This window comes from Medicago sativa, chromosome 6 (assembly GCF_051527215.1).
Source record: "Medicago sativa cultivar Bolivia chromosome 6, Bolivia_mono, whole genome shotgun sequence".
NCBI lineage: Eukaryota > Viridiplantae > Streptophyta > Magnoliopsida > Fabales > Fabaceae > Medicago > Medicago sativa.
Window position 1 is genome coordinate 24,132,039 of NC_140754.1, and position 72,089 is coordinate 24,204,127.

Here is a 72,089-nt window from a genome sequence, read left to right on the forward strand (position 1 = left end):
TGACACCCTCGCTAGTTATGGCAATGAGTACCCAATGAGCATAGTACTACAGTGTCCCTCCCCATATCCGCGTTTGTAAAAAATCGTACCCTCGTGGGCAACAATTTTAGTGCCCTTTCTCATAACCGCACCCATTACCTGCTCTTTTACAATGAAAAGACAATAAAAAAAAACATCGCAGTTGAAATAAAACCATGATCTAAAACATTTCAAATCAATTCATAAAATAGTATGAATCATAGCATTTAGCAAAATAAAAAGCATCCAAAATATCCTTAAAAAAAAGTACACCAACAGGAGGGAGCGGTTCTTGTATTAAATAATTTTTAGGTCTAGGTTTAAGTTTATGCTTAAATAGCTAAATAAATTAATTAATTGTACACCAAAAATAAATAAATTATTTATCATATTATATAAATAAGTATATGCGGGTTGCGGGGCTAAGCAAGATGCTGCCCTTACCCGCGCCTATACCCATTTAAATTTGCAGTAATTACCTGCACCCAAGCCCGGACCCATAAAAGCGGAGTTTTTTTTTTTTTTGTTCAATAGCCTAGTGGCTAGATCACACACTTTTAAAGTGTGGAGAAGTGGGAAATCGGGGTTCGAACCCCGGACCCCGCAAACATTGTCCCCGATAGCTACCAAATGAGCTACACTTACGAGACTAAAAGCGGGGTTTTACCCAACCCATTGTGGGTACTTTTTGCGGGTAGTCATTGCCCTTATGTCCAATTGCCATCCCTAACCCTTGCTTCAACGAGGACACCGTACGTCCACGATTGGCAAGAAGAGTTTTGAAATAAGTAGTCGATCAAACCCTTGTCGAACCAACGACTACGATGGCATTGTTGGGTTATGATGGGAAGCTTCACCGAGTTGGATCATCATCACATTAGGATAAGAGCCACCATACTAATAAGTTGTACACCACATCTTTACCCAAAATCTTAAGGTATTGGGCTTATGGGTCCTCTCATTTATATGTTGTTGAACCTACACTTTTTCAAGAAATGGGAGACTTCCAACCTCACAGTTGCTACACATATATTTTATTACTCTATAATGGTGCGGCACATTATACCTACATCCACAATCTCAACAAAATAATATTTATTACTCAGCCTACTATTTTTTCAAGGAGAAAATTGCAAACTCCCTCATACAATTTTTGCACGGATAAAATTTCAAACTCTCTCAACTCACAAAACTACTATTCTCTTGGAAAACTGAAAACCCCTCAATTACAATTTTTGCGCAAAAAAATTCAAACCCTCTCATGAAACAGAACAACCCCAACCCATAGTACACTCAAGAAACTAAAGATGTTGAGGCAAAGAAAACTCAAACTAACTCTCCAAATTTGTAATAACTTTACCATAACATATCCTCCCTTCATCCAAAGTCTCATGTGTCTTCACTTTGTCATCAACTTAATCTTCAAAGGGTAAAAAAAATGTCCTCATGAATAACTATCTCGAAATGAATGGTGCTACACAACTTCTACTCCTTCCATGATCAAAATCTTTGCTCTTATGCCAGGTTTTGGAAGATCCAAAAGAGAAAATTTCTACAAAACAGAAGAACAATAAAAAAAGGAGAAAAAAGAAAAGTATAACTCACATACATATTGTGACTGGGCTCTTACCTGCTTCCACAATCTCAACAAAATATATTATTGCTTAACCTGAATTTTTTATAGTGAGAAGATTGCAAACCCTCTCATACAAGTTTTACACGGAAAACATTGTAACCCCTTTTAATCCTCATACAATTGCAATTTTTACAAGGATAAAGTTTTTCACACCTCTCAATCACAATTATTGCATAGAAAAATTGCAACCCCTCTAATGACACATAACTACCCAAGTCTCTGGTACACTCAAGAGACAAGAGATGTTGTGGTAAAGAAAACTCAAATTAACTACCAATATTTATAACAACTCTATCTCTTTTTTCTTCTCATTATCTCATGTGAGACTTGGATGAATACTCATTTTAACACAACAAATATAGCATAAAGGTTTTAATATGTAGGTTTTGATATTAACGATGATAAGAATACTCTCTTATTTATAGCGAGAGTAATCTAATTTACATTCAAGTACATTGATGCATTGTGCTACAACTAAGGTAAGAATTGACCATCCATAATTACATAGTTATATTTCCTAATTACATAGTTGACTAAAATACATAATAAAACTACATATGTACATAGCTGAATACAGTTTTGGTGAGCTATCATTGAGACAATGACACATGATTATGTTGTCATGTTATTCTCATATACACCCCCTCAAGATGAGGTCACCATCTATAACTTGCATCTTGGACCGTAGTTCTTCAAATTTAGCTCGTGGTAAGGGCTTGGTGAGAAGGTCCGCAATATGATACTTGATACCTTGGAGGTATTCGAAAAAAATTGGATCCCTTAGAGGAACTAGTTAATCGTTCCTCGAGATGCATGGTGCGAGCCCTTGTTTTGCTTGCTAATATCTTGTTAAGGACATCCCAAGTTTGTTTTGAGTGTTTGACATTACCAAGCATGGACATGATGGATGCCGTTAACAATCTAGGGTTTCGAAGAATAAAAAAAGGGCTAAGTTTTCAATAAAATAGCATTCACTTAACATTACAAAAGGTTACTAGAAAATATTTACAAAACCTAATGGACTCTAAACCGAGAGGCCCAATAACATAGCCCGACTCTAAACTAACATGCCGAATAACATAGTCCAATACTTTATTATCTAACATATACCCTCAAACTCATGATTCATCACAAAGAAGCATTGTGAGTTTGTCAAACAAAATACGAAGAAACATACTAAATAATATAAAGTTCCAACACTACTCCTCAAGCCGAAGCTTACTAAGCTTTAAGCTTGTTACAAATTAACCCGTAAAAATAAACCAAATCGGATGATAGCAGAACCAATAGAGAGCAGCAACCAAAGTGAGTTTTCATCATAGAGAGTGCAGCAAGAATCATCATCATTAACCAACCAAAGAGAGAAACCATCCAAGAACCACATCAAACCAAATCAAACAATTTCAATCCAAACCAAGTAGACGAATCGGTAGAGAGAAGCAACCAATTAGAAGAAACCAATAGAGAGAGGCAATCGGATGGAAGAAACCAAATAGGGAGAAAGAAGCAATCAAACGAAGGTACAATAGGGAGAGACAATCAAAGAGAAGAACCAAATAGCGAGAGAACAATCAAACGAAGAAGCCAATGAGGGAAAATACCAATCAAACAAAGAAGAATCAAAATGGGGAAGAAACCAATCGAAGAATCAACAGAGAGGAGCAACCAAACAAGAATCAAAAGGTGGAGAAGTAATCAATCGAAGAATCGAAGGGGGAAAAAGCAATTCAATCGAAGAATCATAAGGGAGAGACAATCAAACGAAGAAACCAATAGGGGAAGCAATTCAATCAATTAGAAGAATCAAAAGGGAGAAAGAAAACAAATTGTGAGTACTTAACTCACCAAACAACCAAAGCGTGAGCACTCAACTTACCAAACAACCAAAGTGTGAGTACTTGACCCACTAAACAAACCAACCGTGAGCACTTGACCCACCAAACAAACCAATTTTGAGTACTATCTTACTCACACAACAACCAAACAAATCCAAATCAAATTGAACCGAACCAAACGAACCAATCGAAGACAAATTGACGAACCAAGACGAATCAAACCAAAAGAACAATAGAGACAAGGAGAAAGTTGAACCCAAACACCACACAAGCCATAAAAACATCTCAAGACTCTAAATGCCCGTACACCAAAGGCACACGAAACTTTCAAACAAAATCGAACCATATTATCTCCAAAATACGAAGTTGTGGGAAGCAACTCACACCCACCGATCCAATGTTCCACTTAAATTAAACAAATTACCGAATTAATGCCAAAGAACAAACCAAAATTGCATCTAATTATATTACCTCAATGCACCAACAACCAAACTCAAAAGATGAACCAGGTCACAAACACATGTCACAACATTCCTTCTCACTTTGCTTTGAATGACCGAAGCGTGCTAAACAATTACAAGAAACCAATCCAATTCAATCCATCCAATATGACTAAAGCAAGGTATTTGTGATGAAATCATGTAACAATCCACTATATATTGTTGTTGTTTAGTTTGATCCAAATCCAACCAAAACCTTGAATAACAATCACGACAAGTTTGCAGATACATGCACAAATATACTAAGTACTATTATTCTCCAACCAAATTTTGCAAATTGAATACCAACAATAATATATCCATCCATTGTAATGATCTAAACAATTTATTTATTTATTTTTTATAATCACACTTGGAACCAAACCGAATGACAAAAATAGCTCCGCAAAAGACTAATAAAATTTGCACAAACCAAAATCGAAAAGACAACCAACGGAGGGAGCAACCAAATCAAGAAAACCAAACCTCAAAAAATCAAAGCAAGTACAATCCCCAAACTTTTGGAATTCAACGGAGGAAGCCACGAATAGTTCAAGGAGGATCAAACCATGCTCTTGATGCCATGTTAACAATCTAGGGTTTCGTAGAATAAAAAGACAGCTAAGTTTTCAATAAAATAACATTCGCTTAACATTAGAGAATTTATATAAAACCTAATCGACTCTAAACCGATAGACCCAATAACATAGCCCGACTCTAAACTAACATGCCGAATAACATAGTCCAATCCTTTATTATCTAACAAATGCATCAACAGATGATGAGATGGCATAGAGAACGAGCTTATCTTGACTCATCCAATAGTTGTAGTCTACATGATTTACATCTGGTGATGGTTTTGTTCCATCAACAAAACCAAAGAGATCATAACCGATCAATAATGCATTAAATTGCACCATCCATGCTGGAAAATTTGTGTTGTTCAGTTTGGTAGTTTATTGAACATTGAGGATGAGGACTGTTTTGGTGTCAGTTGCACCAATGGACAATGAATTGGTAGACATGGTGATGAATTTGTGTGGATCAATATGCTTGTTAAACAATAGCTAATTGATACCATATAAGATAAAGGTTTTAATATTCAGGTTTTGATATTTACATTGATGAGAATACTCTCTTATTATTTATAGGGAGAGTAATCTGATTCACATTCAAGTACATTGATGCAATCTGATTCACATTCAAATCACATATTCAAAAAGTACGATGCACATTGAATTGATATAGATTTCATAACGTCATATTGTACTAGTGAATTTTTTCTCTCACCAATCAGTTGTCTTATCTTTGAATTTGTTACTTATTCAATTGTGTAGCGGTGAAAAAATGCCCGATGTCAAATGGTCTGAATCTATTGAGGTAAAAGGGAAAGTCAAATTACATGATTTTGAAAAATACATTCAAGAACTTCCTCTCTCACGCAACAAAGAATTGATGGTAAGGAATTATCGTTGTTCTATTTTTTCTTTCAACTAATCTAGTAGTTATAAAAATTCATCTTTTTAAAGTGAATAAGTGGAGTGTGTAGGGTTCAAACTCCAACCCCGCATATATAAGGCAATGTCCCTACAAAGAAGTTTTGACGAGTCTAAGATATCTCCAGGATGTTATACTTACAATCTTAAAATTAGTTGCATCCCAAAAATTAACCTTTTCTTATAACAATGTCTAGCATCTCAATTATTTTATAATCAAAGTTTTATTAATAAGAGCAAGCTATTACAAAAAGTGCATAGCTGCAACAATCTAACATCCAAATTGATGTTTTTCATGGTGGGATTGTCCTTTTCTTTTGCAATTTATTAATTATGTGATTAAAACCTATTTGAATTACTATAAATGATGCAATTAATTTCAGGTAATCTCCATGTACTGGAAAGAAGGATCTTCAAAACTTGAATGGGAAGGAATGAAAAAGGTGAATATGGATAATCCCAAGTTTAAACTAATAACTTGATAAATATTTAATTTAAATGAGTAAATACCTAAGTTGGTTCTTGAAATTGTAGAATTGTATCAACCTAGTCCTCCAAATAATTAATATTTTAAATTGATCTTTTAAATTGCAAAATGTTAATCATTTTTTTCCCTATGTTTGGATTTGTTATGGAGTACATCCTTAACTTTATTTAGTTTTAAATTTGTCTCAAAAATTTCCCTTGATTTAATAGGTTGCAAAAAAATATGAAGAAAATGGAACGGTTGGGATTGCAGAAGTTATAACAGGTATTGATCTTTATGTGTGTCCTCATAGTGACAAAATAATCACCATACTTGCAAAATATGGAAGAGCAGCTTTTACAGAGAACAAAGATTCCCTCATTGGTTGTGTTGTATGGCGAAGAAACCGAATAAACCATGTTAACTCTTTTCACCAGAAATCATTAGAATCGTCGGGGAAAAAAGATCCTATTCCTGTGTGGTCTCCGATTCGCACGCCTGTAGAATCTTCGAGAAAAATGATTCTAGTCCCGTGTGGTCTCCGATTCGCACGCCTTTCGAATCATCAACAAAGAATGATTCTAGTCCCGTGTGGTCTCCGATTCGCACACCTTTCGAATCATCGACAAAAAATAGTTCAGTTTTTGATATTACCAGGCAAAATTTGCGATTATTTGGCTACTATAGTGACATAGTAAAATCGGAAGACACTCCAAATATTTTACAATCAGTACATGCTGAAGCTGAAACATCAAATCTTAACACAAATTTGAAGTATGTTCGACCTGTGTTAGTACCTGATGTAACCACGACTGTTACAAAACAATCATTACCTTCTGTTATTCTTCAAAAGGAACCAGAATTTGAATCTTCAACTACATGTAGTGAAACTTTGCTAGAACAAGAAATGGTTCAAGATATGGATATATCCCCACCGGAGTCCCCACAAAAGAAACATCAGTATGACACTATGTCTAACAGCACCACCCTATTTGCTGCTGCACCCCAACCCCAAAGGAGTCCTTTCAATGCTTGCTGGTACCCCCCACCCCCAGTCTCTACATATGTTGGTCCTATGTTTCATCCCATGCAAAGAAATTTCACACCACCCTCAATCCACCCACCATTTCCAACACATAAATCTGATTTTACATATCTTGGTCCTACTTTGATGAGTGAACATGCACATGAATATCCACATTCACACAATTTCATGAGACCACATGGCCAGTTTTAACCAACACTTCACTTTCAGACCTCATAAAGTTGCTAGCAAAGATACAAGGTTGTATTTGTAATCTCAAATTTTTCATAGCTTAGAAAAACTTGTTTTAGTCAATATTTGTCGTGTAGTTTTAAACGTGTTATCCCGGCGTGGTGGTCGGGTTTGAGCCTGAACTTACATATATTATGCATTTTTCATACCAACTGAGCCTAAACTCGCAAGGAATGTTATCTTGGCCTTCTAGAAAGCATTTAAAATTGTTTTTTATTTCGTGTTTTTAGGATGGCTATGGACATGAGTATTAGTTTTGTTTCATGTTTGTTTATCACATTATTTTGAGATCCATGAGTATACATTTTTATTTTGATAATGAAAAGTTTATCAAAGTAAGAATTTAGTCTGTAGAGCTTATGAAATATGAACTTTTAATGATTTGTCTAGTCACGTACATAGAAAGCGATATATTTGATAGTTTTAAAAATAAAAAAAATAAAAAATCTTACAAAACTCAAAATTTGAATTAAAAATAAAAAATAAAAAATCTTACAAAACTCAAAATTTGAAGACATGTGGAGATCAGTTATATTTTATAGATGTCAAATTGTCTTCTAATTTTGGATATACAATGCTATAAATTTTTTAATCTTCAAGAAATTTGCTTAATTATAACGACGTCATCATTTTATCGCGCATATATACATGTATATTTTTATGAATATTTATCATAAATTACCTTGACTCCATTAGTTGAATTTTCTAGATTTGTCACTGAATCATGAACCCATAGAATAAATTAAAAATGTTAGAGAATAATCATTAAATATAGATTGGTCTGAACCGTGTGAAGGCACACTTTTCTCAAGGATTTAATGACGAAAAAATTTCATAGGATTTAATTGGCTCTGCCAAAAAAACTCGAGTCAAAAAACTATGAGAATAAAAATATTGTTGGTCGTGAAAATATAAATAGAGAAGAGTTTTGTTTATGAAAACAATATAAAATAATTCCTTAAAAAAGCAATATAAAAATAAGATTATATACATGTATATTTTTATGGTATCGTGTCTTGAAATCGCGGTACGGGGAGGAGAGGGGGCGGTTGAAGGATGGAGGGAATGTGAGTTCTTCATGGTGGAGGTCGATTTGTAGGATCCGAGAGGGGGTCGGTATCGGTGTTGGTGGTTGGTTTGAGGACAATATACGGCGGTTGGTGGGTGATGGAAGGGAAACTTTATTACGGTATGACAAATGGGTGGGGGAATTACCATTACGATTGAAATTTCCCCGCCTTTTTGATTTGGCCGTGAATAAAGAGCGAACAAGAGAGGAGATGAGGAGGTTAGGGTGGGAAGTGGGAGGTGGAGCGTGGGAGTGGAGACGTCGGTTACTAGCTTGGGAGGAGGAGAGTGTGGGGGAGTGTTATGTTATGCTTCATAACGTTGTTTTGCGGGATACATCAACCGATACTTGGCGGTGGTTGCTCGATCCAATCCATGGTTACACCGTTCGAGGAACATATCACTTTTTTACTACTTCGGGGGCAGTGTTGACGGATCGCGGGTTGATGATGTTTGGCACAGTCTATTCCCTCAAAGGTGTCCTTGTTTGTATGGCGTCTCCTTCGTGACAGATTGCCTACTAAAAATAATTTGGCAACTAGGAGAGTTATTCAACCAACGGATACGGTTGCACGGTGGTTGCGGCGATTTGGAAACAACTTCCCACTTGTTCTTAGGCCGTGACATTTACGGTTCTCTTTGGTTACTTGTGTTGCATTGGTTAGGTATTTCATCGGTTCTTCATGGAGAGCTACGTCGGCATTTTGTGCGGTTTACTCATATGGCCGGTTTGCCTAGATTCTCTTATCTTTATTTACGGTTAATTTGGTTTGCATCTGTTTGGGTGATTTGGAAGGAAAGGAACAACCGTGTTTTCAACAATGTGGCCGTGCATCCTTCCGTGCTCCCGGAAAAAGTTAAACTTAATTCTTTTTTGTGGTTAAAGTCAAAACAGGTTGCTTTCTCTTATAGTTATCATGGTGGTGGAAAAATCCGTTACGGTGTATGGGTGTCCACTAGTGTTGATTGTTTGTTAGTGCTCCTGCGTTTTGAGGCACCGTGACTTTGTAAATACTTTTGTTTGCTTCATCCTTTGCACACCTTGTGCGGGGTGATTCGTTGTTAATATTACATCATTTTAGCTTGTTCAAAAAAATAAGATTATAGTTCCTTCAAAAAAAAAATTATAGTGGGAGAAGAATTGTAACATCTATTCCATTCAAAAAATGCAGCTATAATTTTTTTTTCCTTGAGTTTTGCTGAAAAAAATGGAATAGATGTTAGAATTTTTTTCTTCTATGTATCTTTAGCTCTTTCTTTGTTGCCTTTTATTCTCTTAATTAATAATTTCAAGAAATTTGTTTGCTTCTATTTATCTTTAGCTCTTACTTTATCTTTTTTTAAGAGTTTAGCTCTTAGATTTCACCGTTGAAAACGTTTGTAGATTCAATAACCCAAATCCATTTATCTTTCTCCTTTTTGACTCAAATAGCATAGAGACGAATCAAAAGCTCCCAGAACAAGTGATCTTCCCTTCCAAAATGATCTCTTCTCCACTCAAAGTCCCAAAATCACTCTTCATCAACCCATCGACCCATTTGGCTAACCTTATTATTCTTTTGAGTGGATAATGAAAAGAGTCTAGAAAAATTTGATAATAGAGATTTACCCCTATCCAAAGGAGTATTGTTAATTTGATTTTTAACTCTATTTCCCTGCTTATGTTTTCTTTTCTAATAAATAAAACGGGAATAACCAATTAGGCGTGTTAATAAGGAGTGTTGTGATTTGCCTAGGACATCAAAAATCTTAGAATCAACCCTAATTTCTACGCAAATACATCGTGTCTACCCTTCAATTAGAAATCATTTTTCAGAAGGTCTTCATGTCAGGCCTACAATAGCCAATTTAATCATGCATGAGTTTAAGTATATTCATTTATTATATACTTGTTAATTTTCATTGCCTTTTTTGTATGTTTTAGGATGAGAGTCCTTTTTAGCAGAGAAGAATTGTAAGAGAATGAAAAAGAGAGGATGAGATGAGTTACAATGATGACGGTAAAGTCAAGGGAGCAGCATGTTGTTACTGGGGACAACGAGGGTTCCAATGACAATATGAGCTTCTACAAAGGATTACTCACCAACTATTACAAATATTTTACTTAACACAAAAAATGTGTAATCAAAGTTAATTTTTAGCAATCATTTTTTTTTGTTATATATATTTTTAGTCCCTATAAAATATTTGAAGAAAATAAACATTGATTACTCTTCATATATGAACCTTGGATACGGGTGCGGATACGAGTATGATACAATACGGGTACACGGATACGCATTTTTTTTAAAGTTAGGATACGATACGACTAAGATACATTAACAAAAAATTTATAATAAAACTTACATATATGTAAAATACTTGAAGAAAATAAACATCGATTACTCTTCATAATTATGTTATTATAAAAGTCACAATTTTTAAAAAAAGGTAATGTTATCTAGTGCCTCCGGATCACTGGTTAAGGAGCATTAAATTGATGGATTCCACTTATTTTACTTCAATTAAAATGAGAAATTATAGTCAACTAATTAAAATTAATAAAAGTTGTATTCAATACTCTCTCAAAAGCAATTAATATCCCTATGAATTACAAAACATAGTATCTCTAAATTTATTTTGAATTTTATTTTAATTGGATATGATATTAATTATGCATAGGCTTTCGTGAATTGGTTTGAAAGAAAAAAATGATTCAAAGAAAATTCACGTAAAAAAATTGCATTGAGTAAAATTTGCAGGAATTTTTTTTTAATAAGAAATGAAGGCAGGGATATATTATGGGGAGTGAGACGATTCCCAAAATTGAAATCGCAAGGAAAAGAAAGAGAAACACGCACGCGTGTGCTGTTTAGCTGTGTAAAGGAAAGGAAATTTGCAGTATTAAATATAAGTATTTCTTATTTTAATTAGTTGGCTTATTTTTCATTTTAATTGAGTTAAACCAAGTGAGATCCATTTATTTATTGCCTATTTATTGTTCCATTTATTTAAGAGCAAGTGTATTCATTTATTTTAAAACAGAAGAAGCTTGAAACCAATTCAATTTCATCAATTTCATTTCCGCCCAAACTCAACACGTTTCTCACTAACACGAAAACGTCGTCGTTGTGATGGTGACCACGATGGGCTGATTTGTAACGGTGGCTACGATTGGTTGATTCGTGACGGTGGCGGTGATGGGCTGATTCATGACGATAATGATGACAACGGTACGAAGAGATGGCGGTGATGGAGTGATTAGCGGTGGGCGGCGGCAAGAGGCTGGTTATAGGTGTTGAGGGGGAAGGGGACGTGAAGGAGAAAGTAAACAGTAGGTTAGGGATTTTGTTTTATTACCTATCTTTCCCTTTTAATTACAACCATTGGATATTCTTTTGACAAGGTTCACACATCCATGAAGGTAAATGGAGCAAGCCTAAATGGAGCAAAGATGGACTAACAAACTTTATCTAACGTTGATTATTTGAATCACCTCTCTCGTTACTTTCATCCACAAAAATTATAATTTTAAGTGGTTCATCGAGAAACAATTCTATTGATGCATATCTAAAATTGAATCATATATATACATGTGTACTAAATTTTTACAATATTGTCTCATTTTTTTATCCTTCATATTTTTTTAGGATACATATTTGTGAATTATCTTAGAGCATCTCCAATGGGAGGTCCTTACTTAACAAGGACCACTCCCTCGTTAAGGACCCTCATTGGAGGAAGAAAAAATGAGTCCCCATTAAGGAATGGGTAACTATATAAGGACCCTCTCTCTCCTAGGTAACTAACGGGTCTCACATTTAAAATAAGGAATAAAATATGTACTATGTGGTCCCGCTTACAAAAGAAGTAATATTTTAATAATTAATAGTTGTTTTGATTTTAAAAAAAACTAGTAACATACCCGTGCATCCGCACGGTACCGGTTGGTCGTGGATGATTTTGTGCGGTTTGAACTCGACATTATGTATTTGTGAGCATTATAAATTTAGACCATTTAAAAGTTAATTATTATAAAATTTGTAATTAAAAGAAAATGTATATAAAAAAGTGTTTATTAAGAAAACAAAATTTTAAAAATGTATAGAGTAGTTTGGGATAATTTTGAGTGGTTTAAATTATATAGTTTGATCTATTTATGAGATTTTAGTAAATGCTCACTTATCCCGTGCATTTTAGTTTATAATGGTTCAATATCATTCTAGAATTGAATTGATGTGATATTCTAAATAGTATAAACGTTTTATTAAGACCATTTTTGTTTATAAATGATAACTTGTCCCGTGTATCAAAGTTAGTTTAGCCAATGACAACTTCTCCCATTTATTTGTGTTAATTACGAAAATTTATTAATGAAAATTTGTCAAGTGCATGATAGTTTAATTTAATCAATTTCAACTTCTCTCGTGCATTTTATTAATGACAACTCATGTATGATTATTGTATTTAATCAATGTCAATTTCTCCTATGTATTTTGGTTATATCTGAAATTTTAGTCCAAGGTCACTTATCTCATGTATTTTAGTCGATGATGGTTCTATATAATTGTATAATTGAAGTGAGGTGATATTCTAAACGGAAAAACATTTTAGCGGGATTTATTTTTTATAAATTATAGTTTGTTCCGTATATCAAAGTTAGTTTAATTAGTGACAACTTATCCCATGCATTTAAGTTAATTTTGAAATTTTAGTAAATGTCCTATTCTCTCATGCATTTTATTTATTTATGATGTTATAGATAGTGTCCATTTATCCCGTGCATTTTAGTTGATGAGGGTTCAATATAATTATAGAGTTTAAGTGATGTGATATTCTAAATAGTATAAACGTTTTTGCAAGAACTATTTTTTTATTAATAACAACTTGTCCCGTGTATCAAACTTAGTTTGCGAGTGACAACTTATCCCGTGCTTTTGAATTTTTGTCAATGCCCACTTTTCCAATGCTTTTAATTATTTACGAATTTTGTACAATGTCCACTTATCCGGTGCATTTTAGTTGATGACGGTTCAATGTCATTGTAGAATTGAAGCCAACGACAACTTTTATCACGAACAATTTTTCATAAATGACAACTTGTCCCGTGTATCGGAGTTAGTGTAGCCAATGACAACTTTTTCCATTTATTTGAGTTAATTCTGAAAAGTTGTCAAGTGCATGATAATTTAATTTAATCAATTTCTTGTACCAAAAAAAAATCAATTTCAACTTCTCGTGTGCATTTTATTAATGATAACTTGTATCATGTATGACCGTACTATTTAATCAATGTCAACTTCTTCTATATATTTGGTTATTTCTGAAATTTTAGTCCATTGTCACTTATCCCATGTATTTTAGTCGATGATGGTTCTATATAATTATAGAATTGAAGTGAGGTGATATTCTAAACAAGAAAAACATTTTAGCAGGATTTATTTTTTATAAATTCTAGTTTGTTATGTATATCAAAGTTAGTTTAGTTAGTGACAACTTATCCCATGCATTTGAGTTAATTTTAAAATTTTAGTAAATGCTCTCTTCTCTCATGCATTTTATTTATTTATGATATTATAGATAATGTCCATTTATCCCGTGCATTTTAGTTGATGAGGGTTCAATATAATTATAAAGTTAAAGTGATGTGATATTCTAAATAGTATAAACGTTTTTGCAAGAACAATTTTTTTATTAATAACAACTTGTCACGTGTATCAAACTTAGTTTTAGTGAGTGACAACTTAACCCGTGCATTTGAGTTACTTTTGAATTTTTGTCAATGTACACTTCTCCCATGCATTTTAGTTATTTACAAAATTTTAGACAATACCCACTTATCCGGTGCATTTTAGTTGATGACGGTTCAATGTCATTGTAGAATTGAAGCGAGGTGATATTCTAAATAGTATAAATATTTTATCAATAACAGTTTTTTCTAAATGAAAATGTCCCGTGTATCAAAGTTAGTTTAGTCAATGACAACTCCTTCCATTTATTTGAGTTCATTCTGAAAATTTATTAATGACAATATCAACTATTATCGAAAATTTCCATTTAGTCAATGACAACTCCTTCCATTTAGTCAATGACAACTCCTTCCATTCTCGAAAATTTTCATTCGATAGTTTAATTTAATCAATATCAACTTCTCTCGTGCTTTTTATTAATGACACCTTATATCGTGTATGATTATACTATTTAATCAATATCAACTTCTTCTATGTATTTTGGTTATTTTTCGAAATTTTAGTCCATGGTCACTTATCCCATGTATTTTAGTCGACGATGATTCAATATAATTGTAGAATTGAAGTGATGTGATATTCTAAACGGTAGAAACGTTTTAGCAGTTTTTATTTTATTTTATAAACTACAGTTTATCTCGTATATCAAAGTTAGTTTAGTTAGTGACAACTTATCTCATGCATTTGAGTTAATTTTGAAATTGTAGTCAATGCACGCTTCTCTCATGCATTTTATTTATTTACTATATTATAGACACTATCCATTTATCTCGTGACTTTTAGTTGATGAGGGTTTAATATAATTATAGAGTTAAAGTGATGTGATATTCTATATAGTATAAACGTTTTTTGCAAGAACAATTTTTTTATTAATAACAACGTGTCTCGTATATCAAACTTAGTTTAGTCGGTGACAACTTATCCCGTGCATTTGAGTTACTTTTGAATTTTTTTATCAATACCCACTTCTCCCGAGTATTTTAGTTATTTACAAAATTTTAGCCAATGACAATGTTCACTTATCCCGTGAATTTTAGTTGATGAGAGTTCTTTAGTAATTTTAGAATTAAAGTGATGTGATATTCTAAATATTATAAACTTTTTAGCAAGAACATTTTTTTTAAATAACAATTTTTCACATGCATCAAAGTTAGTTTAGTCGGTGGTAATTTATCCCGTTTATTAGAGTTCATGTATGAAAATTTATATGTGATAAATTGTCAAGTGCATGATAGTTTATTTTAACCAATGTCAACTTTTTTGTACATTTTATTAAGAGTAAATTACACTCCCCTCCATCAAATATGTATACTCTCATCCCCTCTTATATTAAAATACACACTTCACTCCTATCTTTTTCAAAACATATTAGAAAACATTTCACCTTGAATCACATCCCCTTCCTCTCTTTTGGTAAAATCTACACTTTACTCCCTCAATAAATTTTTTATTTCTAATAATCTAGCAAACAAATAATAATCTAAACACATCTAAAAATAGTATTGCGAGTCTATTTTAATATAATCAAAATCTGAATACATATTTTTCGTTATTTGTATTCACAATTTCATTAAGAAATTGTGATATTTAGAAATAGACAAAACTCTTTACCACATATGTTAAACAAAGTAAAATCATCTTTTTTGTGGTGGTTAAAAACTAATAATATTGTATTTAGCTTTGGTACTCATATTTGATGGTCAAACCCACTCTCTTGCTTGGGCATTGACCAACATGTTTGTAATCTTGACAGATTTTGACAATTTCGTGATTGTTTTGGCACACCTTGTGCCGCATCAATCACGTTGTTCGTGGTAATATAATTCATTTTAGCTTGTTCAAAAAAATAATTTCATTAACATATAGTTTTAAACCTTATTATAAAATATGAAACAACCCAAAATAAAATTAAAATATGTGAACAATTACTAAAGATAATAAAGTAAGGTTATTTAAAAGTTAATTTTATACTCTAAATTTTAAAATTAATATTAACATTTTAGCGGAAACAATATATATATTTTTTATCAATGAGAACTTGTCCCGTGTATCAAAGTTAATTTAGTAAGTGACAACTTATCACGTACATTTAAGTTAGTTCTGAAATTTTATTAGTGAAAACTTGTCGAGTGCATGATAGTTTAATAGGTTAATTATGTTTTTGGTCCCTACAAAATGGCGACCTTGTAAGTTTAGTCCTTACTTAATTTTAATAGCATTTTTAATCCCTACAAAAAATTTCTACACTCAATATTAGTCCTTACTCAATCCAAATTTGTTTAATTTATGCTTAAACTCTTAAGTTTTTCAACAATTTTTTACGGGCGTGTTAAGAACGTTATTAAAAGGTCCTCCGAAAAAAATATCACAAAAATTTGATTTCTACGTCCATATTTTTGTTACTTATATCTTAAACTTTTGTCGTTTTAAAAAATTCATATTTAATTTATTTCATGTTAAAAAATTATAGATTTTAGTAAATGAACCGTTCATAGTGTTCTAAACTTGTATAAAAAGAATCGTTAAAAAATTTAAGAGTTTAAGGATAATTAAACAAAATTTATTTTAGCAGGACTAAAATTATAAGTAAATTTTTTTTTGTAGGGATTAAAAATGCTATTAAAATTAAGTAAGGACTAAACTTACAAGGTTGCAATTTTGTAGGCACCAAAAACATAATTAACCCTAGTTTAATTCAATCAATGTCAACTTCTCTTGTATATTTTATTGATGACAACTTGTCTCATGCATGATAGTTCTATTTTTGTAAGGGGCATGATAGTTCTATTCTAATTTTTTAGGGGGCATGCTAGTTCTATTTAAACATTGTCAACTTCTCCCATATTTTAGTTATTTCTTAAATTTTAGTCAATGTCCATCTATCACATATATTTTAATTGATGAAGGTTTAACCTCGTTGTAAAATTGAAGCGAGGCCATATTCTAAAGAGTAGAATCATTTTGGCCGGAACTATTTATTATAAATGACAACTTCTCCCGAGTAGCAAAGTTAGTTTAGTCGGTGACAACTTATCTCGTGCATTTAAGTTAATTCAGAATTTTCATTAATGATAATTTGTCAAGTGCATGATCGTTTAATTTAACCCATGTCGAATTCTCTTATGTATTTTTTTTAAAAAAATTAGTTAATGTCAACCTCTCCAATGCATTTTCGTCGAAAGAGTTCAATATTTTTGTAAAACTGAAACAATGTGATATTCTAATAGTATAACATTTAATCATAAACAAATTTCACCATTTTCACGTAAAGTATCTTTTTTACTTATATTACGTAGAGTTTTTTACATTTTGTATATAGATACATTTTTAAATATTATGATAAGTATTTTAAATATAATATATTTCTCTTAAAAATTATATTTTAAAAAACAATTATAAATATTTATAGCTAAACATACACATTTTTATTAGCGAAATATATTGTCCCTAGTTTTAATATTATTAACAAAATTCAAATGCACCAATCAAATAATATAATCCATTTTATACATTGTCCCTAATTTTATAAATTATTAACAAAATTCAAGTGCACCAATCAAAAAATATAATCCATTTTATAGTATTGAAGAAAGTTTTTTCTCAATTTTTTTCAAGAAAGAATTTATTATTCATTCATTTATTAATAGAAAAAAATGAAAACATAAAAAATATATGATTTTTTTAGGAAAAAAAAAAGTTAATGGGCACAAAAGCCCAACCCAAGAATAAAAACACCTATCATCAACATACTCATCCCTTTCCTCTAACCGTAGCCGCCACCTTATCTCCCTCTCTATCTGGTTTCTTTTTACATTTCTTCTCTTCTCTTTAACAACCATCATCTTCTCTCTAATTTTCATCAAAATCCAACCACCACCTTCAACAAATAAAACCACCATCCTTTTCCTCTCATTCTCCTCAAGAAAACTCATAAATTTATTTTGAGTCTCCATCTTCTCTCAAATTTTCTGGCCACCGTTAGTGTAAAAATCAAACTCGTCGTATGCTTCCTTTAAGGATCAAAAACAAAATCCACAAACAATTACAGTTGGATTAACTTTGCCGGAGACAATAGCAGCAACAACAACCTCTGGCTTGCCATCATACATGCAACAACAACAATCCAAAGATGAAATTAGATAAGATTTTATTGTATTTTCAAGATCAAGAAATGTAAGATTTTGTTTGTAGATCAGCGAATCTGGTTTAGCTTTTGTAGATCTGATACTATTCTTTGGTAATCCTTCTATTAGATTTTTGATAAAAAAAAGCTCCTTTTTATTTTTGTTCCTGCGAAAATCATATAAAAAGAAGACTATATTTTTTTTTAACAAAAGATGAAGAATTTTCTTGCTTTGAAATAAGAAGCTTTTTTATTACTGATGAATATTATTTTTGTTGGCAAATCAATTGTTTTTTCTTTCAACATTCACCTCTGTTGTTAATATTTTATTCTAAACTGGATGATGACATCTTTCTCTCTTACTTTTCTTGTTAAATTTTTTGATTTTTTTCTTTTGTATAAATAAAGAAGAGAATAGAGAAGATATCTTTTTTAAGAATAGCAACGGACTAAAAAAAACAAATAAAGTGAAAATTGTAAACACATATCATAAGATTTTCCTCTTTTATTTTCCACCTTCATTTGCTTCTCCACATTCGGCTCCTGAATTTTAGAATATGGGATTAGACCAATAAAATTACAATAGACAAAATTGCTATCTCTTGTAGATGTTTATGTTTTTTCTTGTTCTTACTCCTTCATGGTGGTATTCATCATTTGTATTTCTACTGTATTTATTTTTTTAAATAAAAAATTGTAATAAACCAAGTAAAGAATGTGCAAGTATTTGAAGAAAACTGAACATAGCACAAAATCTTATCCATTGGTTTCAATTTTTTAAACTTTTTATTTTCATACTGCAATTTGTTGACTCTATGCATTTTTTTTTCTTTTCTTTTTGCAATAAAAAGAAGGAAAAAGTAATAGAAAAGAAATACATAAGAATGATGTTTTGTGTACCTTGATGTAGAACATGTCATGTTGATTCTGCTGGAAAAAAAACAGTGTAGTCATTTTTACATGATATGAAAAATAATATGAAAATAATTTTTAGCAAAGAAAAAAAGAGTTCTTGTTACCTTCCATGGTTTCGATTTCTTTTACACATTTTTCAATAAAAAAAGAAAATCGTCCTGCATAATAAGAAAATGAAGATTAGAAAAATGGAGAAGTTAATGAAATATAGATAAGAAAAGTGAGAGAGAAAGAAACAATGAGTGAAATAGAGTATTGAATCTTGTTTATAGAAGTATGTTGAGAATAAAATGAGTTCAAATTTGAATTTCAAATTTGAGAGCCAAAATTAGTGTTGAGAAGTGTGATATTTGAATAAAGTAGATATATTTGAAAAAGCAAAAGGCTAAGTTAGCTTTCAACTAATACATTTCCAGCATTAAAGCAATGTGTCTTGGTGAGATAAAGTTTGTAGTTACATGACATCATAATACTTACATGATGTAATCTCTTTAGAAAAAACATTATTAAGACTTGTTTTACCCCTAATATTTGGACGTGGCAGTCGGCAAGGATAGGTTATTATTGTTTTTTCCACAACATATGATTTTCTTATATTAAGAGGGATTAATAGTTGTTTTAAATATTATTTTATCTATTTGTCATCATTTTAAATAAAATGTAATTCATACAAATTATTATTATTATTTTTTAACGAAGGAAGGTAAAATTTGTAATGTTAATTTTGCCATTTTCAAATTATTAGTAAATGTGGCGAAATTTAAGTTCATACGAATAAATAAATATTTTATAATTTAATTTTTTTAAGGATTATAATTAAATATTATGAGGTAATTTATAATTTAATAAATAAATTATTTTTGTTTAATGATGTAAAGTTAGTGGGGCGTATTTAAGTACTTTTAATCGGAGTCCTTATTAGTGTACTCACATTGGAGTCATTGAGTCCTTAATAGGTAATTTTATTAAAATATTATAAATAAGTGACGTGTAACGTGGGGTCCATTTAAGGAGTCCCTATTAAGGAACTACCATTGTGGATGCTCTTAGAAGTATCTTGTGTATATGTAGAGTATCACATAAGTATTTGATAAAATATTTTTTAAAAATTAAAATAATTAATTTCAATACTTCCTGGATATGTATCCGCGAGTATCCGTGGAGTATCGGTATCCGATACGTATCCGATACAATTACATCTCTGTTTTGGAGTATCCGGACTTCATGGATCTAAACCAATCTTTCAATCTAAATCGGCATCGCAAGAAGAAGAGTAGTTTGTGAAAGAGGGGCGCGGCTAAATAATAGAATTTGGAAGCTACAATATAGACAACAATAATGCTAACAATACTCTCTTTAAAACTATTTTTTTAACACTTACTTTCTTACCGAGTTACATCAATATGAATCTTATACTTTAAAAAATGGAATCCACATAAAATAATGATATCTATATTGATTTCAACTAATAAAAGAGTAAGTGTTAAAAAAAAAAAAGTTACCGACTTTCGTGAACAATGTTTATAACTTATCAACCATTGCTATTTGAATACTTGCTCTTTCTCCCAACATTTTTGCTCTCGCCCAAGAACCTTGCCGAAAATACCCATGTGTTAGTTAAGTAACACACGTGTTAAATGTTGTGCTACTTAACTCACGCTAAACAAGGCGAACACCTCATTTCCTCATTTCTCATCTAAAATCTCAAAAAAATCTCTCTCAAATCACCCAAATCCAAAATTCCTTCAAGTTCAAATCAAACAACACTTCAATAACAAATAAGTTTTCATAATCAAACATCATTAACCTTTTATGTTTATATGTTAGATTTTTTTCTCTTAAATTTGAAATTTTTAAAATTTAGGGTTTGTTTAAATTTTGGTTTTTTTGGCAAGAAATCATACAATGTTTTCATGAAAATGACTTGTATTGCTTAAATGTTTAGATGTTTGCATGTTTATGTTGTAGTTTTGAGTTTTAGAGAATTTTTAGATTTGGGGTTTGTTTAAATTTTGATTTTACTTGCAAGAAATGATACAATGTTACATGTAATTGACTTATGTTGTTTAATTGTGTTTTAGATGTTTGCATGTTAATGTTGTAGTTATGAGTCTTAGGGTTTATGTATAATTTGCACTCGCGGTGTTTGATGAAATGTTTGGATGAGTTTTTCATTTATTATTTTTTAATTTCTTATTGTGTAGATTTGAAGCAATGGTTGGTGGATCGACGTTCATGCACAATTCAATGGCGGAGAACCTCGAGAGGTTGAAGGTTCGGTGCCTTGGTGTAACGTTAAGAGGTCTCAAGGATGAACCGAATGAATTCAACCAAGGAGTCAACCTCGGAGACACAAGGAGGGTGGAATATGTTCGGTATAAACGTCCGGCTCTCGACGAAGGGAGAATATCATTCAATTAGGTGGAATTAACGAACGAAGAAAACTTGACGAGCATGTTTTGGGAGCACAACATGTTCCGGTGGATCGATATGCGGGTAACGTTGTGAGATCAACCGAAGATATTATCAACGATCGATTCCGGCGAAGATTGTGATTAGGTAGGGAAATGCACCTTCCAACTACAATAATTGTCTTACTACGAAATGGGGTAATTCAAACTTGTTAAGCGGCGGTTCTCAAACATTCACCCGACATTCCTATTGTTCATTTCAAAAGATTAAGTTCTTGTTAGGTGGTTTAGATTAAGGTATTAAAGTGTCAAGGAATGGACCTCATTCTTTTGACACTTGAATACCATCATTTAAACCAAGTCTAACAATAATTTAATCTTTTGAATGGAACAATAAAGATGCCGGATGAATGTTTCGAGTCCCGCCGTTTAGCAAGTTTGAATTTACCCTATTTCGAAGGTAAGACAATTGTTGTAGTTTGAAGGTGCAACCCGAATGTAATGTAATGTAAGGACTCGTCTATATAAGTTAGGAACATGTATTATTGAGAATCGGCTATATAAGTTATGATATCAAATTCCTTTATATAAGATGAGTGCCACGGAATGCACCTCATTCTTTATGTGATGACTCGTCTTGTATGAAGGAATTTGATGTGATAACATATAGAGTTGATATACATGTTGTTTATGTAATGTAATGTAACTTTTATTCGAATTTATTCGATACACAATTTTTATTCTAATTCACGCCGAATTTATTCTAATTCATTTATTTACTTTATTTGAATTTATTAATTCAATACATCTACCAAAAAATTCAATATGCAATCATAAAATAAATGCAAAAATAAAGAAACAAAAATAACAGATATAAAATATCATTTTATTAATATAATTCTTATTACATTTACAATGGAGTAAAACTAAATCGCGAAAAAATAAAAACCACCGGTAAAACCGACCTCCCTGGAGTAAAACTAAAAGAAATCCACAAGAAAACCGGCTTTCTGGGGTAAAACTAAATCTGCACATTTAGTTTTACCCTATATGGTAAAACTAAAAGAAATCCACAAGAAAACCGGCTTTCATGGGGTAAAACTAAATCTGCACATTTAGTTTTACGTTCTTTTTCCCCCAAGATAGTTGCTCATTAATCATCTTTTTATCCCCATAATTGGCCTCTTTCTCTATTTACACCAAAATAAAGATGGAAAAAAGAAGGAAAAGAAGGAGATTCATAAGGGGAGAGAGTGAGGAGGAGAGTGAGAATGTGAGACGGTGTGAGGAAATGGAGAAGTTTAGAGGTGTATTTATAGGGGGAGATTGTAACATAGGTTACATCTACCATAAATATAGTCAAAAAACGTGAAAAAACTTAACAAAAACGTGCAAAATCAATTAAAATGCATTGAACAAAGTCCATAAAACGTGTGTTCTTGAGCTCGACCACGGTCAACTTACGTGAGTTAAATCGCGCACAAAGCTTGGTACATAACTTATGTCACACAAAGATTATAAGATGTGAGTTAAGCTTAACTCACGCAGGTGTATAATTTTCCAAACAGTTGGACGCGAGTCCACTACTATAACTTTGCCATCCTTACTAGATTCAAACACGTTGACTATAAAAGTCAAAGTCTTATAAAAAAAATAGGGGTAACAATGATAACTCAATTAATCGTACAATAGTGCTGCTCTAGCCATCGTCAGTCCAATTCATCATCACCACACAAATAATAATATAAATAATAAAATTTAAAAATAATGTTACCCACATATCACCACAAAAATAATACTCCCTCCGATCTTATTATAAGAAAAGTTAACTTTTTAGGTTCATAGAATAATTAATGTATTTTATTGAAAATATAGACTAGATACATCACTTACACAATAAACCAAAAAAGTTAACTGTTTCTTATAATAAGGACCAGAGTATTTGTTATTCATATTGAAAATATTTAGATACATCACTTACACAATAAACCAAAAAAGTTAACTGTTTCTTATAATAAGGACCGGGAGTATTTGTTATTCGGGGAGTAATATTAACACACCTGATCTCCAACCACTTGAAAATAAAATTGATAAAAATGCTCAAATTACGGGTTGCACGCTATGAGCGAAGTTTGAACCACGATTCATTCATTTGTGTGTATAAGTTTTTAATAATTCTTGTCATTTTATCTATGTATAAATAAATTTAACAAAAAAATAAACAATATTCGTTCATTCAAATCGATAGAATATATTGATATAATAAAAATTCAAAGTTGCTCAAAATAAAAGAGATGAATTTACGAACAAACTCACCGCATCAATGTTAATAACATAAAATAGCAAAATACAACTTGCTTACAAGTATAGATTCATATGTTTCTAAAAGATTCGTGTCTACGGATCCGTAACATTAAAGACGCCAAACTCGTTGATTAGATATGCACTTGATAAAAACTAATCTTTGAACCCAAACAAAATAATCATTGCATTAAGGCGGGAAATCAAGAAAAACAAGGAGATGCTAAGTCGACGAAATCACAAAAATAAAAGAAAGAAAATTGAAAATGTGTGAAAATTATTTAACTAAAAAAAGAAAGAAAACAATTTAGAGGGAAGATTTCACGTTGAAAATTGACAATAATGACCCCTATTTGGTAGACCGAGAAGAAGAAGAAGGGTGACATCTAAGATTTGAGGAGTGACGATATTTGTACAACTAAGGGGCCGTTTGTTACGGATTAAAATAAAAGTGATTTTGACATAAAATAATTTAGAGATTATATTTTAGAGATTTTGTGAAAAATCGTAATCTATTTTGCGTTTGTTTACCGTAATAAAAATCACTTTTTTTTAAACAAATAATCTAGTTTGTTTGGATAAAACTATATAAAAGGGATTTTTTGTTACAAAATTAGTTCAATCTTTTAAATCATATTTTCTCTCTCCTCTAAAAAAAATCTATTTTTTGAGAAGCTGCTCTTAACAACTTCGATTTGAAGCCGTTTTTAGATTATTTTTAGATTCTGATTTTTTAAAAAATATGTAACAAACGGATGCAAAACTCTTAAAAGTGATTATTTTTTAAAAAAATGATTTTTTTCTTAAAAAGCTATAACAAACGGACTCTAAATTTTGTGACAAACTTCTTTTTCTATATTCTCTTTGGTAAAAAAGAGTTGAGAGAAAAACAAGAGAGTTGTTTAAAAGTCAACCAAATTAAACCAAACCGCATACATTTTTGTTTTATATGATTCGGATGATTTTTAACCGAACTAAACCACACCTCGAACACGGAGTTAGAGGTTCGAACACAATCCTGAGTCGTACTTTACACAGTCACACGTGTGGAAGCTAGAGCCATATCGAAGCCGAGCCGAAGGGTACTGGTGAAAAAATAACGGTTTTGTAGAGTAAACCACAGTCGTTCGATTCATTCATTCACTTTCTCTCTCCTCTTCTCTTCGTCTTCTTCCTCTCAACGCAACGCTTTCTCTCATTACAACGTTATCATCATCTTCTTCATCGCACTCTCTTCATTTCATTTCAAGGTATATTCATATTCATTCATTTTCCAATTTTTATTTAATTCAATCCTAATTATCGTTTTTATTATTCTTATTATTATTAATTTAATTTATTTAATTTCGCTTTGATTAATTAATTGTACAGATTAAACATAATTACTGGTAATTCTTTCACTTGGAAGTTGCTGAATTAACGAATTTACAGGTAATTATTTTTATTTTATTTTTTAATTTATTGTTTCGCCGGTCCGAATCCCGAGATGATAGAACCTCGATTTGATTTTGCAAAAATTAATGTCTAGTTTGTGATTTTGTATTTATTTTGATATTTTATTATTGGTTTTTTATTTTTATTTTAATTTTAATTTCCTTATTTGAATTGTTTTGCTTATGGTGATAATTGAACAATGATTTTATTGATTATGATTATTTGAATGTCTGAATAGTGTTGATTTGACTTTTGAGTTGAAATTGTCAATGAATTTTAGTTGATTAATTAATACCTATCAAGCACGGACACATGTACAAGCATAGACACTGGTAATAATTTGTAAAAAATGACATAATTTGATGTAATTACCTCCACAACACCAACACTTCTGATCGAATGTGTGTCTAGTGTCCGACACATGTCCATGTCCAACACCGACCCATGTGATTACGTTCAATTATGTTATTTTCTTAAATTACTACCTGTCGGTGCTTCATAGGTAAATTACATGTGCCAACGTAGGTGTTGGACACCGGATACGCCTTCGATCAGAAGTGTATGTGCTGCATAGTTAATTTCTTCTCTATACTTGTGCTTATGCTCTACAAATATTTAATTTGATTACTGTTAAAAATTCTGAATACAAGAAATATTTTTTAGTTTATGCTTATTTTTTATTGGGTTTCAAAGAGCCTAGCGGCGAACTGACGTACACTTGGTGTTTAGAAGTGGCCAATTGTAGGTTTGAACCTGCGTCCGAGCTTATCAAATGTCCTTGCAGCTTTTTACCATTTGAGCTGTACTTACAAGATGTTTATGCTTGTATGATAAAACTGTTATTTTTATGTTGGTTATCTTGGTTTTTTATCTTTCATACTTATGGGATGTTAAAAGTAACTGATAACTGGATTTGGTTACCTTTGTTTGGATACAATCACAAATGTTGTGTATTTACCGTTTATTCTGAAAATGCTTGTTTTTGTCACCACTTAGATTTAGCTACTGAAAGTTATATTTATTGGGTTGTTGTCATTTACCATTGTCTGATGTATGCTCTGCGATTATTAGGTTATTATATTGGTTCCACTCTTTATACATTCATTTCAGGCCTTATCTTCATCCTATGTGTGACTTGGGTTTTTCCCAATAGAGATCCACTTGATTGAACCTTTAATGAAGCTGTTTTATTTGTTAAAATATAAAGATGCATTTTGCGTGGTGAAAATAATATTCAACTTACCTGGTCATTGGAACTTAGACTTGAAATTTTAGTGTATATTGACATTGTGTTCCTTCAGTGCTTAGCAGGTTGTATATGGATGAAAGGTGTTCGTTAGAAGTGAGATAGATATTGCTTTTATTCATATTCATATAATGTTCTGTTGAAACATTATTCCGTTGTGTCAATGGCTGCTGATCAGAGGAGGAAACGATTAAATGGGGCAAGCATTGTCGGTTATGGTTCTAAGGAGCAACACAAGACCAAAAGAAAGAATCTGGGTCTAGTCCAAAATGACATGAGAGCTCACATCTCTGTTGAATGGGATAACAACCAGAAAAGAGTTGTTGCCAAACGGGAACAAATTGGTATCAGTTGGAGACAAATGAAACCGTTTGTCAATCATGTTTCTAGTGATCATAAAGTCTTGGCAGATGTGGTTACAGTACCTGAAGAAATATTTGACTTGGATAATTTGAGTGAAGTGCTTTCATATGAGGTAGATAAAACAGTGGTCAGCGTCTGTTGTTTGCAAGCTCTATTTTTAACTCACCAGGATTTGTGCCTAAAATCATCTTTTAAAATATTTTTGGAAATTGGCAGGTTTGGAAGACGCATCTTTCAGAAAATGAGAGAAACCATCTTATGAATTTTCTCCCTAGAGGCATAGAGCCACATCAAGCTGTGGAAGATTTGCTAGCTGGGACCGACTTTGACTTTGGAAGTCCCGTTTTGAATTGGTAAGACATCATTCGTTTATTTTTCTCTTCATTGACATTTTGTGCTTACTACATGCTACATGTGATGTGATTATTTCTTATTTTAAATTACTGCTATGTAGTTATTGATTTCGTCTTGTGTTGAGTTAACTTATGATTAGCTTTTGGGTTGAGTTGACCAGCTTTACTAATTACATTTATCGATCATCCACCAATTCCGTTGGTAAAATTTGAAATTCAATCTAGGTTTAATCATATCTTACATTATGTTCACCAGTTATCTAGTCTTCGTTTTGTTGCATAAATTTTTTTCTCGATTTTATAACTTGAAAGGGCATAGTTTGGTTGAAATCCCATTTTCTTAGTTTCTATGCTTGCAAGTTATGGCTTATGTGTATATGCTCCTCTGGTTTATGATTACCTATCAATACTGTTTGTTATGGTTATATCATATCTCAGTCTCAGCAATAGTTTTTTATTTGTTTGAAAGAGTTTTTTTTTTTTTTTTATTTGCCTTTAGTGTTAGCAAAGCATTATTAAGAATGTAATATAATTTGCATAGTTTGCTGATTAATTGTAAAAATATTTTTTCTCTCAGAATCAGAAAAGTTATTTATATGTTTGCAGGGGTGCTTCAGTTTGTTCTGGTGATCTTCATCCAGATATAGTTGTTGGCCAGGAACAGCATCTGAAGTCTCAGAAGAGAGCATACTACAGACAGTTGCATAATTATCACAATGAGTAAGCACTTTACTCTTAGGAACTCAAGAATTTGGATTCCAAAGAAATAACAATTTTATTAAGAAATTGGATAGAATAGGAGAAAATCTCTCCTCAAGGGTTTTCCCTTCTCGAACAACTCATAACTATAACCCAAATAACAAACTAACTAACGTCTTTAACAACTCATAACTATAACCCAAATAACAAACTAACATCTCTAAAACTCATAACTACTTATGTTATTTAATTTTAAGGGTCTTGCTAACAAGTGCCCTTAGGGCACTAGTTAAGGATTCTAAATTAGAAATAATTGGAAAATTTTATGTAGAAAAAATTACTTTTTCAAGTTTCAATGTGTTGATTGCATCAATCCCATTACAAAATTTCTTCTTTAGGCTTCTTAACAAGCGCCTTAAGGGCACTTGTTAGCATTTCCCTAATTTTAACTATATTGTATATTAGGTATTACAAACTACATGTATATTATGATATGTGTGAAGTATTAGGTATAGCATTTTATATTTGTTTAATTTCTATGATAATTCCTACCTGTGTGTTTCAAGGATGTTAAAACTAGTATATCCTAACAATTACACTCTCAACTTGTATATTTTTTTCTATTGTTTTATTTTGCAGTATGATAGGATTTCTATCCAAGTTGAAGGAGAGGTGGCAAAGCTGCAGAGATCCAGAAAATGAAATTTTGCAGAAGATGCGGAGGTAGTCACCTGGAACACTTGCAATCTGCATACAGTGCACACCACATAAAAAATTTAGGACATGGCATATTGCATAATTCTTTTCATTAAAATGATGCCTTTACATTATTTTTCCACTATTTGCACTTGCAGTTCTTCAATATAAATGAAAGCTAACTGTTGTAAAAGCTAGGGAGAACACAATTTGAATATATCTTAGACACCTTGATTAATTTTGTGGATATTTTGGTATTTCATATTGCTTCAAATCCGAGATGGTGAAATCCTGGAAATTTTTTCTCTGATGCATGTGATCAAACGGGACTTTTCTATTATGTTTTCTGCTTGACTATTGTCTTCTAAGTAGATAATGAGTCTGATAAAGTGTGTTTATATATTTCTACTGATAGAAGCTTCTATAATTGTTTAAGCCTGAGTATTTACTTTCTTTCAATTTTGATATTAAATCGTTTCAGTTTTAAAAATGATAATATGTATTTATTGCTGGTGTATAAGAACTTATGTTGCAGCAATGTGCGAACTTATTTGAATTTAATTATTGAACTTGAATTAGTTTCTGCAAAAAATTTATTTGAATTTTACTGGTAGTCATTAATGCTATATGTTGTTTGGATTATGCAGACCAAAGCATGTTCAGAAAAGAATGCCCTCAAATGTGAATGAATCTAGAGTTTACGATCATGATGGGAATGTCACAGTGACATCTGAGTCATGCTCCTGGGATACAGATGAGAAAGCAGGCAGCAGTGACTACCTAATTTCTTCATTGAGAAGAGATGATAAACTTCCGAGAAAGTAAGTAATGAATTTGTAACCTGCAAGATTATTTATTCAGGTTCTCTTAGTTAGCTATATTGTTGAGAGTTAAACAACGAACCTGATGAATTTTACATGGTTTTGTCATTGTAGTTGTTTTTGGTTTCTCAATACTTCCATTTGTCATATCTCAAGCAGTGGTAAAAATTTTTCTGGTAAAGTCATGATATAGAAATTCAAAATATCTATATATGCGTCAAGATTGCTTAATAGGATTAGTAGAGTTTTTGCTAAAATAATGAACTTTGCAGGGATAAATTTACATCTGTCTTACTATCACATGATTTACGATCTTGTGTCTTTTTCTCGATGCTTCCCGTTATGTTCCCAAGAAAGTATTCAATAGTTTTTTTTTTTTTAGTTCTTTTGAGAATGAAACCTCTTTCTTTGATACATCTTCAATACTTCTCACCAAGGAAAGACACAAAACTGCATGTTTTTTTGTTGTTACATTCATACTGTAGAAGAAATTAGTATTGTGAATGTCTCATAAAACATTGTGCATGTATGGTGTATATAAATATGAATAAGTTTTTGTTAATGAATCTTGACTGTGTTGTATCTTTATTTTTTAAATTTCTTGTGCCCCCATATTGGTGTCGTATTGTATCCATATCGTACGATGTATCTAGAGTTCTTAGGTTAGTAGGTGTTGTCAACGTTGCTTCAAATATTTGTTTATTGGGTTATGGTGCTTTTGAAGATCTTGAAACTGGCCGCTGTTGTCAGTTAATAGTTTTCGTTGTGATAACTTCGTTTACATGGCAGGCATAACGTAATATTGTCTGAATTTATATTTCTCGCTGTATATTTTAAACTATATTTCTCATATATTTTACCGTTTTTAATGTTTAATATTACTGTTCTTGAAATAATTTTTGGCAGGGTGTTTGATAAAGGCACTATGAAAGGTAAATCTGGAAATTTGATGCTTACTTCAGATGGCATGCACATTAAGGGAGGAAAAAAACCCAAGCAAGGAGACAAAGTACTCAAGCGTAACATTCATTTTATTGAGGGCGAAAAATACATGTCATGTATCAAGGTCAGACATTCCCCCTTGTTTCTGAGAAATACTGAATTGGCTGGGAGAAACAGTATAGTGGCTGTAATGGATATCCCATTAGTGGTAGTAATTATGGAGGGATAATAGTCAATTCTCAATAAGTGGAAATTAATATTTAAATATCTAGATATTAAGTTAGACTTTAGCTGGCATGTTGGAGAGTCAGCTCTGAAATGAAACCACTACATATATGAATTTATATAACAACCGAACTAGAGTGTTTTCAGGAGTTCATTTTCCTTCTAGCCTGTGTTGTTAACATTGCACTGTAGTGCCATCGGAGCGCGACCCCTGACCGCTATAGGTGGTGCATTCAGAGTGTGCTTTGATTTAGTGACTAAAATCGTGTAACTTGCAGTGGCAATGTGCCACTCCTTTGTTCTCGTGTTTCAGTCTCATGTTCTCTGCCTCATCTCCATGTTATGTTTGTTTCGTCTCCCAGTCTTGTATTCTCGGCTTCATCTCTGCATTATGTTTGTTGATTGCGGATCTACCCCTAAGGCTCATCAAGACTGAGCCATTAAGGAACAACTTTATCAAATTATCACAGTGATATTTGTTTTCCATTTATAATCATATAAATCTTTACTTTCCTGAAAGTATAAGATTTAATTATAGGCTATTTATACCCTCGAGTATTTTGTATCAAATTAACGAGAAATACAGAGAATTTCAGTGTTCTCTTGCACCACCGTGATGTTGGGAGTGGTCTTCTCCTTCAATGGGACAATGATACACTGATATAACAGATCCTCTTAGTGTTGCTATCTGCTATCTCACTAGCATTTCTGAGGTCGACTGTTCCTCTATTCTGGTTATACAATACTGCTTCAAGATGAGGAAACTGAGCAAAATGTTTCATTTTTACGATGGATGCTTTAATAAAACATTCACAGAAATACCATTAGATTTTGATAAAACAATAGTCTTTTCACCAGTTCTTCCTAGTAGATTTATATGGATTTCATGTAACCACATAGCTAGGGTGTTTTCAACGATTCTTTTTCTTTCATGAGGAATCCACACAAAATTCTTAATATTTTATGAATATGCTTACTTTATGCACACTTCAATATTTTGCTAGGGCATTTGCTAATTGTTTCCTTAATGCATATCAGATTAGTAGGCAGCAGCATGAACTTGTTAAGAGTATGAAGCAGTCTGGTAAAAGCATCCAATCTAAGTCTCTTAACCGTGTTTTGGGCGACCTCAATAACATTCATGTGCAGCCATACAAAGTATTTGTCGAAGAAGAAGAAAAGAAGTTGCATGAGCATTGGTTAGTAAGATTTTCAGTGCCATCTTTTTATGCTAAGTTGATATCATTGAAGACTTTACGTTCTTAAACTCAGCATTATTGCTCATTAGAATGTATTTTATTTTTGTAGGTTGCAATTGGTGCTGAAAGACCTCCCTGTGGCATATGCAAACCGGATGCAGAGACAGATACAAAGAGATGCAATCAGGAATGCTTTGGTGGAAGAGATGAACGACAAATCAACTCCAATATCCGAGGTTTGTGGTAGTGTTTCTTTCTGATGGTCCTTCATAATTTTTTAGGATTGAGTTGCATACCCTGTATCTGTTTCTTAAATTCCTAGAAGATCCTTGCCTTGGTCGCATAATAATAAACATTTTCTCATAATAATTCTGTTAAAATATCTCAAATTATAATTGTGCTTCAGGAAGAGGATAATGTGAGCTTGGGAAGGGAGCTTCAGGATCAGGACGAGGCCATGAGCTTGGGGGGAGAATCTAGGGATCAGAATGAAGATAATATAATCCCAGTAGAGGATCAGTACGAAGATGTGAGCTCTGGGAGCGAACTTCATGATCAAGATGAGGATAATATAATCCCAGTAGAGGATCAGAATGAAGATGTGAGCTCAGGGAGCGAACTTCAGGATCAAGAAAAGGATATAATAACCCCAATTGAGGATCAGATTGAAGATGTGAGCTCAGGGAGCAAACTTCAGGATCAAGATGAAGATAACATGAGCTCAGGGGATGAGCTTCGGAATGTGGTGGAGGATGGAGGAGGTCTAAATGAAGAGTCTAACTTGAAAGATTACGAGGATTCTGTTGTTAGGGCTCCAGAGATCCCGTCCTCACATAATTCTTTCTCCAGCTGTGACAATGATTTCAATCAAGTGAGTATGGATTCAGATAAGAATATTGTTTTATCAAAATCGGATGATACCTCACAGAATAAAGATGAGTATCCAAGGAATATGAGCACTCAGGATGTTTCTACGGATGAAGGAGTGCCTTTCACTTCTGGAAGTGCTGTCTGGCAATCAGTTGAAATGCCACATTCATACTATGACTCAGCTGTGACTCGCAAACACCCAGCTAGTGGGTTATCACAGGCTACCTCTCAAGTCAATGAAGATCAAAGAATCAATGTGATTGATCTTGAAGCTGATGATTTGTGTCAAGAAGAGACGGGTAAGGAGTTGTTGCATGGGCATTTGGATAATGGGACCTCCTTTAGTTCTTACGAAAGCCAAGATCGAAGTGCCTTAATTCATTCTCTCTTCAATGGAGAGGGGCTGTTACCATATCCACAGGAACAAAAGGAAACCCGTTGGATTTCCAGACTTCAAACAACGTTATGACGGGGGATGGCCAATGTTCTGGTCATTTCACACAGCCCTTGCAAATGCCGCTGACATTGGACCCAGGGCAGAGGAGAGCTACTGAGGTTTTCATGCCACAAAGTATGTCGGAGAATATTCATTCCAATGCAGTTGGAAGGTACTTAATCCCCAGGCAAGACCCATTCATCCCAAGGCAAGATTCATTGGCTTCTGTAAATGTAACTGATTGGGCTGCTAATACCGCTTGCATGGCGGCGCCATCCCAGTCTCACTTGGCGCCACCCCAATCTCACTTGAACACAGGAAATTTTATTGGTCATCATTGGCCCACAGCTGACCATCAAAATCGCGGTGTCTGGAACGGAACCAATGGCAGCAGTCTTTCAAGTCAAAATGTTGGCACCGGCGTGAACACTGATCAGAACTTATTTAGTATTCTATCACAGTGTAACCAATTACGGCCCGGTAGTTCTTATGATCCAGTCAGAAACACTGACCAGTTTCTTGCACCAAGAACGTACGGAATAGATGCAGGCACTTCCAGGGTTATTCCTGCCGCATTACCACAGGCTTCACATTCATTAGATTACTTCCCCGGACGTGAGACGGTGGCACCTAGTGCACTGGTGCCTGATGACATGTCATGGATGAATTTGCAACATCCAAATCCTCCTGCATTACATGATCCTTTGGGAAGGCCGTATTTAAGGCCATGGAACCGGTAATGGACGTTCTACCCCATGTGGTAGCATTTTGTTAGTTAAGAAAGATCCTTAGAAGCTGGGTATACGTACCCTTAGATGAGAAGGTTTGTGTACATACCTATACCAGTTACACCATGTACATATCTCCATCTAGATGTTAGATGGAAAGGAATGAAACCAAGGGAAGGGGTTAAGATAAGCTTCAAGAATTTCATGTTGTTAGTCAAGTTGCATATTTTATTCTTAAATTTTATTTATTTTTCCTTGTTTCTGGAGACATTCTTTAATAATTTTGGAAGTTAAGAAATTCTGGAGGCTGGTGCCTCTATTTTGAGACAAAATAAAGTTTTAGTACTTGTGACAATTTTTATTAGCAAAGGTTGATGTGTTTCTTTCTTGTAGCAACAAAATTGATGAATGGTATGTTATATCAAGTTTGCTTTACATTGAGCCAACAAATATAAATTGAATAAATTCAGTCAATCATACTATCTACTAGAAGTGAAATACTGAAATTTTAATTAGATAGTATTGCAAATTCAATAAAAAGATCATATATTTTTATAAAACTACCCTTAGCCATCTCATTTTAATTACAAGAATTAAAATAGAAGTCATTACTTTATTGACATTGTACAATAGGATATAAAATGTCTTCATGAGTTTAGTTCAATTGGCAAGGACAATGCATAATATATGCAAGGTCCGGGGTTTAAAGGATATAAAATTAAATATATATTTTTTATTTTTGTAAAACGACTAATAATACCGGGAAGAGTAAAACATGAGCAAAATTGACATTTTGGTGTCCCCGTGAGCTTAACTCGGTTGGTAAGGACAATGCATAATATATTCAAGGTCCGGGGTTCGAATCCCAAACACAACCAAAAAAAAAAAAATTGAAACTTTGGACCTCAAACAAGTTTGCCTATTATACTTTTTTTTTTGCCGGGGTTTGAACCCCGAATCTTGTATATTATACTAACATTGAGGACAGTTTGTCTATTATACTAACATCGTCCATTACACCTCGAACACTTTTTGAAAGGAACACACCTCGAACACGAATATATTTATATCGATACAAGAAAATTTATGGGAAAAAAAAAACTAATAAATAATTGTACAGTTTTAGGAGTTAGAAAAAATTATAACAAATGCCCAAAAACTTTCAATACCGCAACATAATTCATTTACATAATTGTCTTAGAAGAAGAAACAAGCTTTTTTTTTTTTAATAAAAATATCAAAACAAACAGTACACCATCAAACGTATATGAAACTATTTTAAGAATATAAAAAAATTGAATAAATCAAACGATATTTTATTTTGTATGTTTGTGACCGACCAATACGCTAGTGGTAGTTTAAACAGTTACACATGCACTATTTTTATTTTTATTTTTATTTTAATGTGTAATGTATGTGGTGTTGTTGTTACAACTTACAATACACTTAGACATCTTTGTACAATTTCCACCACAAAGCAAGAATCTAATTCCATTCCATTCATGATGTGTTTGTTTGTTTGTTTCTTTGTTGTGACTTGTGAATAACCACTTTATTTCATTCAAGTTTCATAGATCCTTTACTACATTTACATATAATAGTTCTATACCTTAAGAACTCATTAATTCATATTTCAATTTTTGGAACAAAGCTGAAAGAAAAATGGCACATTCATGTTTGGAAGAATCCTACAAAAAAGTTTGGAAGAAGACAAGAAGAAGAAAGAAGTGATTCGAATAGAACGTGAATCTGTCATTCCAATTTTGAAACCTAAGCTCTTCATGGCATTGGCTAATCTTATTAGTATGTCTCTCTATCCTTCTTTTTTCCTCTATCTTAGACATTAGATTTTAGCTATGAAACACCGACACCTCTACGAAAACCGTGATACGTCGATATAAGTAATGATTTAGAGAGGATTTTACTCGATACGTCTAAAAGTATATGTTAATTTAGTACATTGCAGATGAAATAACAGATACATATAATTTTGTTTGGAAAAGAAAGATTATGACAAAAACATTAATTATATTTTATCGAAATTTTCCAATATATAATATATAAACCAGAAACAAGTAGAATAAGTAACATTAAATTATCATGTAAAAAGTGTAACAAAATTATATATTTCAGAACGTAGTTCTGATCAAGCAGAATTTTTGAAGCTTTGCAAAAGAATAGAGTATACAATTCGAGCTTGGTACCTTTTACAATTTGAAGATATGATGGTATGTATGTATTATTTTCTTTACCATTTTCATATATATATATATATATATATATATATATATATATATATATATATATATATATATAGAGAGAGAGAGAGAGAGAGAGAGAGAGAGAGAATATGTATGGAAGTAATTGCTTGATGTATTTTTGTATCTACAGCAACTGTATGCACTTTTTGATCCTGTATCTGGGGCACATAAGTTGGAACAACAAGGCTTAACATCTAAAGAAATTGATGTACTTGAACAAAATTTCTTGACTTACCTTTTTGAGGTATTTAGGAGACTTCTATACTTTATATAATGAGTTTAATCATTTTAAAAATTATTTACATCGTCAACCAATCACAACTTATATCATGTAAAAAAATCACAAATTATATCATGTGTGACTATTTTTGGCGTTGACCCTCCGGTTCTAAGGGGAAAAGGGCTCGGTAATCGGAGTTCGGCCAAAAGGTAAGTAAAGTCTAATTAAGAATTGTTCCACCTAGGAATCGAACTTAGGTTCTCCTGAATAATTCGTCTTTAAAGGTCCATAAAGCAAGTTGGATCAATGGTTCATATATATTTGAAAAGTTAAGATTATTTGATTCTTTGGTCAGGTAATGAAAAAGAGCAACTTCAAGATTGCAACTGATGATGAAATTAATGTTGCACTTTCTGGACAGTATCTTCTAAATCTTCCCATCACTGTTAATGAATCTAAGGTTTGCAATTTTTTTTTTTGTAAGTCAATATATATAATCATAAGGTAATTTAATGCTTGATTAATCTGCTTTTATCAGTTGCTAATCTTTGTATTTTTTTTTTTGTTTAATGTAGCTTGATAATGTGCTTTTGAAAAAATATTTTGAAGCACATCCGTTTAATAATCTTCCAGATTTCTATGATAAGGTAATACTTTAAATCTGATATTAAGAATGCTAAGGATTTTTTGGTGCCAGTGTTGATTAATTGTTCTTTGTTTTAGGAACTTAGTTTTTTTATAACCAAAATAAAATTATTATCTTTGTTACAAAGATCAGAACAATCAAATCGGTCGGAAGTACTAAGTTCGATTTCTAACTTAAAATTGTTTTCTCAGACTTTACTTATCGTTTGATCAAACTTTAGATTACTAGAATTCATTTTCCTTGAGAACGAGATGATTAAGACAAAAGAAAAGAGTACAAGCAGTGTTCTAGAAAAGTATAGAGCAATAGGTCAAAGCACAAAAACATGTAAACATGCATTTTGATCCTTGATATTAGAGTGGAAACTCACATTAATTTACAGTATTTTGATTCTAGAAAAGTATCATTTTACACTCATCAATACAATTCACTTGTATACTTTCTCTCTTCTCCTTCTATGTATACCATGATTTCTGACAATTAGTGAAATTTATTTTATTGTTATAGTATATAATCTTTCGGCGCGGCATTGGAATTGATCAAACGACGGATTATTTTATAATGGAGAAAGTGGACATGCTCATTGCGCGTTTCTGGTCATATCTATTAAGAACGCTCAGGTAATATAATCAAGAAACTATATGAAAAATTTACAGAAACTGAAATTAGTATATCCAATGGTTCTTTCAGATTGGAGAAACTGATTTCCAGAAGATCAAAGAGACATGGTAAGAAATTAGATCCAAAGAAGGTCGATGAAACTACGCCAGAAGCTTATCAAGATGATGTATATGAACGGATACGTCTTGAAAATATGCCATTGAGGTCTTGTTATTTCTATCTATATAGTTTACTGTAGTTTCTTTAGTTCATGTTCAATTGATTCTTCACTTGTCACTAATGAGATTATTCGGTGCAAATTTCAGTTCTGGTAATTTGCTAAGTAAGACATTAATCCAAGAACTGACATTTGATAGGATCATTGTTGTTTACAGGTATATCATTTAAAGAATTGTTCGGAAAGTTCATTTGTAGTTTACTTAATTTATCGTTTCGAATCCTTGTTTTTTCAATCATCATCACACTGAGCATACCATACCAATTAATGTGTGAATGAGAAACTTAATTAATCTATCTTTATAAGGTTAAGCTGGTATATTACGCTAAATTATTAGTTGGTCATTATTGTTTGCATAGGCGAGCCAGTTCCGATTCAAAACCCGAAAGAGGAATTTTTGTGAAGCATTTCAGAAACATCCCAATGGCCGATATGGAAATAGTTCTTGTGAGTATTTCAGTTATAAAACATCTTGGTTTTGTGTTGCTTTTATTACCTAATTATAACATGGTTCTAAATTGTGGTTTCCGTCACAATCTCAATTACGCTGTAAACTTTGATACTTCGGCAAAATACAGACAAATCAGGTAGATGTGGCTACAATTGTAGTTGCAAGATCGTCGCAGAAACCTTTAAAACCATTATTTTGTGACCGCAATCGAAATTTTTGAACAATGAAATATAGTTTTACCCTCATGAATGACAATAAGTGATGATATATATTGTTACTTGACAGCCAGAAAAGAAAAGTCCTGGATTGACTCCAATGGATTGGGTGAAGTTTCTCGGATCCGCTATTGTTGGATTGGTTAGTTATCTTTCTCAGACACTAAACGAGTTATCTTTAACTAACTAATTCATTCATTAAACATGTTTAACTTTTTCTTAATAGGTAGCTGTTTTTAGTTCGCTTCAAGCAGCTACAACTGATTTGAGGGTTATTGGTGCTGTTCTTTCTACAGTAATTGGTTATTGTGTTAAAACATACTTCACGTAAGCATCTTAATTAATCGTTTCATTTCAGTTGAGAATTTCATTTAATAAACATGATGAAAATTTATTCATGAGATAAATATTAAGCACTTGAGAGAATTCGGATTGTCTGCAGATCGACAATTCCCCGCACTCACGTGGTTGGTATGTCGGAGTCTGTTTGATCGAGATCAGACAGTTCGGATTTCAAACTTGGTATGTCTGGTTAAAAAAATAGAAATCTGCATTGTTTGATTTTGATCCAACGACCACCAATGTGCCTACTGCGTTAATGCATAGATTACCAAGCGATATAAATACTTCATCGAGCATTCCATACTACTCGATGCAGAATTTGAACACCCCGCAATACCCAACTCCCTATCATAGCATTCGTCTCTGAGAATGACATCTTGACGATTGCACTCTGCAATGCGTTAATCGGCCTTTATCAATCCCTTCGTAAGTAGTCATTTCGAGCCACCGACAACCAGCTCTAATACCAATTAATTGCCGCATAAATAGTCTATTGAGCATCTCATACTACTCAATGTGGGACTTGGACGCCCCATAATACCCATGTAACTTCCATATTGTTTGCATTATTAATTGCCACATGCAACATGTTTTGTTGAATCTTTTTAACCAACAAAACAATTAGTAATCATTGTCTTAATTAACTTGCTATATAGGTTTCAACAAAAATTGACAGCATATCAAAATATGATAACACAGTCAATGTATGACAAACAACTAGACAGTGGGAAGGGTACACTTCTCCATTTATGTGATGATGTCATTCAACAAGAAGTAAGTTCTAGCTACCTTCATATCATTTGTTCTATTATTACTAGCTAGTAATGTTCTTTAATACGGAACACTGACACTAACACGTCGAACACATCATACATGACATTGACAACGGCACGTCAAACACCGTAATAGTTTGAGAAAATACATTAATTGAATGTAATTACAAGTGCTAGTGTCGATCATGTTAACACCAAACACACGCATTCAATCGAAGTGTCGGTGCTTCAATGTTTATTCATAAGTTGTACGATTGATAAGTAATTAGTGATTAGATTTTTTTGGAAAATAAACTTTTGCACACAAACCAAACATATAAAGAACAATTCCAATTTAAAATTCATAATGTGCAGGTGAAAGAAGTAATGATTTCATTCTTTATTCTAATGGAACAGGGAAAAGCTACAAGACAGGTATAGTATAGTATATATTTCTTTCTTCCTTGCATTTTATTTATTAGTTGTATGAGTAGTGCTATTTATATATAATATAAGCTATATATTTGAATTAAGGAACTGGATCAAGGGTGTGAGGAACTAATCAGAGAAGAATTCAATGAGACTTGCAACTTTGATGTTGATGATGCTGTTCACAAACTTGAGAAATTGGGAATTGTCACTAAGGTGAGTGATATTCCCTTCTAATAAAGTGTTCATTATAATTTTTTTTTGTTGTCAAACTATATAATATTGAATTAAATTCAATTAATATAATCTAAGATATATAGTATATAGTTTTGAAGATTTAGATCTTTGTTAATGACTTGAAGCTTTTGTTGGAATTCAGGATCCAATAGGACGATATCAATGTGTTGGATTGAAAAGAGCAAATGAGATAATTGGTGCCACCACTGAGGAGCTTGTAATTAGGGCAAACCAAGGAAACATTACTCCTTGATGCTTGTTGTTTTATGATAATATCAATGCTTGTCAATATGTACATTTCAATACTTAAAGGCAGGAACAAAAAATTTCAAGGGATTTAAGACCTAACAAAGTTCAATAGATAGAAACAAATATAGTGACACAATTCAATTCTCAGATACCAAGTATAAGAAAAACAGATCATCATCATCATCATAAATAAAAACAAACCGAAAAATTTATCTAATTTGTCTGATAAACTCTAGAAGTCATGATTTAGAGTTGCAAGGTTCAAGGCAGAGTGAAATTGGATGATATTGTAAATAAAACAAAACAAAACTAGTAATGAGTCCATGGGAGATGTATCCCACCCATGTTTTTTATTTTTATAACTCGGCATAGAGTCCAATGACCGACTAATCCGAGGGGTTCAATCCACAGTCCACATCCCCCCATAGTTTTAATTTGGGGTTGCTGATGAGGTTGCGTTGTGAAATGATTTTAAATTTTCACAAGCTATATAGTGGTACTACCACGCTACTACACTATTTATCGACTATAGCATAGGCTCAATTTGCTATGTAAATATTGATTGGGAGGTGCTTGAAATATAGAGTTTAGGGATATTTAAAGGTAAAAAATTTCTTTAGATCCTAAACAAAGTAGGATTTAGGATAATGAATTTTAATTTTTGGCGAGAAGATTCGAAAGAACATGGTTGAAAGCATTTGATCAACCTGATCGAATATACACCATAATTGTGGTGTCGAGGTTACTGCAACAACAATACTACGACCGCAATTCTAAAGACGCACATGCAACTAAATAAGATTTCTTCAGAAGTCATAATGTTATACAATACAACACACATATATATTGTATAACATGTACTCTTTCTAGTCACATTTATAAGCAAAAACTATTTTTTAGGTTCACTAGATACTTAACATATTTGGTCTATTATTTATATCAAATACATTAGGGTATTTAATGAATTTAAAAGAGTTTCTTGCTTATAAATGTGATGGGGGATTAGTTTTCATTTCTTTAGGACAATGATAAACCAACAATAAGATGATAAAAGGCACAAACGAAAGACAACAATTGGAATTAGACCACCAATCTAAAATTTCACGCCCAGATTTTTCTCCATCCTATTTGTAAACCAACCCCGTTATATAGCATGAATGAAGCACCAACGCAAACACGGTATGAACAAATAAACACATGTAATAATTTTAGAAGATAAAAGTGATGGTATAATCACATCTATTAGAAAATTAGACATCGATGCATGTCGTATACTTGGACACGCCTTCATAATAAAAGTGCTAGATATATATTAATAATGCAAATAAAACTACCATATCATCACAAATCAAAACCAAAGAAACATAACCACTGCTTAAAAAATCAAAACTACCAGTAACTTGTTCTGCATCAATCAAATACCTAATTGTTAAAATGGAACCCAAAACATAAAAGAAAACAACTAACATCATCACTAATCAAAATAGGGTTTCATTCAAGCAATCTTAACAACCTCAATAGTTCTTCTAGGCTTGTTAGGGTTCTGAGGTGGAGGCAATTTCTTGAGAGCAGTAACAGTAAGCACCCCATCTTGACAAGCAGCCGAAACAGCTTCCGCATTAGCATCTTGAGGAAGAAGAAACCTTCCAGTGAACTTCCCAAACCTTCTTCTCTGCTCCATGTTCAAGTACTTGACGCCACCACCTTCGTTCCTCTTCCTCTCGCCGGTTATCACAACCACATTATCATCTTCAACTTCAACCTTGATATCATCAGATTTCATTCCCGGCATATCCATCTCGAACACGTACGAGTTTTGAACTCTTTTCACTAAAATGAATAAATTCAAATATTGGGGAAAAGTTAGTGAGGATGCTCACTTTGCAAAATAACTCAAAAATGGTGAACTCTAAACCTTTTTTTTTTCACAAGAAGTCTAACCTCTCTTTTTATGCTCAAATCCTTCTTTTCTAATAAAAATCATTTTTCAAAATAAAATAATCATTTTTACAAGTTTTCTTATGATATTTTTTTATGGTAAAAGGCTTAAAGCATTTATTTCATAATAGTTGTTTAGATACATACATATAGTAAGAATATAGTATATGAATGGGGTTTGGGTGCGAAAGACTTAAATGGTTAATATTAGCCTTTTAACAAAATGGAGGCGGAGGTTGATTCAACAACATTTTCCTTTGTGGAAAAAGGTGCTCCAAGATAAGTATGGGGAGAGTGTGGGTAGTTTGGTGGAAGAATGGGAAAGCAATTGGCCTTGGTTTGCTTATAGGTGGTGGAAGGATTTAATGAATTTAGAGAAGGTGGTGGGAGAAAATTGGTTAAATGACAATGTGGTAAGGAAAGTAGAGAATGATCGCCAAACTAACTTTTGGAAGGATATTTGGGTGGGAAATATGCCACTCTTTACATTGTTTCCAAGGCTTTTTCTTCTTCCAAGTCAAAAGAAGGCTAAGGTTGGGAAAATTTGGAAGAATGGCGGAGGCGGAGGGATGTGGCGGTTAACATGGAGGAGAAGTCTGTTTGTGTGGGAGTGTGATCAAATTGAAAATCTTTTGGCTACAAATAATGGTTTTAGAGGTGTCGAGGTGGATGATAAGTGGATTTGGAGACCGGAGGAGGATGGCGAGTACACGCAAGGATGTCAAAATCGGGACTTTACTTTAGGTCGAAAGGGAATAGCAAAATCGCCACTCGTAAAATTGCAATTAAAATCGAAGGATTTTAACCACTTTTGTAGAATCGATACAAGAAATTGTAAAATCGCAACCAAAATCGATGGATTTTACCAAAACAAAAATAATGTTAAATATATGATATAAATTGTATATAATCATAAATTACTCGGTTTAAAGTCCACAAAATACTTATACATAAATGACTAAAAAAATGGACAAAATTCTTCAAAACCATTTAAAATCCCGCAATTTTGTATGAAATCGTAAAATCGCAATCAAAATCGATGGATTTTACTTATTTTGGGATTTTACCATGGATTTGAGTCCTCGAAGGTGAAGAAAGTCGCAAAATCCTAGATTTTAGGATTTAAGTCGGGATTTTGACAACAATGAGTACACGGTTAGTTACGCTTACAAGGTTCTTGAGAAGGTGATATTTTATATGGAAGTTGAATATATTGGAGAAAAGAGTGTTTTGGTTGATTTGGAAAAGCCCGACTCCGTTAAAAGTTGTGGGTTTCTCTTGGACTCTTTTATTAGATCGTATTCCAACTCGGTTAAATCTAGCGATTCGAAATGTCTTAGGCACGATTCATCATTAAATCGTGTACTGTATATATTTCTTTCTTCCTAGCATTTTATTTATTCAATTCTAATTTGTAGAAACAATTAATATTAGTTGTAGAGTAGTGTTATTTATATATAATATAAGTTATATATGTGAATTAAGGAACTGGATCAAGGGTGTGAGGAACTAATCAGAGAAGAGTTCAATGAGACATGCGGCAGTGAAGCTAGTAAAAAATTTGTGCGGGGGCCAACTATAAACAAAAAATAAAATATTTTAAAACCAACATATTAAATTTAAGGATAAAATATTTTTTTAGTCCTATAAATTATAGTAATTTTTTAGGTTTAGCCCTTAAACAAAATTTATTCAATTTTTGTCTCGATTTTTTAAAATTTTACAAAAAAAAAGTGTTTTCGGTCTTGGATTTAATCTCTATAACAAAAATTAAGGACTAAAATTAAACAAAATTTTAAAAAATTAACTTACAAATTGCAAGTGTCGTAGAGACTAAAAACAAAATAATATGAAAATTAGCCAATACATAAAAATTAACTTAAAGCAGCAATAAATGATAAAAATTGACAATAACTATTTAAAATAGTTGGACAAAATGTGTTGGGTATTTGTATTGGCTGCATTGTTGCTAAAACAAATATTCATGTATGTGTTGTTGGATACTAGGTTCCAACATGTTTCGAGCATATATGTAAGATGTTGGATACGATTTTCCAACATCCCGGCACGGTTGAGTGTGCCTTGTATCATGCACTGTTATGTACGCGCACCTAATATTATTTAAGGAAATCATATTTCCTTATCTTATTGACCAAGCAACGCGCATATCTTTACATGATCAGTTGTGGAATATTCCTAAAGTAGTAATTATATTTTAGGAAATATTTGAAGTTGTTTTGGACGTTCCTAATTTGTCTCGATTCTGTTTTGCGGTTGCGGATCAATTTGGACGATCTGTTTTGTTACGAAGCCCAACAAGAATATTTGACTGTCTTTGCTTCGGTATAAAAGGAAGACATCAAGACCTAATTGATCATTCAAGTCGTCATTCCAAAAAGTTTAGCTTTTAGTGTTTTGAGTCTTCATGTGCTCTATTCTTGTATCATGTTGATGCAAGTTTAGTACCTTTATTGTGAGCCTTTCTTGTATCGTTTGTGATACATGTTTAGGATCGTGTGTTGAGTTGTAAACTCTTGTGTTCTACGCCAAAGCTTTTAAGCAAGGTTGTAGTTTTTGTTTGAATGTAATTTCACCATTGTTTTGTGTTGTTTAAAGTCATAATTGTACACCATAATTGTGGTGTCGAGGTTACTGCAACTACTACGGCCACAACCGAAGGCGCAATTATCATTATGTCTACGACAGTATGCAAACTTATATTTACTAGTATTATTTATTACAATTATAATTTCTATTAAATCATTTGTCTTGGTCCTTTAAAAACCAATTTTAAAGCCAAGAACGAATGTGAAGTAGGGGTGGATAAAAACCCGTAGCCCGCCCGAAACAGAAAATCGAGTGCAAAAATTGACATTCGAGTGGATTTGTGGATTTGTACGGGTTGTCGGGTGAGTGTTTTCTCGTTTCCCGTGGGTAGTAATGGTCGGCCTAGGATGTTCAAAGGGCACCTAGTAGTAACCGTAAACCGACCGAGTTCTTGTATCTCATGTACACCCTCCGGTCGCAAATATAAGCAAAAATTCACTTTTTAGGTTCATTCAATAAATGATGTATGTGGACTATTAAATAGACCACATACATCATTTATTGAATGAATCTAAAAAGTAAATTTTTGCTTATATTTGTGACCGGAGTGTATCTATTTTCGATTTTTTTAGGGTCATGCTAACTTGTGCCCATATAGCACATGTTAAGCATTAATGTCATTCCATTAATGGTAAAAAATTATTAAAAAAGTTAGGGTATTGCTAATCGGTGCCTTCGGGGCAAATGGTTAAGAAATCTACAACTAGTAAATATAAGACGTTATTTTTTATAAAGTAATGATTCCATAATTTTTTTATAAAAATTTATTTATTTTAAATCAAAACCCTTATATAAATGGAGCTATTTCAAAGCAACTGTTTCGCTGATGTGGCATTTTGTGGACAATTTAGAGTTAATTTTTTTGTTTAAAGTTTTTAATAGGGAGTGGCCCGCTTAATAACCCATCATTATTTCTAAGAATAGGTAAGTACACCTAATTAATATTTTTAATTCTTGATTTGGCCATTTAAGACCAGGTGATCTGCACTTCTCACCAAGTGGATGATCAGCCTGTGTGGATTGTCAGAAGGCGGCAGAGGGCAGAAGGTGTGGAGTTTAAAAATTAGACTTATATCCCTCGTATAAAGCCTTTCTATGTTAAGCCAGATTAACCTTCCCCGTAAAAAACAAAAATGTAATCATTGCAATTCAATTCCCTTACCTTCTCCATATAAAGCCCGAGAAATTTTAATTATTTATTCTTGACAATTCATTCAATTGCATCTCCATCCTACTTGAACCCTTATCATGCCATCCAGCTGAAGCCCTTCATAGTTTGCTAGCAGTTTGACAAAATTTACATGATCTAAAATTGATGATACAGGTGGTACAATAGAGTATAAAACCAACAACTTTTCTCATTGGGACGTCCAATTCTATACAAGATATGTAAGATTCATTCATATTTATTTATGTCATTCTCCATTTGTATATTCAATAGCATTATCCATGTAATTTCTTGCCTCTTTGTCTCCAATCCGTAGGATTCCATAGCAGCAAGTTGAAGTTACACCAAAACAACACAACAATTAGAATATTTCACATAAGTTTAAAATTTATTTTGAAAGGATATATGATTAGTGTGAAAGAAAAATTGAAACTTTTAATTTTTATGCAACCAAGGTGTAAATGTAGTTTAACAAAAAGTTCTACATAATTGAAGTTTGGAAGCATGTTTGTGGCATTATCTCATGCTTTGTAAGCAATTTACCATAGCAGTAAATTGAATTGGACAAAAGGATCATATGATATGTTGGGTGAGTATATGATTACCTTGATCATGCAAGTGGTGAACTCTAAACAGGAAGAGCTACTCATCAAATTTCAGGTGCTTTCTTCCCATAAATAACAGGTGCTTTCTTCTCTCCTTTATGCCATATTCTCTCCTTTATGTAATCCTTTGTTATCTTTACCACAATCTCCTATATCATTGTAAAATTTCAGCATTGTATCAGTAAGAAGGCACTTCTAAAGAGGGTTTGAAGTGCTAGAAATGTGAGTATTGTGCGTTGGGGCTTAAAAGTAAAAGTATTATGTTCCAAATGTTTTGCATTGTGTTTCTTTATTATGTTGCTAAAATGTGTTTCTTTATTACTACCAATAAACAATTTGGGCAACTTATCAGTGTTTTCTAATGATTAAGTAATCAGCAGGATTGAGTGGGCTGAAAAAGAAATTTTACCCAAGTCCCTACACAAGATTCAAACTGAAATCTTTCAACATCATGTAACATTAATCTTAGATCATGTCAACTTAATCTTGCATCATGAAATCTTTCAGAATGAAATTTAAATATGATCTATGGATGTAAACTCAAAATAAAACTAAAACTTCACTAAAAATATACCAAATTGGTACTTTTATTACCTCATGTCAGTTATGCAGTTTAGCACTCTCATGGTTTAATAATCTTCCATTTTCCTTTCAAGTTCTCCCTCAACTACAAGCAGTGCATGGTTGTCCAATAAGCTTTTATACTGCACTATAAAGGACTTTGTAGGAAGGTAAACAGAGAAAGTGATTGATAATGAAATGAATATATTTATGCATAGAGATAAAAGACATCAGGCATCCAAATAAACCAAAGGTTACATAGAAAATTTTACTAGCATAACCATTAACATATGATTCTAAACTTAAGAAGTGATTTTAATAATATCCAAGCTTGCAAAATCTTAGAGCAGCATATTTTCATCAATAAACATAAGCAGTGATATATTGCAAAATATATTACAATACAATGAATTAATCAAAATCCAAGTTAGGCAAGGTTTGAACAAGATTATTAAAAAATACAAGCTTATGTCTTTCATAACATTGAACTTATCAAAGTACACAGCAGAGCATATACCCAACTATGACATTTGTGGTCAATTTCTCTATTCCATTCCAAAGATTATGAATCCTTTCATCTCTTCTTGATCATTTTCTTTCTTTAAAGCATTCTTTTTCTATGCAATCTGTCCAATAAAGAAGAAAACTTCCACTTAAATACTTTATTCATAAAAATATGTTATAACTAAATCTGTAGAGAACAAAAATTACTCATAAAGAGCTATATCTACACTTATATTGTTGCACATGTATATGTTATAACTATTGATTCAATTGCTCCTACAATGAAATTTTTACTATACATTTTCAATTGCTTGATTGTCCTGCAGGTACCATGAAAGATTAGATATGAGATCTTGCCATGAAATGACTTGCTCTTTCTACAACTTAAAAAAATGAAAGTATTGGTGAGATTGCTTACTACATCTAACTATACTATTTAACCTATTTAACATCTTCATTTTCTGATTTTTGCATATTCAAAGCTATTCATCAGATTTCAAATATACATCAAATTTCAGTTATCATCCTATTCATTTATGCAGATGGAAGCCCGTATTATGAAGGCATATGATAGATCCTCTCTAAATTGACAAGTTTAAGGTATAACATCTTTTTTGGACAGATACTGTTAACTCTCTCTTGGTGATTGATTTCACATTTATCTTTTTTCCTACAAGTTTCCTCCCCCGAATAACCAAATCACCTAAGACAATACTCTACCATCTTTTCTACATTGAGAGTTACCTCTATTTTATCTCTTAATAATTATATTTCTAATTATACTTTGTAATTGTCTTATGCAAAGACTCATCATTCATAACATTCTTAGTGCAAAACAGAGTTATATGGCTAAATATGCATGTGTGCGTTCGTGTATGCGTATATTATTCAGTGCAAAAACATGACATGCATTATCATGTTCTCCATAAAACAATCAAAAACCATATTCAAGCTAAAAATAATAAACTTTCTTTAAATTCTTAAGAACAACTTAAAGTTGAATGATAAAGTGAATGAATGAGAGAGAACTCAAAAGAGGAAAGCCAGTATTTTGTTTATCTAAACAAAAGATCAAGTTTTACACAATTGTTTTCATTTTTTTACTTACAGTGATACTGTGTATTTGGACAGCAGCCCATAACCAAACACTTTGACAGTTTCTCAAAGTGTTTAGATAGCAGCCAGGCAAGCATGTAAGCAAGCATGTCAACAGCAACATGATCACCCGCAAATTTTTATAGATTAAGAAAGTAGTATCAGCCATAAGATGTCTCCAGAAATTATGATTTAAACGATGTTACTAAATATTTATCTAAAATAAAATTAATTTTTCAACAAGCAATTATAACTTATGACGTTACCATCTTACTTATCTTTGTAATACAAGCAGCACAAAGCCAAGAGCGAAACAAAGTACAGTATTAACAAGACTTTTAAAAAAACAAAAGTAGCACAAAGCCATATATCAAAACAAATCAAAAAGCATATCAAGTTATTCACAAGTTCTATTTGTCTTTGTAATTTTCTTGAAGACCAAAAAATCTCAATTGATAAAACAATTTCTACTTAAATCAAGTACAACTTAGATACGCATATTAATGCAAAAAAGAAAAGTAAAAGGTTTGACATGAAAAATGGTTACTTTGAACACAAGGAATTCACCCAACTGAAATTTACAAAGGAATTAGAATATTCAACATGTCATAGTAAGTTTAACCATTTCTCCCACATCAAAAAAAAAACAAAAAAAAAACTTTCTTCAAGAATATTGCAACAAAGAAGAGAGAAAAAAACTTAATATGAGGGTAAATCATTATCATTAATACATACTAATTCATTTCCAAGTTCAATGGCAGTATCTTGATAGCTACTCGCAAGGACTACTTCCACAAAAACACCCACCCTCTTGAACTTTGTCTCATTATTTGTCTTCATTCGTATTTGATAACCTGCTAAAAGTTTCACAAAACAAAATTTAGAAATACTCATGGTAAAAAATTGTAAATGTTTTTAGCCAAAAGTAATTGAAAATAACACAACAAGATTTTTACCTCATGAAAGTACTTCCATTAAATTGTCGGGGTCAAAAAACTCTTCATGAATGGCAAGCGCATCTACCAAAACAATCTGATCTGGCATGTGGTAATCAGATCTGGCACGTGAATTTATTGATTGAACAAGAGTTTGCATGTCATATTTATATACAAATGGTGTTGTATTGCAAGCTACAATGCACTAACGAACAGCTAATGACTATTAAAATATTGTATGGTACTTACAGTTTAGGAAAACACAATGAACTAGCTAGCTAAGACCATATCCTCCTGCCACACACACACATCATGAATGACACAATGGACAAAATGGTGATCTTCCTAGCAAAGCGAGATGGCATGATAAGCTTGTGAAGACATTCCAATATGTTTCCAAGCTTACAAACCCTGGAAGCCACTCACCCAGATATATCCTAGAGGTTCACAAGCCAATTAGTTAAGTATAAAATTCAACCCTAACTACATAACCTAATTTGAATCAAGCATAAAGAAATGCATTTCATCAACAAAAAAAATATTAGAAGTATGAAATGCATACAGTGAGTAACTCAGTTTTCCACCTACCATTATTTTCATTCTACAGATTTATTAAAAGAAATTGAAGATTAAATCAATTTTTCGATGCCTCTCAAATATCCAATTACAAACCAAAATACAAGTAAGTCAGTAAAACTAGCAAATCATAAGGTTGTTTTTAATATTTTCATACCTAAATCATACCAGAAGTTATATCTAAGTCAGTGACTAACCAAAGTTTGACATCATTACTTTTTCTTACTAATAATAATTTCACCTTTTTTCCCTTTCTATTATATATTGTAGTGTTACATAACCCAATAACACTCATAGATTGATCAAGGCATTGAATGTTTTATATTGAAAGACATGATTTAGTGTAGTCTATTCTTATACAAGATTTTACATTGCTAAAAAAATCTGCATTATGTATCTTAATTTTGACTCTCTTCCTGTAAGCATTGGTTCGACTCTTAACCTCAAAATCTTGGAACAACCGATTTCAGATTTCAAGGACTGGCTTACTTATTCTATTATTAATTTAAAAGAGGAAGTTCTTATTCAAATAGCTTCCGTTGTTTGTAATATTTGGCAAGCTCGTAATCAGAGCATTTATGAAGGGAAATTCGTACCTGAGGAAGACATTATTCAGCGTTCAAGTAGATGCGTTAGTGACTTCATTCAAGCTAACTCTCCAGATCTGAATCTTAACATGCAACATCATCCTGGACAGCATCTTTCCCGACCGGTGCGTCTCTGCCGCTGGATACCGCCGTAAGCTGGGACTTTCAAAGCTAACAGTGACGCGAACCTTCAAGTTTCCGGTTGGTGGGGATTAGGTGCGATTATTCGTGATGCTCAAGGCTTGGTTCTTTCTGCTGCTACTTGGAGGACGCGAGGATCTGAAGATGTAATGATAGTGGAAGCTTATGCTCTTCTTCTCACACTTCGTTTTGCCGTTGAATGTGGTTTCAGAAAAATGACTTTTGAAGTGGATAGTGAGAAAGTGTTTCGTTTGGTTTACAATGAGAAGAATGAAGATAGATCATATTTAGGAGAGATTATACATGCAATCCGCAACTTGCAATGGCATTTTGACAGCTGTCAAGTTAGCTTTTATCTCTAGGAAATGTAATAACATGGCTCATACTATGGCCCAATTGGCTCATTCTAGCCCAGATAGAGTCTGGTTAGAAGAGATTCCCCCAGAAGCTTTAGGGGTGTATCTTCATGATATTTTGAATTAATAATGTTCAGATTACTTTCAAAAAATAATAATAATAAATTCCTTTTAAGAGACTAAACTGCCATAAACTACCAAAAAGTAACTTCAATAAAATTATACATAAACCAATTATTCTTATGACAAAAATTTGTATGCAAAAAGGATCTAAAATGCTTAGACTTGGGCGAGAGAGGAAGGATATTATTTGATAAATGAACAAAATAACGGTACTTTTGATACCCAGCAGAAATTAGAGACAAAAATAATAATATTAATTAGTTTCCAACTTTGGAGTTTCTAACACAAAATAACTTTATCAATGGTGTATTTACGGTCTAAAATGGAAAAAAGGGAGGAAAAAAGTCTTAAGTGCTCCTCTATGTTGGAGAAGCAATTTCAAAGAAGGTAAAACATTGAATAGATATTAGCAAACTAATATTCGATGCTAACATCATATCCTTGGTTTGATTGAACATGGGTTTTGACATTAATAAAAAAATAATCCATTTTGATGTTATAGGAGCTATATAAGAACCTCTTTACTTGAGTGTCATATAGTGTACACTCTTTTTTCTTCGGCGTTACGTCTCTTGGAACATCAATTGTGCCAAGAACAATATCAAAAAAATTCTCTTTATAGCCAATCCATAATCATGTCACAGAATGAATAAATCGGACACGTTATACTCTTTTACAATTTTAAAAAACTAGAAAATAAATTTTGAAATAGAAGTTGCTTTTTTATTGTTGGATTATCCTTTCCCTTCAAATTCAAAAATCGGTGAAGACACAACATAAATTCATCAAGAATGCGTTTTTAAGTGACCCGCAAAAATACCTTAGAATAAAACCCTACTTTTATAGGTACGAGCACGTGTTACGATAATACCCGCAAATTTAAATGGGTAAGGGTACTATACCGCCCATCCCCGCAACCCCGCATATACATATTATTTATATAATATCATAAATAATTTATTGGGTTAATTATGTTTCTAGTCCCTATAAAATAGCGACCTTGTAAGTTTAGTCCCTACTTAATTTTAATAGCATTTTTAGTCCCTAATTTTGTTTTTCCGCACCGAGTATTAGTCCCTACTCAATTCAAATTTGTTTAATTTATGCTTAAACTCTTAAATTTTTGAACAATTTTTTGCATACATGTTTAGAACATTACTAAAAGTTCGTCCGCAAAAAATTATCGCAAAATTTGATTTCTACATCCGAGATTTTATTACTTTTTATCTTTAACTTTTGTCGTTTTAACATATTTAATTCATTTCATGTCGAGAAAATTCTAAATTTTAGTAAACGAAGCTTTCATAGTGTTCTAATCTTGTCTCAAAAAAATCGTTCAAAAATTTAAGAGTTTAAGGATAATTAATCAAACTTTGTTTTAGCAGGGACTAAAATTATAAGTAATTTTTTTTTATAGGGACTAAAAATGCTATTAAAATTAAGTAGGGACTAAACTTACAAGGTCGCTATTTTATAGGGACTAGAAACATAATTAACCCTAATTTATTTACTTTTGGTGTATGATTAATTTATTTATTCAGATATTTGAGCCTAAACCTAAACCTAAACCAAAAATCTTCTTAATACAATAACAACTTCATCATGCCGATGTACAATTTTTTTGGGATATTTTGGATGTTATCTATTTGACTAAATACTACGATTTGTAACATTTTATGAGCTAATTTTAAAAAATTTGGACCATAGTTTTATTTCAATTGTGATGTTTTTATTGTCTTTTCATATTTGAAGTCTTGGTAATGGATGCGGTATGGACACTTAAGTACCTATAGGGTATGGGGAATGACACTAAAGTTATTGCCCACAAGGGTACGAGCACGAGTACGAGTATTTTTTACAAATGTGGGTATGGGGAAGGTCAACTGTAGTACCCTACCCATAGGGTATACCCATTGTCATCCCTACATGTTTTTGTTGAAAAAAATCACTATAAAAATGTTTTTTAAAAAATCACTATAATGATGTATATATAAAAAAAAATGGAAACAATGTATTATAAGATATGTACCCAAAAAAAATTATATCTAAAATAAATAAATAAATACTTTTGATTCATAAGTGTAGTTCAATTTTGTGTCAAAAAAAAAATAGCGTAGTTCAATTTGTAACTATCGAGACATTATGTGCATAGTACGGGGTTGAAGCACCGATTCCTCACTTCTCCACACGTAATATGTGTGAATTCGGTCACTAGGCCTTGACCAAAACATAATAATTTAATCCTTCAATTCTAAAGAACGGTCTCCACTAATTCGAGTTTGACTAAAAGGTAATTAAAGTTCAATTATAAAAAGATGGTTACTAAGGAAGGTTTTATCCAAAAATAAATAAAATTAGGAGTTAATTGTTGGTAAATTTTAGAATTGCCTACATGAAAAGCTAATTTGGAAAACGATATTAGTATGTCATGGGAGATTTTCTAATCCAAAAATATTTAACTAAGTGTTTGTTTGGTTAAGTGTTTTATGCTGTTAAAGAATGTTACGGAAAAATGGAAGGGACGCGCAGACAAGAGAGAGGAAAAAGATTTCATTTGATGGTTTTTTTGTTTTTTTTTACTATTGTGTTTGATTTGAATGTTTCTTTAAATGTCCCCGTGAGCTTAACTCGGTTGGTAAGGACAATGCATAAAATATGCAAAGGTCGAGGTTCGAACCTCATACACCACCAAAAAAGAATCATTACACTTTAAAATTAATTTTGATTCAAACTATGTAAACACTAAAAATTAAAAGGATAACTTAATCATTACACTTTAAAATTAATTTTGATTCAAACTATGTAAACACTAAAATTAATTTATTTTTTTTTACTATTGTGTTGGATTAAAATGGTATTGTCTTTTTAATGCATCCACTTGCTATATCTTCCCACGAGTTCCGTATAATTTGGACCCATGCAAAAATTGGTCCAACGTGGACCAATTTTTTCCACCCTTAGATTAGATGGTTCCACAAATCTTATCATAGTCCACCAACACTAAATCAAACCTACATCACTTCCCCTCTCTTTATGTTCCTCGGTCTTCGGCCAAAACAAGCTTGTCTTGTTCCTCACAATTACAACACCATAGGACTTATTTGATTGTTTAAAACTTCGAATCAACTTCCTCACAATATATTTTTATTTGGATCTCAATCTATCTAGAAAACACTTGATGATGTACAACGTTGGTCCGAGAACGAGGAATCAAGGAGCATCGACTACCATAGAGTTGGCAACTTTGCATTAACTTTTTTTCCTCATGTATTCTTTGAACATTTAGGGTTTAGGGACGGGGATTAGGGTTTAGGCATCATTTGTCCAAGGCATCACTTTTTCAATCCAAACCAGTTATTAAAATTTAACATTTAAAGAATCATTGATCTTTTAAATTCAAATAGTATACCCTCTAAACATTTTTATATGAATAAAACAATTTTTAGGTTCATTGAATAACTAATGTATCTGGTCAATAAATTTGACAAGATATGTTTAATGTTTATTATTCAATAAACCTAAAAATTTATTTATTTTTGTTTATAAATGTGATTGCGAGAGTACAAGGTATCTCTTTTTCCGATAAAGGCGAGAATAATTTGATGATTATTAATTTGATTCAAATTGTTCTTTTTTGTTTGTATGCAAGAATTACTCCTCTATTAGGTTTTTGCTACACTTATTTACGAGTTTTAATAACGTTGATTTTTTTTTATAGTGTTTCTACTTTAATTTTTAGATTAATTTTTTACTTTTTTATGTATTTCATTTTTGTACTAAACAACGGTTAGTTTTACCTTGTCTTTTTGTTCACCGAAAAACCAAAATAAATAAATTACTTTTTAATAACTATGTGAGTATTTTCCTTTAACTATAGCATTGGCCTTAGTGTTTGTTTTGATTTCCGTCTCTTTTACCCAAACTCACATTTAAAATTATAGCAACGCGAAGTTGTATGTAGTAGCTTTAATCATTAAGCGGTTAAGATGCATTGGGACATGGTATTGACCCGAACAACACTTATCCAAATATAACATTGGTGTAAATCAATTTTAGATGGTAGTCATTGTATCCTATGGTTCAATTCAAATTTATACAAATAAATATTGTTAAAAAAGATTAAAAAAAAAGATTGAGTCTTACGAATGAATCATTTGATTCAATATGATTTAGTCATATAGTTCCGTAAGTGAGCCAATGGTTCAACCTGTTAATCAAGAACTCATTGATTCAAATTTTAAAAATTGAATGGTGTGTGAATTTAATGGTGATGATTTTTTTATATGTTGGAAAAAATGTAGGGTGTCCATTAAGTAGAAATGACTATATTTTTAATATGTTACTCATTAATAAAAGATATACGGGAAAATATTTTGTCAATGATAAATGGCTTAATTGAACATCCGATCTCTTAACTTAATTCTCTGTTTTTTTTTAAATTGGTCACATAACCATTCAAATTTGCATTGCGATCCTTTACTTTTGTTTCCGTGAGTCAATTTGGTCCTTTGTTAATTTTAGTCCCTTAATAAAAGAGGTTGTTGGATAAAGGAGGTCTATCGGATCTAACGTGTGTATCATCAAAATCTAATTTATTTTATTTTATTTTCTTCATCTTCTTCCCCATTTTCATCTTCATACAACCTTCATCATCTTAAAAAAAAACCCCAATTTTTTCTTTAAAAAATTCATCATTCCAACTTCAACAAAAACTTCATAATCAAACTCTTAAATCTAGAATTAACACCACCACCGTCATCTAACTCAAAATTAAAACTAACACTCATGTATCAAATTCATCACCTTCAACCATAAATCTAATCCATCTTAAGGAAATTGATGAATCTACACATTATATTTTGGTGATGGTAATGGCTTGGGGAGATCGATCACTAACTTAATAATGATAAATAAAAAGAAGAAGAATTGAAGAGAAAAATAAAATAAAATAAAAAAGAAAAGAAAAAAGGATAGTTAGTACAGAAGAAGTGTGGGACCGGAGAGTTGTGGGATTGTTCCAATTAGTTGGAGGTGGACTATAATTCATTTTAATTTTCGAAAATGTCATTTTGCATCTTATCCATATTTAATGTGTGGATACAATTAATGACAATTTAATTGTTGAACCTTATGTTTTATTTTCCACAATTAAGTTTGGATGATTTTCTTCATATTATGTATTGTAAACTTTGTCGGTTCTTTGGTAGTTTGCGCTTTTGTGTTCTTGACTTAGTTTGTAACCGGAAGTTTCGACTATATTGTTGTTACGTTGAGTTAGAAAAAAAATTACGTGTTCTTATTCGTATTATTAACGTTTATGTTATAATACTTAATCTTTACGTTCAATGTTCATATATGTTTACGTTTGTCATTGTTGAAGAAGGAAAATTATGTTCAAATAAAGAGATGTTCGGATACATGAGTCCTCACACATTTATTATCATTGATGTTGTTTCTTTATTCAATTTTAGTTAAGGAGTGTAATTTGAAGAAATATTGTTATTTTTAAACTCAAGATACCTATGTATTTTGTATCAAAATATGTATTTGAATGCGCATCACATTTTGAAAAATCACAACAAATAGCTTTTATTGTTACTTTAATTATGGAACTCAATTCCAATGTTTACACCCCAAATTGAGAGAAAGGAAAACACGAGGATTGAATGGAATGAGATGAAATGTGTTCCATTATGCTCCATGCCACTCAATTCGTTTTTTTGCAAATCCAAACAATAGAGTCAATTAGTTAACATTTCATTCCATTCCACTCCATCATTTTTCATCTATCCAAACATAACTTAGAAGTAAGATCGTTTGATGAAAAAAATTATAAAATCTAACACAACTTTCAAGTGTTTTGTTGTTATGAATCTAATATTTAAATTTAGAATAAATATACAATGTAATGTCTCGTAATTTACATCCTATTCATATTTAACATGTGAATATGGTATTTGTTGAAAATTTTGTATTAAAACTACAAAAAAATATATAAATATGATTGATGTTATCGTTATATTTTATAATACATGATTTTTTTTAGGGAATAACACATCAATTTTAAACAATTGTCAATCACCAATCAATCAATTAAAATATAATCTTGCGTTGATTTTGTGGGATGTCATATCAATGTAAAAAGTATCGGTTGATGAAATGGCATGCCTTTGTTGATCTTTCAAACTTTAATACATTTGAATGTTATTTCGATTCATCATTTTATTTGACTTTTGGTGATGAATAATTTTTTCTAAAATAATAAAAAAAAATTCTACATATTTGATCGTAGCAATTTTAAAAAAATCAAAATGATATATATAACATATGACTATCTTCCCGGTATAAGGTGTACATTCGAAGATAGCCTAAAATACACGAGTTTAATAACAAGTAGCAAAATCAGCCAAATACCCGCACATAAGAAAGGGTTTTGGCACCGATTATGAAAACTATAATGAAAAACCGCAACATTAGCTTTAAACCACCAAAAGGGAAGAAACTTTACGTTTTCCGAAGTTGTGCAAGAGAACTTTGTTTACCACGAAATTTTTTTCGTTCATTTCCTTCCATATAACCCATGTAGTAGCAAACCAAATCAAACACATAAGCGAGCATCTAGATTTTGCAAACCATGTAGAGTAACCAAACTGATGGAAATGATCTACAATAGGAGATGGATCCGCTGAATTCGGTGGCGGAGCCGAACAAAAAAGTTTGGGGTGGCTGCCATAAAAAAAAAACTAAAATATATAAATCATATTGCATATAACACATTTAAGTCATAATAAACCAAAAATCGATCATTCAAAATTTAAACTACATCTATACTAATGCTTTTGTGTTGTTGACTTAGTTTGTAACCGGAAGTTTCGACTATATTGTTGTTACGTTGAGTTAGAAAAAAAATTACGTGTTCTTATTCGTATTATTAACGTTTATGTTATAATACTTAATCTTTACGTTCAATGTTCATATATGTTTACGTTTGTCATTGTTGAAGAAGGAAAATTATGTTCAAATAAAGAGATGTTCGGATACATGAGTCCTCACACATTTATTATCATTGATGTTGTTTCTTTATTCAATTTTAGTTAAGGAGTGTAATTTGAAGAAATATTGTTATTTTTAAACTCAAGATACCTATGTATTTTGTATCAAAATATGTATTTGAATGCGCATCACATTTTGAAAAATCACAACAAATAGCTTTTATTGTTACTTTAATTATGGAACTCAATTCCAATGTTTACACCCCAAATTGAGAGAAAGGAAAACACGAGGATTGAATGGAATGAGATGAAATGTGTTTCATTATGCTCCATGCCACTCAATTCGTTTTTTTGCAAATCCAAACAATAGAGTCAATTAGTTAACATTTCATTCCATTCCACTCCATCATTTTTCATCTATCCAAACATAACTTAGAAGTAAGATCGTTTGATGAAAAAAATTATAAAATCTAACACAACTTTCAAGTGTTTTGTTGTTATGAATCTAATATTTAAATTTAGAATAAATATACAATGTAATGTCTCGTAATTTACATCCTATTCATATTTAACATGTGAATATGGTATTTGTTGAAAATTTTGTATTAAAACTACAAAAAAAATATATAAATATGATTGATGTTATCGTTATATTTTATAATACATGATTTTTTTAGGGAATAACACATCAATTTTAAACAATTGTCAATCACCAATCAATCAATTAAAATATAATCTTGCGTTGATTTTGTGGGATGTCATATCAATGTAAAAAGTATCGGTTGATGAAATGGCATGCCTTTGTTGATCTTTCAAACTTTAATACATTTGAATGTTATTTCGATTCATCATTTTATTTGACTTTTGGTGATGAATAATTTTTTCTAAAATAATAAAAAAAATTCTACATATTTGATCGTAGCAATTTTAAAAAAATCAAAATGATATATATAACATATGACTATCTTCCCGGTATAAGGTGTACATTCGAAGATAGCCTAAAATACACAGAGTTTAATAACAAGTAGCAAAATCAGCCAAATACCCGCACATAAGAAAGGGTTTTGGCACCAGTTATGAAAACTATAATGAAAAACCGCAACATTAGCTTTAAACCACCAAAAGGGAAGAAACTTTACGTTTTCCGAAGTTGTGCAAGAGAACTTTGTTTACCACGAAATTTTTTTCGTTCATTTCCTTCCATATAACCCATGTAGTAGCAAACCAAATCAAACACATAAGCGAGCATCTAGATTTTGCAAACCATGTAGAGTAACCAAACTGATGGAAATGATCTACAATAGGAGATGGATCCGCTGAATTCGGTGGCGGAGCCGAGACAAAAAAGTTTGGGGTGGCTGCCATAAAAAAAAAACTAAAATATATAAATCATATTGCATATAACACATTTAAGTCATAATAAACCAAAAATCGATCATTCAAAATTTAAACTACATCTATACTAATGCTTTTGTGTTGTTGACTTAGTTTGTAACCGGAAGTTTCGACTATATTGTTGTTACGTTGAGTTAGAAAAAAAATTACGTGTTCTTATTCGTATTATTAACGTTTATGTTATAATACTTAATCTTTACGTTCAATGTTCATATATGTTTACGTTTGTCATTGTTGAAGAAGGAAAATTATGTTCAAATAAAGAGATGTTCGTATACATGAGTCCTCACACATTTATTATCATTGATGTTGTTTCTTTATTCAATTTTAGTTAAGGAGTGTAATTTGAAGAAATATTGTTATTTTTAAACTCAAGATACCTATGTATTTTGTATCAAAATATGTATTTGAATGCGCATCACATTTTGAAAAATCACAACAAATAGCTTTTATTGTTACTTTAATTATGGAACTCAATTCCAATGTTTACACCCCAAATTGAGAGAAAGGAAAACACGAGGATTGAATGGAATGAGATGAAATGTGTTTCATTATGCTCCATGCCACTCAATTCGTTTTTTTGCAAATCCAAACAATAGAGTCAATTAGTTAACATTTCATTCCATTCCACTCCATCATTTTTCATCTATCCAAACATAACTTAGAAGTAAGATCGTTTGATGAAAAAAATTATAAAATCTAACACAACTTTCAAGTGTTTTGTTGTTATGAATCTAATATTTAAATTTAGAATAAATATACAATGTAATGTCTCGTAATTTACATCCTATTCATATTTAACATGTGAATATGGTATTTGTTGAAAATTTTGTATTAAAACTACAAAAAAAATATATAAATATGATTGATGTTATCGTTATATTTTATAATACATGATTTTTTTAGGGAATAACACATCAATTTTAAACAATTGTCAATCACCAATCAATCAATTAAAATATAATCTTGCGTTGATTTTGTGGGATGTCATATCAATGTAAAAAGTATCGGTTGATGAAATGGCATGCCTTTGTTGATCTTTCAAACTTTAATACATTTGAATGTTATTTCGATTCATCATTTTATTTGACTTTTGGTGATGAATAATTTTTTCTAAAATAATAAAAAAAAATTCTACATATTTGATCGTAGCAATTTTAAAAAAATCAAAATGATATATATAACATATGACTATCTTCCCGGTATAAGGTGTACATTCGAAGATAGCCTAAAATACACGAGTTTAATAACAAGTAGCAAAATCAGCCAAATACCCGCACATAAGAAAGGGTTTTGGCACCAGTTATGAAAACTATAATGAAAAACCGCAACATTAGCTTTAAACCACCAAAAGGGAAGAAACTTTACGTTTTCCGAAGTTGTGCAAGAGAACTTTGTTTACCACGAAATTTTTTTCGTTCATTTCCTTCCATATAACCCATGTAGTAGCAAACCAAATCAAACACATAAGCGAGCATCTAGATTTTGCAAACCATGTAGAGTAACCAAACTGATGGAAATGATCTACAATAGGAGATGGATCCGCTCGAATTCGGTGGCGGAGCCGAACAAAAAAGTTTGGGGTGGCCGCCATAAAAAAAAAACTAAAATATATAAATCATATTGCATATAACACATTTAAGTCATAATAAACCAAAAATCGATCATTCAAAATTTAAACTACATCTATACTAATGCTTTTGTGTTGTTGACTTAGTTTGTAACTGGAAGTTTCGACTATATTGTTGTTACGTTGAGTTAGAAAAAAAATTACGTGTTCTTATTCGTATTATTAACGTTTATGTTATAATACTTAATCTTTACGTTCAATGTTCATATATGTTTACGTTTGTCATTGTTGAAGAAGGAAAATTATGTTCAAATAAAGAGATGTTCGGATACATGAGTCCTCACACATTTATTATCATTGATGTTGTTTCTTTATTCAATTTTAGTTAAGGAGTGTAATTTGAAGAAATATTGTTATTTTTAAACTCAAGATACCTATGTATTTTGTATCAAAATATGTATTTGAATGCGCATCACATTTTGAAAAATCACAACAAATAGCTTTTATTGTTACTTTAATTATGGAACTCAATTCCAATGTTTACACCCCAAATTGAGAGAAAGGAAAACACGAGGATTGAATGGAATGAGATGAAATGTGTTTCATTATGCTCCATGCCACTCAATTCGTTTTTTGCAAATCCAAACAATAGAGTCAATTAGTTAACATTTCATTCCATTCCACTCCATCATTTTTCATCTATCCAAACATAACTTAGAAGTAAGATCGTTTGATGAAAAAAATTATAAAATCTAACACAACTTTCAAGTGTTTTGTTGTTATGAATCTAATATTTAAATTTAGAATAAATATACAATGTAATGTCTCGTAATTTACATCCTATTCATATTTAACATGTGAATATGGTATTTGTTGAAAATTTTGTATTAAAACTACAAAAAAAATATATAAATATGATTGATGTTATCGTTATATTTTATAATACATGATTTTTTTAGGGAATAACACATCAATTTTAAACAATTGTCAATCACCAATCAATCAATTAAAATATAATCTTGCGTTGATTTTGTGGGATGTCATATCAATGTAAAAAGTATCGGTTGATGAAATGGCATGCCTTTGTTGATCTTTCAAACTTTAATACATTTGAATGTTATTTCGATTCATCATTTTATTTGACTTTTGGTGATGAATAATTTTTTCTAAAATAATAAAAAAAAATTCTACATATTTGATCGTAGCAATTTTAAAAAAATCAAAATGATATATATAACATATGACTATCTTCCCGGTATAAGGTGTACATTCGAAGATAGCCTAAAATACACGAGTTTAATAACAAGTAGCAAAATCAGCCAAATACCCGCACATAAGAAAGGGTTTTGGCACCAGTTATGAAAACTATAATGAAAAACCGCAACATTAGCTTTAAACCACCAAAAGGGAAGAAACTTTACGTTTTCCGAAGTTGTGCAAGAGAACTTTGTTTACCACGAAATTTTTTTCGTTCATTTCCTTCCATATAACCCATGTAGTAGCAAACCAAATCAAACACATAAGCGAGCATCTAGATTTTGCAAACCATGTAGAGTAACCAAACTGATGGAAATGATCCACAATAGGAGATGGATCCGCTGAATTCGGTGGCGGAGCCGAACAAAAAAGTTTGGGGTGGCTGCCATAAAAAAAAAAACTAAAATATATAAATCATATTGCATATAACACATTTAAGTCATAATAAACCAAAAATCGATCATTCAAAATTTAAACTACATCTATACTAATGTTTTTCCTTCAAAAAAAAAATCTATACTAATGTTTTTAAAGTCGGGCCGGAGATTGAACCGGTGAGACCTTCGGTTCATGGTTCAATCGGTTCACTTGGTTAAACCGTTATGAACCGTTATTGAACCGGTTAATGAATAAATAAATATTGATAAAATAAATATGAAGATAAATCAAGAAAAACCTCTAAAGATTTTATTAATTTTCATATTTTTAATGCAACCTACTTTATTTATATGGATATTAATCCATTTAGTTGACTCATTGGGCTCAAGTCCAAATCAAAGTATCCAACCCTAGATATAAATTAGTTGTTGTATCACATTGGTTGGTAATATTTCCTAAGCCGCCGCTAACAACTTTCTCTTTCGTTCTCTTGTAGTTCATGTTTCTTTTTTCCTTTCCTTATTCCTTCTCCTTATTTCTTCCTCATGCTTAGAGACCACAATTTCTACAAAAGCAAACTAAAAGCTTAAGCCTTTTCATCAAATTTGAAAGACATCGTTAACATCAAATTTAAACCGGCTCATTAGGACGGAAAAAACACTAGAAGCGTATCTAACTTTATTTATTTATTTTTAGGATGGGGTGGCGGTGGCTCCCCCTTGCCACCCCCGGTTCCGCCACCGGCTGAATTAACACCAAGCCGGTTCCTAACAAGCCGTCAAATATTACCGAAAAAATCACAAGACAAAAATAAATGATCTGCCGATTCCCGAAGACCGCGGCCAGAACACATAGTTCAGCCTCCGATGGAATTATGCTTCGACGAGACCAAGTTTGATTTAGAAGGTAATCGTTTCGAAACAAGCGTCAAGCGAACACCGAAACCTTCAAAGGAACATCCCTCCTCCAAAGAACAGCCACATGTACATGGACATGTTATGGCGTCACGGCTACGAGCAACCGATAGGCCCCACTAACCGAGTACCCATTGAATGCATCATGAATCCACTCCACCTATCGTCGGTATCAACCTGCAGCATAACAATTAGTAATAAATTCATACACTCCACTACCATCTCCTCTTCCCACGCCCACAACCTCCTACGCCACTTCCAAGTCTCCCCTCCCTCAATCGAACATTTGCGCCACAAGAGAAAATTTATTTTCGGATAATTCATACAAGCGGCGAAATTTATCACACGAGAGGGACATCACTAACCCACCTACCCGACCAAAACAATGTACTTACACCATTACCAACCTTAAGACGTAAGTTGTTAGAAAACCAACTACCCATCACCGAACCACCCCCGTTACGAATGCTAACAATCTTTTGTATAATTCAATCAAATGTAATCTTAGCCGTGCATCGCACGGGTTATGATATCCTAGTGTTTAACCATTGCCCTTAGGACACTGGTTAGCATTCTCCAAAAAATTAATATCGAACATTTTGAACAATAAATTAACACAATGGTCGAAACATAATTTGAATTAGTAATTCTTAACATGTATTCTAACTACACAAATTAGCATTTTATTTTATTTTTATATTCAGTTAAAAGAGTTGTACCATCAATGATTTCTTAATTATGAATTCTTAATTTAACAACATCTTTAAACATTTGTTAGGTAGACACATGAAATAATACTCCATCCATTTTAAATAAGTGATATAATTATTATCTTATCAAAAATAACAACTTATAATTTTAAAGTTAATTTCTATTTATGATTTTTTTTTAATCAACGTTATTGGGACACTAGTTAGCAAGATTCATGAAATAATATTCTATCTATTTTAAAATGAACATCATTTGAGATTTTCTCACATCGATAAAGAAATGCAAAAAAGTTATCAAAAAGCATAACATTTGTTCTAAACTATCCATAATAACTTGTGTGTTTCTCGCAATATTTTGTTTTTTACTTTAGAAGTGGTGTGCACAACATTAATTAGAAGATACAATTTGAAAAGTTTACGTTAAAAAGTAAATGTAACATTCATTTTAAAATTATTTTTTACTTAAAGTGACTCTCATTGTGAAAGAAAAAAATGTAGGACCTGAAATTTAGGAGGCATATATTAGCAACTTATACCAAAATTTGTCAACATACAACGTCCGGCATATAAAAAAATTAACAATTATATTTTTTTTAACATTCAACATATAACAAAAATTTCGGCATTCTACATATATTAGAACCGTATATTTGCAACATTCAACAAAATTAGCAATTATACACCGAAATTTTAAAAAGCAATTACTAATACGCATTAAGCAACGTATAACAAAACTCGTGTAGCTAAGTTTCATTAAAATATCGAATCGAAGAACTTCTAAACATGAAACGAAATAAAAAAGATTTTTGTCCCCCGGTACATTTTGCTCGCGCCCGGCATGGTTTCCAAATATACCCTTGCGTGAGTTAAGTCACGACACCTTATAATCTCTGCGTGACTTAAGTCACACACCACCGAGCCTTTGCGCGAGTTAACTCACGCAAGTTGGGCGGTGGTCGAACCGAAGAACAAACGTTTTTTGGTCTTTGGTCGGGTTTTCAACATTCAATTTACACGTTTTTAACCACTTTTACACGTTTTTTTTTACCATATTTATTGTATATACAACCTAGGTTTTTTTTTTCATTCCTACCTATAAATACCCTCACAAACTTCCTCTTTTCCTCACATTATTTCCTCCCACTCTCTCCCCCTCTTTCTCTTCTTCTTTTTTGCTTCTATAGTCTCTAGGCTCTTTATACCCCTTTAGGTATATAGTAGTAGCTCTTGGGGGAAATAGTGGTCGATCGGGTTGGGGAAAAAGATATCATCCCTTGAGGTAAAATTAGGTTTGCTTACTTTTACTTCCAAAATCTTTTTACCGTGGGTAAAAAGAATCAACATGGGGGTATAAAAGAAATCAAATTTAAATTTACCTCAAGGGATCTTGATGTCTTTTTCCCCAACAAGACTAATCACTATTTTCCCGAAGAGCTATTGCTATATACCGAAGAGGGTAAAAATATCTTTTTACTCCAAGAGGGAAAAAAGATAATAAATAGATTAGTGAATTCAAATAAAATATATGTATTGATTATTGTAATGTTTGACTGATATTAATAAAACGAGAGTTATATTTATTAATTTTGTTTTTTATTTGTATTTATATTTGCATTTATTTTATTTTTATGATTATGTATTGAATAAATAAAATCGAATTTATTTTCTAATTTAGAATTTATTTTAAATGCATAAATAAATTAGAATTTATTTTCTAATTTTGAATTTATTTTAAGTGAATAAATAAATTAAAATATAGCAAATAAATAATTTAGAATAAAGTGAACAAATAATTTAGAAAATAAATAATTTAGAATAAAGTGAACAAATAATCTAGAATAAAGTAAATAAAATAATTTAGAATAAAGTAAATAAAATAATTTGAATATAGTAAATAAATTAAAAAAAAGTAGCCACTGCGCCACTTAACTCACGCCATGTATGTTAACTTGCACATTATTTTATACTTGCGCTAGTTAACTAGCGCAAGGGCGAGCGCGATTGTTTTGTCTTTGGGGGAAGGGCGAATTCAATAAAAAATATTAAGGCCCATGCATTTTGGAGGCCTGGCTTGGTTGAACAGGTTGCACTCCCCAAGGTCGTGATTGATGCCACATTAGCCCCTATACCCTTAGATGACCAAAGAAGACATTATTCAAATTCTATACAATTTTTCCACATCCATCACATTAATAAGACGTACTAAACCAAAGACCTTGAAGTGGATAAAATAGTCACAAGAAAGGGGGGTTTGAATTGTGACCACTTTAAAAATTATCCTGTAACATAAAAAGTAATTCTCAAGTGGAAACTTGGAATGGTTAAGTTAATAGCGAGACTTGTAACATTCGATGTCCGAGTGCAAAAACAAGTTTAACAACGTAAATGTGTTTGTGTGTGTTTGTGTTTGCAGTAAGTAAAGAGTATAGGGAAGAGAGAATCAACACACGAAGTTTATAGTGGTTCCCCCAATGTGGGTTAGTCCACTCCTCACAATCTTGTGAGAGTTTCCACTATGATGCTTGAGATAACCTCTCAAATCCCGCACCTTACAATCTGTGTTCACCCGAACACTTACAACTCTGTGTTCTCTAAGCCTCAGCGAGGCTTGCACCTTGTTGCTAAGTTACCCACTTAGACTTTTACAACCTTTGCTCAAACTAACACTTTAGTACCCCAAAAGCTAGATGATACTTTCTTTTCTTCTTGCTAAGTTACCCACTTAGACTTTTACACCTTTTGCCCAAACTAACACTTTAGTACTCCTAAAGCTAGATGAGACTTTACAAGATGTTTGGAGGTTGAATGTTTGAGGAACAAACAGAAGAGGGGGAAGAAGAAGTTATCTTTGAAAGAGATAACAAAGAGAATTGATTTATACTACAAAGAAGGTAGAAAGAGCCTTCGGTGATGATCAATTCGGAGAAGAAGGAAAGGAGAACTTATCTTTAACAAGATAAGAAAGAATTGGTTTACACTACAAAGAAGGTAGAAAGAGCCTTCGGTGATGACCAATTCGAATGCTAAAGCTTCAAACATATTTAAGATGGTTTCTTGTATGCTTTGCATTGGTGCAAGTTTTCTGAGCCTTAGATCTGTATTTATAGAGTCTTTGGGCTCAAATAGCCGTTGCGGGGTGTCCAATGGTGTTATGCCACGTGTCCTGGGCCCCACAAGCTTTTACTTGAAAATTGGGTGAACATTCGACCATCGAATGTTGTTGAGTTCCCGGGATGAACATCGGAATGTTCTTTGTGTTCTTCATCGGAATGTTGGATATTCATGATGTTCTTCATCCGGGTTCATCATGGATGAATGTTGGATGAATATCTGGGCTTGCCCGGCACGTGATGTGAGATTTGTTTGAGTTTTATCCTCCAAAAAGTAGCTTCTCCACATGCATCAAAAGTTGCCTGGAAAAGTAGGATAAAGCTTGATTCAAATCTGCCTTGGATATTGTGCGGGAAAGAGAGGATAGTGGGTCTGCGGCTTCGGGCCCATGCTTCTAGGAGATTTGCTTGATTTTGTTCGAGTACAAGTTATCTCGATGCAAGATCTCCTTTTGCTACCTTTTTCTTTCTACCAACTACACTTTTCATGGCCGGAAGCATGTGCGAAGTGAACATTCGACCATTAGAATGTTTCATTTGCTCTTACTTTAGGATGATTTGTAAGACTACTTTTGATGTAATCAATCCTAATAGTAGAGACATGACCGAAGTGCGAGAGAATACAACATCTAGGATTAAACTCACATTGGAATATTCCTAGTACTTTAATGCTCATAGTCTTGGATGAACATTAAAGATCCTTTTGACATAAATCTTTGTTCATGCCTTTATTTGTTGATACATCCATGCAATTGTACTTTTCTGGACCTTTTATTCACGTCAAGTGTACTTGCATGTTCTTCACGTTCTTGATGAATCTGGGTTTGCTTATGAACACCCTTCGGCTTTCCATCGAACGTTCAACTTTACGATCAAGATTCGAACAACATTCGAACTAACTTTCGAACTTCGTAGTTAGTTCATGAATTCAAATGTACTTTGATTTCTTGTAACTTGGTATGATTTAAACTTTGTTTGTGTCTTGGTTAATCATTCAAGAACGCACAAACACCAATAACTATCAAAGTCCATTAATCCTTTAATCATCATAGATGCCTTTATTGCTTGATCCATGCAAATGTACTTTTCTGGACATATATCCATGTCACATGTGCCTTGCATAACCTGGATCAATGTTCTTGAGATTCTTGGCTTGTTAAGAACAACCTTCGATCTCTGCTTGAACATTCGATCTTTGAGCAACATTCTGATCTAACTTTCGATCTCGGTGTTAGATCTTGAATTCAAATGTCCTTTGATTTCTTGATTCTTGGTATGATTTAAACATTGTTCCTGTCTTAGTAAAACACTCAAGAGCACAAGTTAAATACCAAGGAATTAATCAAAGTCCATTAATTCTTTAATCATATTGGTTTATTATCTTTAAAATAAATTAGGGATTTTGCCTCAACAATCTCCCCCTTTTTGAAGATGATAAACCTATGATTTAGGATTAAGGATTTTGATTATATATATGAAGAATAACATAGCTTGAAAATTTATTTTAATGCTCCCCCTCATTTTTATAATCCATTATGCGAGTTTTTAAGAACTTTAAAAAGGCCCCCTCAATTTCATAATATATTGCATAAAAATAAAAATATGCAAGATTGAACCAAAATCAACATTCATTCATTGATATAAACATGAAGTACATTACATGATATTTATGGTTCAAAACAAAAAAGAAATTCATAGCAGGTGATCAAACAAAAGGTGAAGTTTCTAAACTCCAATAACTATTGATCACTAGACCTACTTAGGGCCTACAACTAAGAAAAACTTAAGACCTTAAATCCTAAAGTTTCTCCCCCTTTAGTCATCTGCAAAAAGGATAGGGAGGAATGACATAAAAAGATTCGGGGAGAAGAGTCCCCGGAATCATAGGATGGTTCTTCATCAAAGATGGATTGGTCGGCAAAGGTTGGTCCAGGGAATGGCCAAACCGGGAGCATGGACTTTGACGGTCAATCAGCCGGTGCACATATAATTTTGTGAGTCTTGGTAGAGACCACGAGTGCCCTAGAGGCCGGCTTCTCAGCCCTTGAAGGCTTAGAGGGAGGAGCGAGGTGGAGCGGCACCGAAGCTTCGGCCTTCTCTTTGTTGGCGATCACAAAGGTATTAAGGGATTCAAATAGAGCGGCCATGTTGGGAAGCTTGCTTGTGGAGGTGATTTTCATAGGTGGTGGTGGTGGAGTGTATGAGGGAATGGTGTTTGGAGTGGCAAGATCGTAGACCAAAAAGTTGCTTGCACCGGCCACGGACCCCATGGTAGAAGAAGAGAGGTTAACATTCGAGCCATGCGAGCCATACGTCGAACTTCTTCGGATGGTAAAGATCCGAGAGGCCAAAGGCATTGGATCTGTGACATAACGAGCTCATTAGAAGCATTTTGATCAATGTGTTGATCGGCAAATAGTTGATTCGGCTCGGCACCTTGAGCATTACGATCAACTGTTTGTGCTTCTTCGGCGATTGGAGCAACTTCCACAAAGGGACAATTTTCTTCGGCTTGAATGGGTTCGACGACTTGCACATTCGACCTCTGGTTCGGCGGCGAAGCTTCAACCTTCTAATGCAGAGACTTCAACATTCGAGCTTCAAGAATTACAACTTCTGAGCCACAGTTGATTCTGACCATCTTGAAATACTTCATTGTTGAAGTCGGTATTGACATCTTCAATGTTAAGGTCAAACCCGGTTGAGAACTCCACTTGTTCAACTTGAGCATCTCCCTCAATTGACATGTTTGAAGCTAATATCTCAGCCACTTCCCGAGTATCTTCATCTACATTACGAGTTTCCTTCTCGGTATTTTCTTCAACTCTTTGATCTAGATCAACGAGTTTCCATCGGCAGTTTGAGGTATACCTTTATGAGCCTCAATAGCTTGCTTAACATTCTCGGCTTCCCTTTGAAGAGATGCATCATTATCCTTCGAGCATCATCTTCGGTTAATGACTCTCCAAGCAAAGTTTTGAATTGAGAGCTTCATTCTTCAACTATCTCCTTTGCAAGCTTGGAGACTTCGGGGAATATCTCCAACTCTGGTGGAGAGGGAGGTCTGGTTTCTTCATTCTTAGGAGATTCATCTCTCGATTTCCTCTACCTTTCTCTTCTTTCTGGTTTTACGAACATTCTTATTATAAGTCCTCTTAGCGGACCCGAAGTTCCGGAAGTTGTGAAGGATGACATATTTGAGGTGGTGATGCGAAGTTGACCTAAAGTCTTTGATGTGAACTTCATGAAGTCAAGCCTACGTTTTTCTCCCTCAAGAGGTACTTTTGCTTTCTGAAAGATGGGGGTTAGGTGCATTCCATAGGGTAACCCCGCAATTTGTTTGTTTGTAGGCTAAACGGGAATCAATCATATGTTGAATGATGATGAAGCAAAGGTTCGGCTTGGTTTTGTTCATGAGGTGGTAGATGATGCATAGGTCCATATCGTAGACAACATCAAAAGAGCCACACTTGGGTACTAGGGTATGTCTAACCATGTTGTGAAGGATTTTTGGGACATCCTCTAGATTTGTGGAGTTAAAGGTGTGATTTTCTTTGGTGTATTTGACTATGAGTTGATTACGATTAACTCTAACATCATTGTACCATGAACAAGAAAACATCTTATTACTTTCATTTGGGATTTTCAAGGCTTCAGAGAGAAAGTCTTGAGTTACGGTGATTTGAATACCCTTGACGGATGAGATGAGAAAGTTCTCATTTTCATTCTTCTTCTCGCTTCCTTTGTCAAGTTGGTGTAGAACTCTCTAACCGGATCTTCATAGGTATGCTCTTGTAGGGATACAAAGTCTGTCCATCCTTGTGGATCGGTGAACTCGTTCGAGATTCCACCCCTTTGTTTCCAAGCTTCCAAACTCAAAGTATTTTGTTACTGCTTATTGGTCCGAGAGCAATCTTCTGCTCTTTGAGCCCTTATAACTGCAGCAACCTTGGCAATATCCTTTCCTTTGCCATGCTTTTTAGAAGAAGCTTCTTCTTCATCGGCCTCTACATCTTCTTCATCTACTTCTGCAGCATTTTCACCATCATCTTTGAGATGAAGGTTTTTCCTCTGAAGGAGAAGCAACTTTCTTTCCCTTCTTGTAGGTCTTTCTTGCAGCCTTAACCATCTCAATGAGAGTTTGTTCGAGTCCTCTTCTATTTTC

At 32.4% G+C, this 72,089-nt stretch overlaps 2 protein-coding genes, 4 long non-coding RNA genes and 1 pseudogene across 32 annotated transcripts; 4 read left to right on the forward strand and 3 right to left on the reverse strand.

Annotated features, from left to right (window-relative positions):
• Positions 1–11,294: 11,294 nt before the first annotated feature.
• LOC146914059 (uncharacterized) lies at positions 11,295–11,867 on the forward strand. The gene is made up of 2 exons (XR_015016448.1): positions 11,295–11,591; positions 11,678–11,867. It is a non-coding gene; the product is annotated as an uncharacterized LOC146914059 (long non-coding RNA).
• A 5,946-nt stretch (positions 11,868–17,813) lies between these two features.
• Positions 17,814–19,338, reverse strand: LOC146914060 (uncharacterized). Its single transcript, XR_015013840.1, has 2 exons — positions 19,024–19,338; positions 17,814–18,090 (listed from the first exon to the last, which is right to left on the reverse strand). It is a non-coding gene; the product is annotated as an uncharacterized LOC146914060 (long non-coding RNA).
• A 5,546-nt stretch (positions 19,339–24,884) lies between these two features.
• Positions 24,885–34,117, forward strand: LOC146914061 (uncharacterized; annotated as a pseudogene). The gene is made up of 11 exons (XR_015013843.1): positions 24,885–25,000; positions 25,122–25,181; positions 26,486–26,905; positions 27,010–27,146; positions 27,753–27,866; positions 28,485–28,568; positions 29,189–29,362; positions 30,269–30,428; positions 31,568–31,728; positions 31,838–31,964; positions 32,135–34,117. The product of XR_015013843.1 is annotated as an uncharacterized LOC146914061 (transcript).
• A 1,215-nt stretch (positions 34,118–35,332) lies between these two features.
• Positions 35,333–40,505, forward strand: LOC146914062 (uncharacterized). Its single transcript, XM_085716998.1, has 15 exons — positions 35,333–35,565; positions 35,896–35,990; positions 36,154–36,267; positions 36,599–36,703; positions 36,819–36,890; positions 37,397–37,509; positions 37,580–37,714; positions 37,816–37,884; positions 38,087–38,174; positions 38,464–38,535; positions 38,620–38,720; positions 39,392–39,509; positions 39,863–39,922; positions 40,022–40,132; positions 40,296–40,505. The coding sequence occupies exons 1-15, from the start codon at positions 35,436–35,438 to the stop codon at positions 40,404–40,406; spliced, it is 1,494 nt and encodes a 497-aa protein (XP_085573124.1). The 5' UTR covers positions 35,333–35,435; the 3' UTR covers positions 40,407–40,505.
• A 1,392-nt stretch (positions 40,506–41,897) lies between these two features.
• On the reverse strand, positions 41,898–42,200 carry LOC146914063 (17.3 kDa class II heat shock protein-like). Its single transcript, XM_085720993.1, has one exon. It carries the CDS (start codon positions 42,198–42,200, stop codon positions 41,898–41,900), a length of 303 nt encoding a protein of 100 aa, XP_085577119.1.
• Positions 42,201–46,287: 4,087 nt separating this feature from the next.
• LOC146914064 (uncharacterized) lies at positions 46,288–51,377 on the reverse strand. Of its 23 annotated transcripts, none has more exons than XR_015013859.1 (8): positions 50,988–51,377; positions 50,065–50,252; positions 49,837–49,912; positions 49,616–49,734; positions 47,799–47,907; positions 47,315–47,424; positions 46,721–46,869; positions 46,288–46,418 (listed from the first exon to the last, which is right to left on the reverse strand). It is a non-coding gene; the product is annotated as an uncharacterized LOC146914064 (long non-coding RNA). The 23 variants fall into 23 exon arrangements; XR_015013858.1 differs by having other exon boundaries at positions 49,616–49,737; XR_015013869.1 differs by having other exon boundaries at positions 47,315–47,387; positions 49,837–49,917.
• On the forward strand, positions 46,667–51,659 carry LOC146914065 (uncharacterized). 4 transcript variants are annotated; one of them, XR_015013871.1, is made up of 6 exons: positions 46,667–46,799; positions 46,892–47,451; positions 48,112–48,189; positions 48,328–48,385; positions 50,423–50,497; positions 50,862–51,659. It is a non-coding gene; the product is annotated as an uncharacterized LOC146914065 (long non-coding RNA). The 4 variants fall into 4 exon arrangements; XR_015013870.1 differs by lacking the exons at positions 50,423–50,497; positions 50,862–51,659 and adding an exon at positions 48,896–49,267; XR_015013872.1 differs by lacking the exons at positions 50,423–50,497; positions 50,862–51,659 and adding an exon at positions 48,917–49,267.
• Positions 51,660–72,089: the final 20,430 nt, after the last annotated feature.

Bases quoted from the DNA above. Each gene is read 5' to 3' on its own strand.
- LOC146914062 (XM_085716998.1), top strand. From the start codon at position 35,436: ATGTTTGGAAGAATCCTACAAAAAAGTTTGGAAGAAGACAAGAAGAAG. The intron at 37,885-38,086 runs GTATATCATTTA...TTGTTTGCATAG, and splicing joins AGGATCATTGTTGTTTACAG to GCGAGCCAGTTCCGATTCAA. The intron at 38,175-38,463 runs GTGAGTATTTCA...GTTACTTGACAG, and splicing joins CCGATATGGAAATAGTTCTT to CCAGAAAAGAAAAGTCCTGG.
- LOC146914063 (XM_085720993.1), bottom strand. From the start codon at position 42,200: ATGGATATGCCGGGAATGAAATCTGATGATATCAAGGTTGAAGTTGAA.